Source organism: Sorex fumeus, unplaced genomic scaffold (assembly GCF_029834395.1).
Source record: "Sorex fumeus unplaced genomic scaffold, SorFum_2.1 ptg000075l, whole genome shotgun sequence".
Taxonomy (NCBI): Eukaryota; Metazoa; Chordata; class Mammalia; order Eulipotyphla; family Soricidae; genus Sorex; species Sorex fumeus.
The window spans coordinates 25,913,372-25,985,460 of NW_026606132.1; the positions used below are offsets into that span (position 1 = coordinate 25,913,372).

Sequence of the window (72,089 nt, forward strand, 5' to 3'; positions counted from 1 at the left end):
AGCATGCTCCAGGACTCATCCTAGGCGTCCTGTGCAGTTAGATGCATGCCGAGTCCTCCAAGGACCCCCAGCAGTTCCTGGCTATAAGTAAATTCTAACTGCCTTTACAGCTAAAGGGGAAGGCAAATCCCCGTGGGTGTTCTAGGGAACTGGCTTGAGAGGCAGGAGACCAGTCTGCTGTGGGATTTCCACTGAACTCACACATTTTGCTTCGTCCCCCTTTTCACCTATGAAACAGTATTTATCTGAAAATTTGATTTGTGGACTGTGAGATCTGAATTTTATACCTCTTACACATGGGGAAAGATTGTTCTTTTCATTTTTCCCAAGTGTTAAAAATTGGTCAAACCAGGGTGTGTGTCGCTAGGGGAAAAGGCAGCTCAGATAGAGAAGGGAACACCAAATAAAGGGGGTTGGGAGGTTCCTCTCAGGATGGGAAAAGCATGATGAAAGCAGACTATAGTCCGAACAAGATTGTCACTCAATGTCTCTTTTACAAACTACAGCACTCAAAAGGAGAGATAACAAAAGCGAATGCCCTGCCACAGGGTGGGATGGGGGGAATGGGGGTGGGAGGGATACTGGGACTGGTGGTGGTGGAGAATGGGCACTGGTGGAGGGATGGGTATTCGAACATTGTATAACTGAAACCCAAGCACAAAAATTTGTAAGTCTACAACTGTACCTCATGGTGTTTCACTAATAAAAATTTAAGGAAAAAAAAAAAACCCAAAAATCGGGGTGTGTGTTTTCTCTTCTGGAGTGTGTGTGTGGGGGGGCTGGCACTCGGTGTGCTCATGACTTCTGGCTGTGCGTGCGTGTGGCTGGTGGGGACTGAATCCAGAGTGGCCGTGTGCAAGGCAAGTGTCCTACCCACTGGACCATCTACCCAGCCCTGGAAGTCCTTTCTTCTATTTCACAAGGCACTCTCCTCTCTCAAGAAACTCCTTCTTTCCCGGGCATTCCTATCTGCTTTCCCAGCGCATGCATACAGGGCTTACTCCTGGCTCTGTGCTCAGGAATCACTGAGTCACGGTGCAGCTTGGGGGTCATAGCGGCTTGAACCCCGGTCCGCCACCTGTAAGGTGAGCGCCACAACTGCTTGGGACCTGGGCACAATTTATTTTCTTTTTAAATATAGCCTTTACCTAATATAGCATCTTTCGTTTATAAATTAGGGCCGGTGAGAGAGTTAGGAGGACTTATGATAAGGCCCAGTTGAATCCCCGGCATCACCTATCACCTAGTTCCCCGGTCAGCTCCGGGTGTGCACCCGGGACGGGGGGAAGATTAAAAAGCCAGCTGCAGAGAAGGTTGCAGGCTGTCTCCATTTATCCCCAGTAGGTAGTTTGCTGACGCCAGAGCCAGACTTTCTCCCACTGGCTCGAGTGGTTCTTGCCCCTGATGAGGCCTCTGAGGGCAGCTCCCTTTGAACTCAGTCCCGGGTTCCCTGCTGCCCAGTCCACGGCTCTTCACACCATCCACCGCTTCTGGCTCAATCCACGTGTTGCGGAAACGAGCGGGCCATCCCGGGCGCTGACCGCGCTGGGATTTGCCTCGGGATTAGTCACCAGCGGCAACCTGGTGTTGTCCAGGCCGAGCCCAGCTGGACACTCCCGCCCCCGTGCTCGCCGAGTCGCCGCCCGCTCATTGGTAGCCGCCGAGCAGCGGCAAACTTTGTTTTCAACTCCGAGAACGGGTTGTGCATCCCTCCCGAGCAGCCCCGGCTTCCGGGCCCGACTCGCGGGCGGCGATCGGGGTGCGGGTGCGGGGGGGTTGGTGCTGTCAGGGCGGGCGCGAGCAGGCGCGCCCGGTGCCCGCCCACCATGCGGCCCGCGCTGCGCGACAAGGCCCGCCTCAACGTGCCGTGGCTGGGCCGCTCGCCCAGCTCGCGTCTCGCCTCGCTGCCACCCCCGCCCCGCCGCGCGCCCCGGTGAGTCACGTGACGCGCCGCGTCCGCTTCCGCGCCTGCGCCGCCCCGCCCCCTGCGTCACTGCGGTGCGCCGCGCCTGCGCCCTGCGTCCCGGCGCCAGCCGCCACTTCCGGCGCGACCGCTTGCCGCTGGGCGCCCCACGGAGCCGAGCGTCCGCGGCCGCCGGACCCGCCATGGAGCGCCTCGACAAAGCGGCACTAAACGCGCTGCAGCCGCCCGACGTCAGGTAGCCCCGAGCGGCGGCCCGGGCTGGGAGGGGGCCCGAACCACGACCTGGAGCGTCCGGAGCCGGGGCGGGCCCCAGGGAAGAGTCGCGGCCGGACGGTGGGCGCACGGGGCGGGCTGGGGGGACACGGGAGAGGAATCCTGCGCGGCCCGCAGTCCCGGCTTGGGTCCCGGTCCCTCGCCCTCCGTCGTGCAGGTGGCGGTCCCGCAGTCTGGGCCCCACCCGCACCCCGAGGAATGAGTCCCCCTCTCCGGCTCGGGACCCCCCCCCCCCCCCCGTCGGCGGGGCTGGCCGCGGGCCGACGCCGCTTCGTTCGGGGAGCCCGTCGGGTGGATCGGGGTGCGAGTGGTCGGTATCCCAGAGTCCCCGATTCCGGCTCGCTGAGCCCGGTTAGAACGGGGGTGGGGGTGGGGGGAAGGTGCCGAGGGCCAGGCCTGGAGTTCCTTTCCTCGGCAGAGTTCCCAAAGTTTTCGCTTCCTGATTTTAAAGACGATGATATTGACTCAGAGCAAGTAACTGACACGTGCCGAACCACGAGGCCGGCTTCGCGCGCAGGAAGTGTCGAAGCTGCTCTTCGCCCGGCCCACCCACTCTGCCCGTGATCCTTGAGGCTCCGTGGCCTTGGCAGGGCCACAGTCTCAGTGTCGTGTCAGGTCTGGCCACTGCTCTCTAAGAGGCACATGCCAGCATCTGTAGTACCCCAAACTCCTCACTGACGGCTCGCTGGTGGCCGAGAGATGTGGCCCACCCTGCTCAGTGCTGGCTGTAAACTTGTAGAAAGCGGGTAAACTGGTACCGAGGATGGGAATTGTGTACGTTTCGTCCTGAATTATATCTTTTGTGTGAGGCCAAGTCTAAATGTGGACTTTTGCATTATTTAACGAGTCTCAGAAATGTCCCGATCAACACCACAGCTCAGGGACCCCGGAAAGAGAACAGTTGCACAACAGCAGATGATTGTTTTAGAATAAATCACTGGCCCTGCCCAAACTGGTTTGCACCAGTAGACTGCCCAACTGCCCTTGGCTGTGACTGGCAGCCAGAAGTTCACTTGTTTTCAAAAGAGTGTATAGTAAACTTTACTCTGAGTCCCATATTTATGAGGTCAGGACACAGATTGAAAGGCTCATTTAGGGACCTTAAAGTGGAAAGTTGAAAATAAACTACAAATTGTTATAGAAGGCGCTATTTCTAGTATGTTGAGCTAGAAATTTAGGTGCAGAAAAGATGCTAAACTTCTCGTAGCCAGACCAGATAATATTCAAATACCATCCGCTAAAGAACAAAAAAGACAGTTAAGCTTCCTTTTGTAGTCTCAAGCTTCATTTCTCTCTCTGGCTAGAGAATGTGAAAATTTCATACCCCATACACATGCTTTAACTCACCACAAAAGCACCAAAGAACAAGTTTTCTTAAAAACAAGAATTTGGAAGGAGAGGTGATAGACACAATAGTGGAACTACTGCAAATGTGCATATTCTTGAAGATTAACACTCTCCTCCCATTGTTCATCTATATGCTAGATTTGGTAGAACGGGCACAGTAAAGTCTCCATTGTGAGACTTGATACTGTGTTTTTGGCATATCAAATATGCCACGGTGAGCCTGCCAGGCTCTGTGGTGCGGGTGGGATACTCTCGGTAGCTTGCCGGGCTCTCAGGGATGAAAGACTCGAACCCAGGTCGGCTGAGTGCAAGGCAAACTTCCTACGCGCTGTGCTATCGCTCCAGCCCCCTTGAAGATTACACAATCAATAAATTTCCTTTAAAGAGCACCTTCTCGGGCACAGTTGCAGTGAACTTAGGTATGTGAGGTGAGAATCGAGTGGCACAGTGGCCTATGTTAAAAGATGATTCAAAAGTTGTCAAAAGTATTAGATTGTTCACATACATTTATTGTTTATTTTATTCTGGTTTTGTTTTCTGTTTTAAATCGTAGAATGTATCTTCAGTTTATACCTTATTTTAAAAATATGCCTGAGTGGGCCATGTGTTCCTTACTCTAGTGATGGGTTTTACAGAAACTCTCAGAAGGCTGGAGAGAGTGTGGTGAGGGGCCAAGGCACCTTCCTTGCATGTAGCTGAGCCGGGTTCCATTCCCCGGCATCAGCATCACATATGGTCCCCCCAGACTCCACTAGGAGTAACTCTACCACAACTGCTACCCTGTGTGGCCAGCCCCCCTCCAGATGGAAACCATTGGTACAAATTTGAGATGCTTCCTTTTTTGGCTACCAGAAAACTCCCTGCTGCTGACATAATTTAAGAATTCCTGAGCCTGAAAAATGAAGTCATGAAATTTGCTTATAGATGAAAGGACATGGAGAGTATCATGCTGAGTGGAATGAGTCCAAAGGAGAGAGACAGAATGAGTGTGCTCATCAGTGGGATATATAAGAAGACTAGTGCCCATGGATGGTAAAAACAAGAACCAGGAGGATTGGTCCACAGATGGAAACTTGCCAGAAATAGGAGGGCACAGGGAGGGCTGTTAGGGTAGAGTAGCAACCAGTATGCCAGTGATAGTTGGAAATGATCCTTCTGGGCATGATAACCTCTCAGTACCTGCATTGCAAACCAAAGTGCCCAGAAGGAAGGAGAGAGTGAGGAGAGCAAGAAAGAGGAAAAGTTCCTGCCATAGAGGCAGGCTGGGGTGGGGAACTGGGCAATTAGTGGTGGGCAGTGTCCAGTGGTGATGGGTATTAGAACACCGACAGAAACCCAGTCATGAACAACCTTGGAACTGTGTGTCTCACAATGATTAAAAACAAAAGAATTCTTGAGGCTGGGCTTTCTGGGGTAGGAGGGCCTTGGAGTACTGAGCCTGAACCAGGAGGCTGACCCCTGTGCACCACCAAAAGAACCTGGAGCCCCTAGCTGAGGGCTGCCAGAAAGTGAAGTCTGACTGTTGCCTGTGAGCTTCGAATTAGAAGTGTGCTAGGTAGTGTAGCGAGGGTTTATTTTAGCAGTCCAGGATCTCAGACAAAACGAAGAGAGCTTCAGTGCTCTGGGCTTTTCCGTGGATCAAGTGATAGGTGCAGGGTGCCTAGGTTTCCGGGACCTTCAGGCTGTTGCATTTTCAGCAGTGCACACAGGGCCAATTCAGTGTCTGCCTAGTGAGAAATGCAGTAAAGTAACAAATGGGAAAATAGTTTTGTATGTTATCTTGGCATCCTTTTTCCTGTGCATATATTTTCCCCCGTTCAGCTGGACTAGCAGACATTGGGGTGTGGTAGCAGTTTTCAGCCTGGAATCAGATCATGCAGATTCCAGGTTTTAAGGGCCAGCAGGTTGGCACATGGAGCTGCAGACAGAGCAGACTCGGAAGGCTTAGCCTGCAGGCTTTCTGTGCCTCGGGCCTCGTTTCCTTCTTGTGGCTCCTGTCCTCCTCGCTAGCACTTTAGTCTCCTGCTGTGGCCCACTTGAAATATTGTGACCACCCATGGGGCAGGGCTTGGCCCTGTGGCCCCAGGGGAGGAAGACTGAGCTGACAGGTACGGCTCTGTTCCCACTGTTGCTTTGCATACCCGGAGCAAGATCTTGTTCATTGGTCCTGTGGATATTTTCTAAGTTTTCACCAAAATTCTTTTTAACGTCTCGATATACTATATGTCATTTGCAAATTAATCTTCCCCTTATTGGAGGTTTTAAAATATTACCCAGTTTCCTTTGTGCTGTTTTGTGACTCTTGATATTGTTAAGGTTAAAAGTGTATCGGGCGCAGAGCAATAGGACAGTGGGTAGGGCATTTGTCTTGCACAAGGCCGACCTGGGTTCGGTCCCCAGCATCCCATATGGTCGCCCGAGCACTGCCAGGAGTGATTCCTGAGTGCAGAGCCAGGAGTAAGTCCTGTGCACCGCCGGTGTGATCCCCAAAGCCAAAAAAAGAGTCTGTCAGACTTGTTTTTCTTTATTTTTATTTTTATTTTTATTTTTATTAGTGAACCACCATGAGGTACAGTTGTAGACTTACAAATTTTTGTGCTTGGGTTTCGTTTATACAATGATCAAATACCCATCCCTCCACCAGTGAGTATATAAATTTAAAAAGCGTGATTGCATTCTTCATAATAGAACCAGTGTATATTGGAATGACACTCTTCCATTGCATATTTCTTTGATTTTCAAATAGTCTGTGGATTCTGAGAATTCACTGGGCACTGAGACTGGAGAGGGAGTGTGGTGGGTATGGCACAGCCAACCAAGGTTTGAACCCTGGCATCCCAAAGACAAACAACAACAATAAGAATTCACTGTACAGGCTGTGTTTTAATACCAGACTTCTTAAAACTTGTACTTTAAGTTTTTTTTCTCAGGGTCACACCCAGTGGGGCCAGGGCAGGCACAATCCCAGCGGTGCTTGCCTTCACAATGCAGAAATAGCAGTTCAGTTCTACTTTGCGGTGATGCAGTACTCTTTGGGGGCAACCATGGTCACCTGTATGATGCTGATGAGGTTTGTGTGGCTTCAGGGACCAAACTTGGGGCCTTTTTCTTGCTGAGAAAGAAGAAGAGCCAGGAGTAACCCCTGAGCCTCACTGGGTATGACTAAAATTCAGAAAAACCGGTCCCTTGCAAGACCAACTCTGGTGATCTCTTTTGTTTTGTCATTCAGAAAGACTTTGATTTTAGATTAGTATTCAGCTGTCCCCATGACCACAGCATAAAACTTTTAATGCCTCCATGCTAAATGAAGACTATCTAAAAGGTACTGTAGGTATTTAATTACAACGAAATTGGAGTGTGTTTGCTTCGGCACCAAGATTGTTCTAAGATTATGGGTGCTTGTCCTACCTGATTTGTATGGTCTTCCCCTAACCATTAATAGGATGCTTAGTGAAGAAGGGTCTTGAGTTGGTTTTGTGTATCTTCTCCCTGGCCACCGAACTGTAAATTCTGCAGTTGTGCACAGCACTTTGGAGACGAGAAGCCACTTTTGCAAATAGACTCATGTTGCTTTCTGGGTTGTGAAGGAAAGTCTCTGGGAGGGGGGTCCGCAGCTGGGTTTCTAACCTTTGCCCATTTTGAATCCCCCGCCCCATTTTGCTGTCCTTCCTGTGTCCACTGCATCCAAGACAAGGCTAGTTCCCAGCGTCCTCTCTGTGGGTTATATTGTTTATGGACCCAGTGGTTGCAAATAGTTGTGCAGCTTCTGATTTTCTCTTTGTTTACTTTATTCCAGAAATGAAAGTTCATTAGCATCTACCCTGAAGACGCTCCTGTTCTTCACCGCTTTAATGATCACTGTTCCCATTGGGTTATATTTCACGACTAAGTCTTATGTATTTGAAGGTAATCTTAGACCGCAAATCAAGGTGCTTCCCATCCTTACTACGTTCAAGCGTCCGTGCTGTTACGACCTCATCTCGAGCTGTAAACTGGGTATTCTTAATCTTAGTCCCCATGAAATGAACGTTCTCAGCACTGTTAGTTATTTTAGCTCGACACCGTCATTCAGGCTTCCTGTGAAATAGCTTGTGGATCCTATTGTTTAGTACCTCTCTGAGAGCAGGAGTTGGCCGCTGTGGGGAGGAACCTGGGAGTGTGTACTTTTTGTGGCAGACGCTGGAAGGAAGAGATTAGACATTCTTCCTTTTGATGCTCAAGTTCTCAGATGAAGTGACAATTCTAGTTTTCATTCAAAACAATTTCCTCTGTAGAGAGAAGGTAATCAGGTCTTTTAACAAGTACTTGATTTATCACTGAAGGGTTAGTTTGTATTCCATTATCATTTGTGGTGGCTGGGATTGAATCCAGGGCCTCACACGTCTGGGACAAGTACTCAGCTGCTGACCTGCGTCCCAGCCCTAAAGTGTTGCTTTTAAATTGCCTGACCAGTTAAGTAGATCTGTTATTGATGAAAATTCGTTTCCCACTGGAATCAACTTGTTTTTTCTCTTGATAGGCGCCTTTGGGATGTCCGCTAGGGACAGCTATTTCTATGCCGCTATTGTTGCTGTGGTCGCCGTCCACGTGGTGCTGGCTCTCTTCGTTTACGTGGCCTGGAGTGAAGGGTCACGGCAGTGGCGAGAAGGCAAACAGGATTAATGTCAACATCACGTTTTGCTAGTATTAAATTGATTTTTTTACAATGGTAGACGCTTCTGGGGTAGTCATGATTTCAATAAAGTTGAAAGAACACGTTCAAATCAATCTCAAGGAGTCACATTTGACAAGTATAAATGTTGATCCTACTAATACAATGTTTTGTATTATCAGTTTTAACTGTATGAACCTCTTATTTACAGATGAGAGTTTGGGAGTTTAAAGTGGTTGCAAATAAGTGTCAACTTAGTTAACATTGTGCTTGGAAGAATTGAAGTATCTTAAAATTTGTCTCATAGCATCTGGCCTTCTGGTTAGTTTTGAACATTACTCCTCTAGTTAAATTAAGATGTATGTATTCAGCGAACCCAGTCCGAACTGGGTTCTGGAATATTTTGTCTAACTATTATGAAAATAGCAGGCCACAGGATTTTCCCTTGTGAATTCCTATGGAAAATTGTTCTGTGAATTAATCTGAATGTCACTGATAGATTTTTCATGAATTGTAATCCCTGGACTCCATTTCTTTATTTCCTGGGGCAGCCATGCTGAGTCATACCCATTGCTGTGATGGGATGGTTTTCTGGGGAATCGAGGTTTTGAGGCCGGGAATCAGCCCCCAGTTCCTCAGCCTGCTCTCCGAACGTCCCGGCGGGTGGGCTGGGGAGATACTACAGCAGGTAAGCTGGTTGCCTTGCTTGCAGCCGACTTGCATTCGATCCCCAGCACTCCATGTGGTTCCCGCAAGCACCACCAGTCGTAATTCCTGAGTATAGAGCCGGGAGTAAACCATCACTGGATATGGCCAGAAACCAGGAAAAAGGCCCCTTGCAGGACAGCCTTGTCCTTTATACCAATTCTGCCGATCTCCTTTGATCTGTCGTTCAAAAAGACCGTGTGATTTTTAGGTTAGTATTCAGCTGGTGTTCTCTCCAGCCTCTTGATACTTCTTGTATGCCATCCCAAACACTCCTGGAAGATTGCAAACTGAAGCGGGAAGAAAACTTTCAGATCTCTGTCCGTTGTCGCCAGGAGATAACTACTACTGTGGTTGACATCCAGTGTGCGTGTCCTGGGGGTAGTCTAATACTCACTGAAAATCCGGTTTAAGATCACATTCTGCCAGCCTCACCTGCATCTTTTCACTTGAGTGCTTGGTGGTCATTTACTCAGCAACAGCACCTGCTTTCATTCTTTTAACTAGAAATGTTAAAGTATTCCGTTAGTGAGAATTCCCATGGAACTGCCCATCTGTGTTTGCCATTACTGATTGATTTGTTCACCCCTATTTTTGATGTTGTGGAACTGGACTAAAATATAGAGAGCTATTATTATGACAAAACCAGGAGATATTTGTATATATTGCTGAGAAAAAATATGCTTATTGTCGGATTATTTTTTATTCTTATAGATAAAAGTAATCTACAGGTCAAATCTCTTCTTTGAGTAGCTACTCTAAGTATAAAGTGTTTTCTTAAGACAATTTTAGCATAAAGTTGTACAAATTTAACATTGTAGAATATCCCTATTTGAATTCTGGATAGTGTAGTAGATTTCTTAGGTGATTCCTTCTTCAGATGCCTTGTCATGCCTAGAATTGTTCACCTGTTTTCTTTTTCTATATTGTTAAGATTTTTCTTGTAATTTGGGGATACTGGGCAATTTATAAAGTATTAATGCCCATTATTGGATTATTTTGTTTTCAGACATTTGCTATGTAGATATGATATGGGTATTTTCCTGCAAGTGTTTAAATCGGGACTACACACAAAATCAGTTGTAATTTCCTCTCAGAAAAACATGCCAACAGTTTGTAAGCTGGGATTGGATGTTAGGATTACTGTAGCACTGTCGTCCCGGCGTTCATCGATTTGCTCGAGCGGGCACCAGTAACGTCTCACAACAAATTGTGAGACTTGTAAGATTAGTAGAATATAGGTCTGCCTTTAAGCCAGTTAATTTACTCCTATGGGTTTAACTGTTAATTTACTTGTTTGTTCTGTTGAAACAACATATGATATTGGCTAAACAGGTTTATTTTTTGTGATGTTTCATTTCCTCTTGCACCGTGTACATACTTCAGGATGTACAGAAAGAAATGTTCGATTTGGGCCCTGAGACAAATTTGAAGATGTGACTATATTCACTGTTGTTTGAAAGCTACTATGAGAATAATGTCAGAAAGTAGAGCTTGAAATGTCAGTATGAGGTACTGACTTCACTCTGTTTCACCTAACACATCGCCTTTCTCACCTCAGTTCTCATTTTGCCCTCAGAGTATAATCATTTTCCCCATTGTGCTCGAAGATAATAAGTCTGCTGTAGAATGCATCTGATGTCATTAGCTTGTCAAGTGGGTACCATTTTACATGTAATAGCAGGATTCAGTTTTGAATTTGAATAAGCCTTTATTGGGGGAAAACAGGCCCGTTTCATGGAAATCTAACATACTTTTTATGCTAACAAATGCATTGTAATAATTCAGGACAAATTTGGAGATATGAACTTAATCTGCAGTTTTCATAAAAAATCTCAGAATCTTTTCCAAAACAGGCAGCTGATTGGTATTTATTTTCCATTTCCAAACTTTTTCTATACAGCTAGAGTACCCATAGAAACCCAGAGAAACAACTAAATACGGTGTCCCCAAGGATAGCTGTGACACGGCACGTGAAGTAAAACAGTTTGGAGCTTAAGGCTGATGTATCTGTATTTCTCCCTAGACAAGCTCCTGTTTATTGTTTCACTTGTGCTTAAGTTGGCTTGTAGAATCTTGTTACGCCCATTGTAAAAATGGTTGATTCCTGTATTTTGTCCCAGTTTGTCCCTTTTCTTAGGTCAGTAGTTCATTTCTCTGCGGTCAGGCACCCTTTGTCTTCCCCAGGCTCTACCCTTAAATTCAGGCTCTCCTCTTACATGTCAGAGTTCTTATAAGAACTGGCCTGAAGCATCATCTTCACTTTTTTTAATTCTATTTTTATGAAGTTGTTCACAATAATTGATTACATTCAATATTCCAACACCAGTTCCACCGCCATTATTTTGAATTTTCCCACTCCAACCTGCCCCAAAGGCAGATCTTAAATAATTTATTTTGTATAGCTTGTTATGAATAATCCACTAAAAATGATTCAGAAAGGTTTCCTTAGAGAAAAGTGTTGAAAATCGTTGTATCTCACCTTGGAGCAATTAAGCCCCTGTATGAGAGATCACTAACATGTTACAAGTTGAGTCTTGTGTGCTAATATTATATATTCTTTGGATCAAGATTGGTTGCCTTCTGCTTTACACCTCACCAAACGTACATCAGTGGCATCAAGTAGGAGATTTCGCTCCAGGAAATCTAAAATTTTAAATAGGGTGATAGAGCTGGAGTTAAAATGTTTTTAACTGGATGGTGATTTGGGGGTCTGGAAGCAGCTCTTCAGCGTGTTGCTCTCTTCTGAGATTTATTTGTGAGTTTCTGGATTATGCCCGTTAATGAGCTTACATGGCGCCCAGAGGCAGTTGGTGGGCATAACAACTTTCAACAAGATCTTGTCTTTTAGGGGTAAAGGACTTCCAGAGAAAAATACTTTTTAGGGATCCTGGGAAATTAACATATAATATGTGACCTGCATAAGATTTTATATGCTTATTAGAACAGTCCAAAATTCCTGGACTTTTCACTCCTGGCCACACTTTCCTTGCCTGTTTTATTGCTACTCATACTTGAAAGTAATATCTATTCCTTATAAGCTGTTTTCTAAGTCATATTTGTCAGTTACACAGAATAATTTTCTTTTTTTTAAGTTCAGTGAAATCTCACCGAACAGTAAGAATAGCAATAGCTAACAACATCTGCACAGCACCTTACAGTTTGCAAAGAAAGTTCACATGCTCTTTTTTGAGTTTTGCATAGTGAACCTGTTACGAGATGTCTCTTGACATCGATGCTGAAAAGTTGTAGGATTTTGAAATCGCTCGAGCCGTGGAATGCGCTGTAGTCATGAGCAGAGCCCTGAGTACGGGCGGCCTTTAGAAGCGCCCCATTTAAAGCCGTGTAATTATCAAAATGGGAAGCTGGAGCTCTGTAGTCACCTGAACCAGATTTCCTGTTGCAAGTGATGCTTTTCTAACCATTATCTGGATTGATTTTGTATTCATTATATTCTATCCTGTGATTTGTATCAATTAACCATCTGTTGTCATTAAAGTTTGTTCATAACGCTACTTCCATGTGTCCGGACTGATTTCCTAATAAGTTCATTAACCTGTTTGTGTTCTGCTTTGGTTTGGGGGCTGCGCCTGCGGGTGCTCAGGGGACCATGGAGTGGGGACTGAAGCCTGGCCCCTGCATGCGCTCAGCTTCCACCTCTCTCCACTTCGAACCTTCCCACTTTTTGATGTGTGAGCCCCTGTGCCTTGGAGAATATGGGCAGAACTCTCATCTTCGCTATTTATAGAGATGCTATGCCAAACACAGTAACAGCGAGTCTCATGATGGAGACGTTACTGGGCCCGCTCGAGCAAATCGATGAACAACGGGAGGACCGGACCGTGGATAGAGATGCTCAAATTGGTGGTGGTGGTGGGGGGGTCGTCAGAAGGGGCCCGTTCTGCAGTGGGCCCATTTGAGTTGGAGAGGGCGGAAATGCAGTTGAACAGTGACAGGGAATCTGGTATGGGAGGTAAAGGGAGCAACGGAGAGACCCAAGAATGGTTTCTTCAGGCATCTATCTGTCCTGTGTGGGGCCCGCCTTCCCGCCCCTCCACCCCTGTGCTTGCATTTCTCTGTACTTCGTACCTTCGTACTCACTCTGCTGTCGGGCCCTTTAAAGATGCATTTAGGACAACCTTTGTAGAACATGCAGTTCGTTGGTGAGCACTTTCTCCCTCCCAGGAGCATGCGGTGGCCCAGAGGGAAAGACGTTGCACAGGCGCTTCCTGGGTCTCTTCTCTGCTATTTCTGCCTGGCACCTCAAACGATTCTCTCGCGCTTCTGCTTTTCTGCTCTCATAGCCGCTGCACCACAAAGCCCCGAATTTCCTTCAAAACTATTGCCATGGGGCCAGGCTAATCACTGAAAGGGCTGGGTGGGTGCTTTGCAGACAACTGACCCTGGGTTTGAGCCCAGGCACTGTCTGGTCTTCTGGGTGAGCCCTACACCGAGAGTGTCTTCCCCCCAAACCCCCGCCAAGCACAAGCTGAGTAGCCCCGAGTACCACTGGCCATAACCCCAGGATTGAAAAAAAAATGATCCAACAAGATCTTCACCTTGTCTGTAAGCTCTGGTCTCCTAGGGGCAGCTTGTGAGGGAGGCCGCTGGCCTCCGTGCCTCCGTGGCTCAGCCTTTACCAGCCTCCCCACCCACAGGACTTCTGTCTCCTCCCAGCTGCTCCCCTGCTCCCAACCCGGTGCCTACTTCCAGCCACAATTGGATGCCGCCCTAGCGAAGCCTTCCTTGTCTACCCAATGGGGAGAAGCAGGTGCCCTGTGCCTTACACACCACCTACCACCTGGACTTCTTTAGTACCTGCCACCCGCCAGCACGCGGGCACTGCCCTGCCACTGAGCCCCCCTAAGGAGCAGGTGCCATGGTCGCAGCTGGCCAGCCAGGGCCAATCCAGTCCTTAGGATTAGGGCTCCCTGGCTCCGATGTGCTCTCTGCGTGGACATCTGGTACAGGGGGTCCCGTGGTGTCATTATGACAGCATGTCCACCACTGTGGTGGGCCACAGCCTTCCACCACAGTCATCCCTGGGCTGTGCTTGGGGCTAACTCATGGTACACGCCCACCTGTGGGCCAGTCACATTGGCCAGGCAATGCCAAGCTTGGGTTTCTGCTTGGACCGGTGACTAGCTCCAAACTGGTCACTTGGGAGCTGGTTTGCTTGGGCCACGCCATGTCCACTCCCAAGATGGGTTTGCCGCCATGAGGTTCAGTTCAGATTGGGGAAGTGGCGGGGTCCCTACAGACATGCGGCTGTGGCCGCGGGGATGGGTGTGGATGTTGGGATGGAGGGCCAAGAGGCGTGTCCTTGGCTTGACCTTGTTGCTTTTAGCCCATCCCTCCTTCCCGTCATTGTTGTTGATGTGCCTGTGGTGAAGGGGGTACATGCCTCCCTGGCCGTGCGACTCCCACATTTTTTTAAAGTTTTTAACATTTATTAAACAGTAGCATTTTGTACAAGTAAGTTATATTGTTCAGGATTTTTAAAATACAAAACAGTACATTTATATTCAAAGAAATTTGAAAAGTGTCAATTTTAACGCTGCAAATTTTGTAGAGAACTTTGATAAATAGATTCAAGAAATATTTTTATGGGGTCAGTTATCTATTACTGTTGCAATAATTATTATTTTATCTGACTGAATTTAAATCTTCATGATGATGAATTTATCAGAGTTTCTTGGTAACTTGTAAGTAAGGCTTGGAATCTGTTTCCAATTGACAGGTCTTATTGGGTGCAATTTTTTTTTAATTTTTATTTTTAATAGACATGAGGTACAGTTGCAGACTTCCACATTTTTGTGCTTGGGTTTCAATTATACAATGACCAAATACCCATCCCTCCACCAGTGCCCATTTCCCACCACCACGGATCCCAGTATCCCTCCCACCCCCCATCCCCCCATCTCACCCTGCCTCTGTGGCAGGGCATTCCCTTTTGTTCTCTCTCTCTTATTGGGTGTTGTGGTTTGCAAGAGAGGCATTGAGTGGCAATCATGTTTGGTCTATAGTCTACTTTCAGCATGCTTCTCCCATCCTGGGAGGATCCTCCCAATACCCTTTATTTGGTGCTCCCTTTTCCCCTAGCATGTGTGGTTGGCCTCCAAGCCATGGAGCGACTCCCACATTTTTATGCTACTTTTTTTGGTGGGACGGGGAGTAGTTTGGGCTACACCTGGCGATGTTCAGGGCTGACTCATGCTTCCGCTCTCAGAGTCACTCCTGGTGCTGCTTGGGAACTGAGTGTATGGGGTGCCGGGGATCAAATCCAGGCCGGCTGCTGGCACGGTGAGCTCCTTTCCCACTCTACTCTCTTTCCCACAGTTTTAGTTATAGTGCTCACCGGTTGCAGTGCTCATCCCCTTGGCCGCGGTGCTCACCACAGATTGCAGTCCTTGAGTTGTTTGCTTGTGCCCATGCTTACCAGGTTACACACATGCCACACACAAGTTACACTCGTGGTCGCTTCCCAGCTGTGGGTCTTACTCAGCTGTTTGCAGTTACTCCCTCCCCCTTGGCAGTGCAGCATGTGGCATCGGAAACAGGAACAGCAGGGTAGAGCTGCCGGGCTTACGCAGCAGAGCCGTTAAAATTGCACTTGGCACATGCGGGTCACCAGAGACTTTGCCTCACGACCACATGCTTGTAAGGAGAGTGCTTAGCCTTGTGTTATGATTATTCCTCCAAACAATAAAAATTCCTTTTTTGGTGGTACCCTGGGATTGAGCCTGAGGCCACACACCCACAGGGAAGGAGATGCTTTGCCATCAAACTACATCCCTGACCCTGAATCCTGTTTTTTTGTGTGTGTGCTGCTGTAATTGAACCCAGCATGCAAATTAACTGTGCTACCACATCCGCAACACTAGCCAAATCATGTAATCACTCTAAATACCCATCCCCAGACGTCTGGATAGGGAAGCCGTGGTGTGTATACTCCATAGAATCTGCTCATGAAAAGATGAAATTGTGTGCTTTGAGACAATGGGCGGGTCTTGAAATGCTGGCGCTAGAGAAATAAGGAGGTGAAAGGCGAATGCGGGCTGGTTCCACTCCTCTTTGGAACATGATTAACTGAAACAAGTAAAACGGTGAGAACACAAATTAACAACTCCCGGGGCTGGGGTGATACCACAGCGGGGAGGACGTTTGCCTTGCACGTGGCTGACCCGGGTTCAATTCCCAGCATCCCATATGGTCCTCTGAGCACTGCCGGGAGTAATTCCTGAGTGCAGAGCCAGGAGTAACCCCTGTGCATCACCGGGTGTGACCCAAAAAGCAAAAAAAAAAAAACACACACACACACAAAAACAAAAATGAACAACTCCAAGGCCCGGTGAAAACAATGTGACCTGAGGGAAAGGGGGTGGTCGGGTGAGTGGGTCACTGTCACTGTCACTGTCCTCCCGTTGTTCATTGATTTTCTTGAGCAGGCCCAGTAATGTCTCCATTGGAGACTTTGTTGTTACTGTGTTTGGCATATCGAATACATCACGGGTAGCTTGCCAGGCTCTGCCCTGCAGGTGAGATACTCTCGGTAGCTTGCCGGGCTCTCCGAGAGGGGCGGAGGAATCGAACTCGGGTCGGCCATGTTGGTTGCGTGCAAGGCAAACGCCCTACCGCTGTGCTATCGCTGGGTAGAGGCGTCCTTTTGGTTCTGGCTTGGCACTACGCCATTGGGAGTGTGGGGGTAGAAGTGGTAAGAGAAGTGTGAAGCTAACTAAGCCAGTGATAAATCATTTTAAAGTCAAAAATGGGCCATGGAGGTGGCTCGGTGGGCTGAGCATATGCTTTTTATGTATGAGACCTGGGTTCCATGTCTGGTACTGAATTGTCCCGTAAGCACCGTCAGGAGTCACTGCTGAACGCAGAGCCAGGAGAAGTTTCTAGGTGCCACTGGGTATTGCCCCCAAATAAAATTCCACAATTCCACTGGATATTGCCACTGGATATTGCCCCCAAATAAAATTTAATTTGTAGTAATTCCACAATTCCAAATGAGAAAAATTTTTTATGCGGTTACCTCTTTTAACATTGCTTTTACTACTGATAATCAACTTTATAATATCCTCAGATATGATCACCTTCAATGCAAGAGGTTGAGCACAGACCATTGGGGTGGCCCTCTCACCAGAAATAACTTGTTTTATGTCACAAGGCGCAAGCTTCCTGATTCCTAATCACACACAGAATGTATATACTTATTTCAACAATGTAAGTGTTAGTATGTTGGATATTTCATTACTTAAAAAATTATTTTACTAAATGAGTCAGAAAGAGAGGGATAAACATAGAAAGATTGCATTCATCTGGGGAACATAAAGTAACAAAATAGGAGACTAACACCCAAGAATGGCTGAGATTAGTAGCAGGAATTTTGCTCCATGGCTTGGAGGCCAGCCACACATGCTAGGGGAAAAGGCAGCTCAGATGGAGAAGGGAGCACCAAATAAAGGGTGTTGGGAGGATCCTCCCAGGATGGGAGAAGCATGCTGAAAGTAGACTATAGACCAAACATGATTGCCACTCAATGCCTCTCTTGCAAACCACAGGACCCAAAAGGAGAGAGAGAGAGAACAAAAGGGAATGCCCTGCCACAGAGGCAGGGGGGATGGGGGTTGGGAGGGATGCTGGGACCCGTGGTGGTGGGAAATGGGCGCTGGTGGGGGGGATGGGTATTTGATCATTGTATAATTGAAACCCAAGCACAAAATTTGTAAGTCTACAACTGTACCTCATGGTGTCTCACTAATAAAAATTAAAACAAATTTTTTATTGAGTTACTGTGAGATAGACCCTTACAAAGCTGTTTATGGTTAGGTTTCAATCATACAGTGTTCCAACACCCATCCCTCCAGCATTGTTCATTTCGCAGCACCAGTATCCCCAGTTTCCCTCCCATCACCCCTCACCCCACCCTCAGCCTGCCTCTATGGGAGGCACTTTTCTTTTCTCTCTCACTCTCTCTCCTTTTGGGCATTGTGATTTGCAATACAGATACTGAAAGGTTATCAGTAATAATCCCTTTACCTACTTTTAACACCCAGTTCTTGTCTGGCGTGATCATTCCCAGCTATTATTTTCATACTGGTTATCTTCTCTAACTTACCTACCCTCTGCGCCCCTCCTCACCCCCACACACACTTCTGGTTGATTCCAACCATTGACCAATCCCCCTAGCCCCTGTTTCCCTTGGTCAATTTCATTATTTTCATTCTCAAAATGCAGTGCCAGTTTGGGCACTTAATATCCCTCTGTACTATGTCAACTTCTTTGGGGGTAAAGTCATTGTCTTTTATGTTGTAAAGACGGTTTAATGGATTTTCTGAGAATCTTATCAGAGTGTCTTGTAAACTAGCCCAACGGACTATGGTGAACTTCCTAGTGCAAAATCTACCATTTGGAAAAGGACCTACAGAAGAACTACAGCACATTAAAATAAATGGCTGAGATTAGTACCAGGAATTTTGCTCCATGACTTGGAGACCAGCCACACGTGCTAGGGGAAAAGGCAGCTCAGATAGAGAAGGGAGCACCAAATAAAGGGTGTTGGGAGGATCCTCCCAGGGTGGGAGAAGCATGCTGAAAGTAGACTATAGACCAAACACGATTGCCACTCATTGCCTCTTCTGCAAATCCCAAAAGGAGAGAGAGAACAGAGGGGAATGCCCTGCCACAGAGGCAGGGTGGGACGGGTGGGATGGGGGGTGGGAGGGATACTGGGACCCGTGGTGGTGGAGGATGGGCACTGGTGGAGGGATGGGTATTTGGTCATTGTATAACTGAAACCCAAGCACAAAAATTTGTAAGTCTATAACTGTACCTCATGGTGTTTCACTTATAAAAATTTTTTTAAAAAAATGAAAATTTTAAGGAACAAAAAAAATAATAATTGATTATTTTTAAGGGAAGATTTAAATGGTTAGCAAAAGTGAGTGCAAAGTATAGAGTTCTGATATGATCCCCTTCATTTTCCCACCTTGAGCATCTCAAACCCGTCTAGTACACTTGCTAAGTTCGGTCACCCTACATTGGCACATTAGAATCACCCAAAGTCCATAACCGACATTAGAGTCAAGACTTGGTGTATGTTCGTGGGTTTGGCCAAATGCATACTATTTTGTATCCCCCATTATAGTATAATACAGGGTACTTTTAGTGCCCTCAAAAATCATCTGCTGCATCTCCTCATCCCTTGGCTGTACCCCGTCTCCCAATCTCTGGCAAAGCTGATCCTGATCTTTTCTCTCTGTAATTTGACCTTCTGCAGAGTATCATAGAGCTGGAATCACCCAGTCTCCGTCTTCACTCAGATTGCCTTCTTTTATACAGCCATTTGTAAAAAGTTCCTTCCTTGTCTTTTCTGGGCCTGATCATTTCTTTGTAGCGCTGATAGTGTTTCATGGTCTGGGTGTACCGTAGTTTATTTATCTGTTCGTTCACCCATCGAAGGACTTAGCTGCTTTCAATCTTTGACAGGTTTAAATAAAGCTGCTCTAAACATCTACGTGTAGATTTTCACAGCACAGACATATTTAGCTCGCTGGAGAAATTCCAAGGAGAATAATTCCTGGATCCTATGGTAAGAATATGCTTCATAAGAATTTGCCAGAAAGTTTTCCACAGTACTGTTTTTCACTTCCACCAGCCAGTTCCACCAACCTTCACCAACTCTCGCTGTTTTGTGTTCTGCATTTGGGCCACTGTGCTAGGTGTGTAGTGGTATTTCACTGTTGTTTTTTTTTGTGATCCTAAATGATGTATACTTTTGTGCTGTTCATGTTTTTATTTTTAAGTCCTTTACTGAGGTATAAAGCACATCTTTATAATAAACATTTTTTTTTAAAAAATCACAAACTTTTCAGTTACATTCAAGGGCATATTCTCCATTTGGTCACTGCTTCCCAGGGACAGTAATAAAGCTGTATAAAAGCTAAAGCCTACATATTAAATATATGACTCAATAATGCCAGCGTTTTTCTATAAGGCCCTGGTTAGAATGATTTCTAACGATCTTGTAACACTGAGTTTCTTTGTTTTAAAAAATAGCATTCACTAGAATGATTCCGGCTAACATGCAGACACCTTTGATTGCCTTATGGTAAATTCAGTGATCATCTTGAAATTTTTCCATATTTCTTGGCTATACTAAAAGAAATTTCAATGAGGCTGAAACCTAGCAACCAACTGCCCTCAAGTATTGGATGTATTGTACGCAGATTATATACTGAAAAAAATTGTAACCACGCTTCGGCATTAATTTTATTTGGTGACTCACCCACTCTGTCATCCAGAGATGGCATTGATCTAAATTGTGACCTTTTCTTCTATCTCATATCATTAGAATAATGCCAGCAAAAGGGCAGTGACTCACCACTGAGAAAATGAGCAGAGCTTTGTCATGGAAATCTTAGTTAAAGGGTCTTTTATTAACTTCACCTGGTGAGTAAACTTATCTTTTATCCAGCTTGTTAAGGGCCTCTCCTAGAATATATCCTGTGGATTCAGTCTAACCCTGATCATATTCTTTTGTTTATTCTCTCCTGTTCTGACGATATTTCAGACTTCGAACGCACAAAGTAATTTTCCACCAAATCAGTTGTTAGTCATCATTGCGTCTGTAATTTGACGGGGCTTGTTTTGCACACCGGAATAGTTTTCATCTGTATTTTATGAGCACAGATTCCCGATGGATATATATTAATTGTGTCCCCTTGTACAAGTGGATTCTTGGATTGACAGGAGTATTGAAACTATTGCTTTCCCTGTTACTAAATGAGCACGTCAGGGGCAGAGATGTCTAGGAGTTTTAAACCAGCAAGAATTAGGCCTAGTAATTAGACCCAGTTTGGCTATTATTTCAATATTGCCTGGTCTTAGTAAACTATAAGTCAGGGCAGTATTTAATAAGAATCCTAGCTATCACTCGAATTGAGTCCACCCCTCTCTTGTCTATCAAAGTGCGGAAGGTGCCTGTGGGAGCTGTTGTGTGTTCCTCCTTCCTCGGGACGAACCTGAAGATTCCAGGTACTGGAAACCCGAGTCAGTACTTCACAGTCATCCAGCGACGCTTTCTGTGTGCTGGAGACCCAGGATGAGGAAAGGGGCTTGCTAAAAAGTCACACAGCAAGTCACAGAGAAGCTGGGAAGGGGCCCGATTCCTCTCCCCCCTAGGCTGGCCCCTTAGTTGTGGCAGAGTTACAGGAGATCGGCGCTTTCTGCTAAAGAAGCAGATGGTGTATTGAGAAACGTGGATTTCCCAAGTGACCTTAGTATATAACCTCTTGGACTTAAGGGGAGTACATTACGGTCTTTATTTTGTAGTGCCGGGGGTCCAATACAGGGCTGCACCCATGCAGGGTTACTGAGGCTGCATCCAAGTCCTGTAAAGAAGATGGTGAAAAGTATTCCCTTGGGGCCAGAGCGATCGTATGGCAGGTAGGGCGTTTGCTTTGCATGAGGCCAACCCTGGTTTGATCCCCGGCATCCCATATGGTCCCCCAAGCACCACCAGGAGTAATTCCTGAGTGCAGAGCCAGGAGCATTGTCGAATGTGACCCAAAAAGAAAAAAAAAAGAAAGAGAAGTATTTCTTGATATGGGTCTTCTTGGTGTACAGTGAGCAAGATGTTTGCAGTTCGTGTTGTGCTTAGAAGTCAGAAAGATTGATTTCTACAGAAAATGCAAGAAATTCACTGCCATATCTTTATGGAACACCATGTAGCAGCTTTTGCTTTGCTGTGCAATAAATATGACATAGTCTTTTCCCAAAGCATTGGAAATTAAATCATTATGTCATCGTGGGGATGGATGCTTCAGGTGAATAAGGGGTCAGTCGCCACCTTAGGGAGTAATACTAACTTGGGGATCCCTGAAGCCCCCTCCTCCAGCTTTGCTAGGGGCTAAGGTATTGTCTGGTCATTCTTTCTATAACCTTAGTTTCTACTGGAGATGGATTTTCTTTTCTTAATAAGTTTGCATACTTAGACAGGAAGCTTGCCAGAACTGAGTATCAGAGCCGGTTGTTTATGTTTCAGAATAATTGCAAGTGAATTATAAGGAAACTTGAGGCAGTTCAATAATTGCTTGAATCATGAAACTCCTGCGAAGCTCCCAAGCGTATAAGTAGGAGGCCCCGCCAAGGGCAATCCTTTCGATAGCATTCTTCCACTTACGCTCTGCGAGTCTGCGTAGTTCTTCAGTTCATTTTTTCTGGGGGCTACTGCTGGAGAGATCAGACTTTGTATTCACGCGCACAGATAGGAATCCAGCAAATCTTTAATGAGGACCTTCCAATGTGTGGCCACATTGGGGGTGTGTATAGGGCCAAGAGGCAAATATCTTCCACCTTGACAGGGAAAATAGTCAGCGAGCAGCAACACATAGGTGTCTGCAAATGGGATGCTGGAGGCTCACGAAAGTCCACAGCCCCTCAGAGAGGAGACCCTAGCTGTGTGGAGACCTTGCTGACTTGCATTTGGAGCTCAGGGGCTGGAGGTGGGTAGGAGCGTTTGTGGCAGAGGGCAGGAGTGGCGATACAGCGGAGGCAGAACAGTGAGACCTGGGGTTAGGGAGGCAGCGGGGGCAGGGTTTGGCAGGGTTCAAGGAGAATCAGAAGTGCAGGTGCTCTATGGCAGGAGAAGAGCTGCAGGCTCTGAGAGCAGAGCAGGGGCAGAACAGCAATACTTGCAACCCCAGTGGGCTGAGGCTGGAGGCTGGAAAGAGCCCACGCACGCATACCTCAGCAGGCCCGGCGTCTGCCAGGAGACAGGATGCTGTTTCCTGCTCTGGCAGAGCCAAAGGGGAGGTTCTCCAGAGGTTATGTAGGGAGCGATTATCCTGGGATTCTCCAGGGATGCAACTGTGGGTCTCGCCCGGCATGCACCCTCCGCTCCTCTCCCTTTCTGCTGTGCTGTATCCAGAGAAACGGTGTTTGTTTGTTGTTGGAATGACGCAGCTTTATGTTAGGCTCCTGAAACGGGCTCAGCGAAAGGTTTGCAACAAGACCCAGAATCAAATCCACGCCTTAGAAAGCTATTTTTTTTAATTTATTTATTTATTGAATCACTGTGGGAAAAGTTACAAAGCTTTCAGGTTTAGGTCTCGGTCATGCAAATATCAAACACATTTCCCTTTACCAATACTTATTTTTCACCACGAAGAACCCCAATAAACCCCCAGCCCTCACCCCTCCCAATGCCTGTGAGGCAGATGAATTCTAGTTAACACTCTATCTACTTTGACTATATTCGCTGTTTCGATAAAAGATGCACCATTATTATTTAGAGTTTACACTCCCAAATCAGACATGCTGAAAAAACATTGTGAAATGATTTGCTTTCTACAGCTGGGTTCAAGAATTAAATGATGTTGGTTTTGGATTTCTGCTATTTCACTTATTAACACTGGAAGTATTTCTGCTGAGAGTCAGATAATTAAGAGATTGGTTTCTGTGCTCTGGAGCCATGGCCATGCCGGAGAGCCGCTTGTGGGGGGCAACTGGTGACCTCGGTAGGGCGTGAAGGACGAGCCGGGAACGCCCCCCTTCCCATGAGGTTGTAGTCGCCCCATCACGACCAGCTCATACCTGGAGAAAGCTCCTAATTGACAGCAGGCAGGAAGTGCCAAATACCTTACTGGCTTCCACTGTGTTGCTACTCCAGACCCAGCTGCGGAGAGCCTCTCTGGGCAGGAGGGAAGCCGTGGGAAAGCATAGCACTGGGCCCTGATGAGGCTCCAGCGGGTGGAATTGTGACTTATGTGCATCGTGGCCAAAGCAAACTTGGAAATAGACTCAAGGGGCTACACATCACATAGAAAGGTTAAAAGCTCTGAGCAGCCGAGTGAATTGTGTTTAGAAGCACCTGCAGTACTTAGAAGGCTTTATACCTTTGCAGGGTGTGGAGAAGAGAGGGGAGCGGTTGGCTTTCAGTTGTTTGAACTTTCATTTTCTGAAAGAATTATTGGGAGCAAGTGTAGTAAAACGGTAACATCGGTTACCATTTTAGTAACCATTTAGGGTGGTGGGGCCAGAGGTCCTTGATATATCATTTTTTTATGATTTCAGTGTGTCTGAAATACAGCAAGCCCTTGAATGATTTCCTCTCATTCAGTTCTAACACGACTGAGATAAAAACCTTCGATTCTGACCCAGGCCTTTCCCCCATATCTGTGTGGGTTTTCCTTGGGGACCCCAGTTCCTGCCACATCCAAAAGATATGTGTCTGAGGTTTCCCCTGGAATAAGTGGAAAATTAACAAATGAAAGCAAACTAATATCTAGGATATCGGGAGTGGTTTCAGCCTTTAGTTATATATTTTTTAAATTTATTTATTTAGTTTTTAGAAACTCTTTTTAAAAAATTTTTATTAGTGAAACACCATGAGGTAGAGTTGTAGACTTACAAATTTTTGTGCTTGGGTTTCTGTTATACAAGATCAAGTACCCAATTTAGTTAGATTTTTGTTGACGTTTTTGGACCAGTGATGTGCCCTAGTAACTTCATTTGCCAGTTGGGCTTTTGTCAGAAGAAAGGTTTCCTCCTAACCGGTTTCACTTAAAGTTGTAGTTTCCCAAAAATTCTATCAGTGATCTATCAACATTAAGAGCCTACTGTTGTTTCCAAATAACAATGCAAAAGAGACCAAAGAAAGGGCTGTTGAATCAACTAGTTACTCTTTGCTGCGAGTGAGAGAATGAGAAGAGACCCAAGGGTAGGTTTGATATTTTCCCAGTAGGGATTGACAAACTATCTTGTGTCGTGACCAAATCTGGCTTGTGGCCTAATTTCACCTGGCCCATAAATTGAGATTTTTTTTACATTTTAAAATGTGTGTGTGTGTGTGTTTGTGTGTGTCTTGAGGGGAGACAAAAAGGCAAAAAAAATTCTCAAATATTTGAAACTTGCGTGCAATTACAACTTCATTGTCTGTAATGAAAAGCTTTTGGGACACATGTTGGACCCATTCATTTAGGTATTGGCAGTGGCTCCTTGGGCAGAGCTCAGTTGAGATAGAGATGGATCACAAAGTCCTGTAAGAATTTCCTGGTTCCTACCATCTAGCAAGTGTCCAAAGGGAATTCGTCGTCCCAGGCTTGGTAAATTCAATCATGAGATGATGTTGGAGCTCTAGGTATTTCTCTCCCCATCATGGCTCCCATTATCTCTGCCCTATGTATTGCTTCCAGATTCCCAAGCATCCCGTGTTACATGCTCCTGTCCAAAGGTTGTGGTGTGGTGGGAAGGCTTGCCTCAACTGTCCCTTTTAATATTCTTTCCCAGCATCTTTCTAGCCGATTCCACTTTAAATTCTATTGGTAGAAATGGGTCACATGGCCATCCTGGGACTGAGGGAAGGAGTGGTCGGATTTCTGGAGTCCAGGGAAAGCATCAGTTAGGAGGGAAGGAGGGATAAAGCAGCAGATGGATAGGCAACAGTACCTACCCCAAGGATCAACTTTAAAAGAATGGACCAGAAGGCTCAAGAAAGGATTTGGGGAGACAACTTAGACGACCAGTGAATGGTGCCTTCTTGCAGGAAAGAAACGATGAAATGATGGGGCCTGGGGCCAGGGCCATTGCCTGGAGTGGAGCTGGTTGGATTCTGGGTATGTTTTGAAGGACGAGCCAGTGGACTGGATGTTGCAGGAAAGTGGTGAATCCAGCAAGACTGCAGGGTTTCTGGCGTGGACAACTGGGTGCCATTCCAAGAGATGGAGGAGACACAATGTGGGTATAGAGGTGAGGAGCGAGTCTCTGTTGCACCCGATTTTTAAGAAATAGGTGAGGAAATGAATCAGAAGTGATAATTTTGCTTAAAAGAGCTAGAACTCTGTGTGATTTCTCTGTCCTGGAGAAAGCATCATTTATGAGTCAGGAACATTGTCATATACGGCTCAAGCATTTTGCAGAAAGTACTTTCATATGCACTTTTATAGTTGACCTTCAACTCCGGAGGTAGGTCTGACATGATGCATCTCCATTTCACAGAGGGAGGGACGCAGGTACAGTCAGAGCAGTTCAGTTCAAAACGAGACTTGGCTTTTGGGGGTCACTGTCTTTGCTCTTGTTTGCTTGTGACATTCACTAAGATGCCACTTTTCTTTTTTCTTCTTGAATATGTCCCTCCAATTTGAGGCTATTTCATATTTTAAAATAGCTTCCTATTTTCTCAAATATTTCCAGGCCCCCGATTCAGACAGTAATTTACGTTGTTCGCTTATTTTTAGGCGATCGCACGTAACTGTTTTGAATAATCTGTAAAAGCTTATTTCCATAGCACATAGCAAAATTAATTAAATTGCTTTTTGAAGCAAAGCTGCTTTGTTTCCCACTGAAACGATGACTCATGAGGTCCGACTGAGTCTCATTTATATTCCTCCCCGGCACAGAATTTAAATGTGCCGTGTGTTAGAGGGAAAGGAAGAGAAAGAATGAGAAAAACAAACAAGCAAAGACAGCTCTTCCTTATTTGTTCTGCCACTCTTGTTTCGGTTGTGTAAATGGTGTGGGGAAGGCCCAACCCGCGGGACCACTTTGGGAATCTGCCCAGCTTTGGTACTCTGTGGCCAGGGTGCCATCAAGCTTCATGAATTATGACTGTGATCCTCAGGCCCAGGAAGCTTCATGGGGGGTGGGCAGAAAAAAGGATTTCTCAGGCAAAAGTACATGGTCCTGGCATACTGGGGACTAGGAAGGAACTGGGGCAGTGTAAACTCTGGACACTAGGGCCAGGGAAAGCTGGGCCATGGGATGTGGAGGATGATGGAGACTTTCAAATGCAAACAGTATCTTGGAGTAAATACTCACTGATCATTTTAGAATGAGCACCTTTTCAGCCATTGAAAGCGGCATGGCAGTTGGCTGGAGAGGAGTGTGGTGGCATTCAGCAACGGCCGCTTGGAGCTTCCATGTCAACAGCGCGGCTTCCTTGAGTCAGGGGCCCCGGCAAGATGTCGCCGGGTGCCCAGTTGCAGTGAGCTTCAGGTATCTCTCCGCACAACATTCTTGGTCTTGTTGGTTTCATTCCCAGAAATCTAGCAAAGCAGGCCTGCCGAATCTCCTACCACCCCCTCTGAACGGACATCCACCAACACATGTCCACCTGTGTTGCATTGTAACATTGGTGGCTGAGAGATGGCCAGTTCATTGCCTCACACTTTTGTTGTGATATATTTTGCTCCTTCCCCTAGGGAGAGAGCTAGCAGTTTCTTCACAAGCAGAGGAAGCAACCGCCCAAGCAAGGGTGGACAGGTGACAACTAGAGGTGGGAACAACTTGCTCAATTTGTTTGATAGAACAGTGGGCACCAACCAGCTTCTGCCAGGGAGGTCTGTTTGCTTGATTTCCCGAGGCATGCATCGTAGGAAAGCAGAAAGAGTAGGGAACATATGTCGAACCCAGGTTTGGTGAGCCACATAGGGCTTTTTCCCAGAATCAGGACTTGTCCCATAGTGGTGCAGAGATGGCCCCTGTTGAGGTCAGCCCACTCATGTCCGTGACCTGCTCATGCACAGCACGGCTGCACCCACAACGCCCTGATTTACATTCCTAGCCCTGTTTTCTGATGCCTGGTGCTTATTTGAAAATTGATTCTGCAAAATTACCCAAGCCTAATGAAAACTCTTCTCCCTTGGCTAGCGCGGTCTGCTTTGTCAAACCACAGACGTCCGTCTAAGGCTGTGTTTCACAGACAATAGCTGCCATTAAAAACTGGGAGCCTCCGATCTAACCACCTTGGAGTCTGCACCCATTTTGTTGTCCTTCGAGCCACCGTCCCATTCCTTTCTGAAGTATTTGCTTATCATGTTATTTGTTTTTATTTTTTATTTTTCTATGGAATCACTGTGAGATGCAGTTACAAAGCTTTCTCGTTTGAGTTTCAGTCATACAATGATTGAACACCCATCCCTCCACCACCAGTGCCCCCAGAATCCCCACTCCTATCTGTGTTTATTGCATGCAGCCCTGAGGCTATCTGGATGTCGTGATTGAGAACCTTTCCTGGGCTCACAGCAAGAGGACCAAGCAGAAAGATCCCTTCTAGCCTTTTCAGGGACTACTAGCCAAGCCGACTCTAAAGAAAGCCAGCATTTTCTGTAGTCACAGAAAACCTTTTTCCCCCAGAGCATGTAAGCTTTGCTCCATCTTTGTCTTCTGGCAGACAGCCCTCATTTGCTCTGTGCACATCCTCTTGCTGGCCTGGCAGGACCGTTCCTCAAGGAAATCTGAACTTCCATAATGACCGCTCATAGCCACTCTGGGCCAAGCTGGGAGACATAATTGCCACCAAAATATAGGGATGAATTGCAAAAGTTCCAGAAAGACACACAAAAATTAAAGCAAAAACAAACCAGTGTTCCAGAAAGCCCTTCTTATTTTTTCAGTCTCCAACATTTTTTAGAACCTGATACAGTAAATAAAAGAATGATTCATAATATAATATCTACTCTCATTATTCCTTAATCTTTTATTAATATAATTATGAATTAGTGGGATATGCTAAAAAGAAGATATTATTAAGAAGATATTCTTGCTCTTTCTTTCTCCATAATAAATAACAGTGATTATCTGGTGGAATGCGTCCCTGTCTCTGTGGGGAATGGCTGTTTGCTTCAGGACTGAAGAAAATGAGAAATTATGACATCACTGAATCCACTTTTGAAATTAATATGAAGTGCTTGTCATGAAAATATGGATCTTCCCAGCGGGGAAATATGTGACTAACATAAAATGAATCAAATTATGAAAGTGTCAGGCTGCCATTCACCTGAGCAGTATGTTTTGGTTCCTTACAAGGGAGCTTTAGAGGCAATCGGCACTTGGGAAAACAAAGACAAACAAGACTGAACTCCACAATGCAAAGCAAAGACCATTTGGCACTCAACGTTGGGGGTGGTGGCGGGGGCCACATCTAGCAGTGTTCAGGGCTTCCTTCTGTCTCTGTGCTCAGGGATCACTCCGGGCAGGGTTTGGGGGGCCGGGGCAAGGCAACCCCTTTATTATGTCTCCAGCCACAACACCCAGATTCTTATGAGATATGCACATTTTCACTGACTTAAAAAAATTGGGGGCAACACCTCTTAGTGTTCAGGGCTTACTCCTGACTCTGCACTCAGGGATCACTTCTGACTGGCAGGTTCTGGGGATCATATGGGGTGCCCAGGATCAAAGCAGGGTTGGCTGTGTGCAAGGTAAAACGCCCTACCAGGTGTACCCAACACTTGCTCTGGCCCAACGTTTTCACTGACTTCTTAACTAAGGGTGAAACCAGCAAAGCTGCAGATGAGATCAAAGAACCTCAGGACTTGTTAGATCTCCGCATTTCTTAATGTTGTTGTTTTATATGTAAGTAGCAGAACATATCTCCCAAACTTTTATCTGGAGGGTCATTATGGGAAAGTTTTGTGAGCAACCTTGCCCTAGCTGAAGTGCACCATGCCTCTGTGTGGGTGCATACGTATGGGTATGCCCACATGAAACTCACAGCCTTTATCCCCCGCTCCCCTCATTCCCTGATGACCTTTCCAGGAAACGTTTGGCCGTGAGGAGCCTCGAAAAGCCTTTCCTGCCCATCTGCTGTGCTGATGGAGGAGCAAGAGGCTCAGGGTTGGCCAGAGCACAGCACGGTAGAAGCAGCCCAGCATTCAGCACCTTGGGGGGCCCATAGGGCCTGGCAGTGTCTGCCCACACTCGGCAGTCACTGAAGGGGAGTGCGTGCACAGCTACCGGCACTCTTCTGAGGTAAGGAAAACTGCACTCTGACATGAATACGAGCTCTATTAAAAGTGAGTCTTAGACAGGAATAATCTGTGGTCCTTCGGTCCTTAATTAATATAGTGACATTCACTTTAGAAAGAAAGATGGGAGGTTTTAAACATCCATCCTTATTAATAATAAATTTCCCTTTTGGTAATATAACCATAACTCAAGACCTGATTAAAATATTTCAAATTTTTTCACTAAGGAAAAAGCATTTATAACTCCACTTCGCCGTATGTTCTTATCCCAGAGCTATGTGGTCTCCGTGAAATCGCTCCAAGTGTTTGGAATGCAGTGACTTTGACCGGGGTGCGCCGTCATATTTCAGAGGCAATATGTTGGGCTGATGTGGTCTGTTGGTGTGACTAGTGACTGGAGAGCCAAGTTGGATACTGGCTCTCGTGCTATTTTTAGCACATTTCTGAGAAATTATTAATTCAACCTGTTTGAGGTCTGCTTCAAGTCAAGTGCTTGGCCTGCCATCCTTTAACTGATGAAACCTGGATGGAGTAAAAGGCCGTAGGAATCCAGCTCAGGTAACATGACTGGGTCATTCTGCCGCCTTGCAGTCAAACTGTAGGGTTAATAATGTCCCAGCGCTTGTCTTCTTTCTAGAACTCTTCAGTCATCTGGTAGCACTGCTGATCCATCCCTTTTCACCCTCAAGGGCCCCATTTGTCCCGAAACAATTGCCCCAAATCAGATGGATCCCCTTCCTCACATCCACACAGGCTAACTGGGTCAGAGGGTCGCTGTCGTTCGCTTCCACTCAACAAAGCACACAGAGTGTCTCTGCTTGACCATGCTGGGGTATAGCATGACGGATGTGCAGATGGACATACCCTGGCACTGCAAGAGTGTGCTGAAGGGTGGATGGACAGGGCAAAGTTCTTGGAAAGTGCCCCGCAGGAGCTAGTGACAGTGTGCTTTGGGTGCATGAGAAAACAGTTAAGTCGGGAATTTGGGAAGTTTCTAGAAGTCGTCATGTCTAGACTGAGTCTCTTTTAAAAATGAAAACTTCATCCTTTTTTGTTATCTGAGGAACTGTTTTATTGCAGAAAACAGTAACTGCTTAACCACAAGAAAAACCATAGCGCCCCAATCAGTGATAATAATATTTGCTTTTGACGTACATCCGGATCTTTATAATCACCTTTGAGTCAAGGTCACCTGGATAAAATCAACCAATTCTGGCAACATTATTCAGGGACTTGCATTATTTTTCTCTGTTGTTTCATCTAAGATTGCTATTTCCAAGAGCCTAATGATAACATAAAATGAGGGCTTAGCATATATCTTTTCAGTCTATTGTCTGTTCATCTGCATATAACACAAATGGTTTAAAATATTCCCCTATAGAAAGCAACTGATTTATTGTTTTTTAAATAACCTAACAGTATACATTGGCTGCTTTTTCACATTATTAAATATTCTTTTACGTATTATTTTGTTGTATGGAGCGCCCTGATTTACTTAGCCAATTTTCTGTTATGAGAATTTGGAGTTGCAAAATTCTCATTCTTACTACAATACACATCCTTCCTTACATCTTTTTATACATCTGCATTTCCTTATAACAGGGTCTTACAATGAAAATAACCTCTTCAGGGGCAGAGGTTATGCACATTCTAAGGCTGAATGCCAGCCTGTACTATGTGCATATCTCCACTTCCAAATTTACCAATAGCAAATCATTTCAACAAATCAGCTAGGTAAAAATATCTCTGCTAGTCAGCCTCCAAGACAACCTTAGTGATCCACACTTCCTGTTTTTCACACTGAAAATAGGACTGACCTGTGAGATCAGTGGGATGTTGTGGAAGTGACAAGATTCTTCTTTCTCCAACTTGAATTTGGAGACTTCTAGTTATACTGAGGTACAATGGGCCAACTTACATATTTACCTATGTCTTTTTTGGTAGTTTGATGTTTTGATATACACATACATTGTGAAATGATCACTCTAAGGAATCATTTTAACAAATCAGCTAGGTAAAAGGAAATCAAGACCTTGCCCCTTCACATAATTGCTTGTGTGTGGCGGGGGGTGGGTGGTGGTTGTGGTGGTGGTAGGTGTGTCTGTATGGATGGTTTAAGAGATATCTTCCTATAAAATTAAAAGTACACAGTATAGTATTGTTCACCAAGTCACCAAACTGTCGATTAGTACTCCAGTACATTAATCTTGGATAATTGTAAATTTGTACTATTTGACCAACGTCTCCTCATTCCTTCTGCCATACATTCCCTGGCAACCACCATTCTGTCGTTCGCTTCCACTTTTGTAACTTCAACTAGTGAGGTCATGGGGTATTTGTCTTTCTGTGTCTGGCTTATTTCACATAGCATCATGTCCTTCGGGTTTATGCACATTGTTGCATGAGGCAGGATTTTTTCTTTTTCGTGGGTGAAGAGTATTCTGTTGTTGATAGAATGTACATACTTCTGAGAATGGGTAATGAATAGCATTACCCCTTATGTTTTGTTTTCTTGGGTTGCTTATTCTAGAGAAAGTCAAAATCATGTCACAAGGATGCTTAAGCAGCCCTATAAACATTTCTGTGATGTGAAACTGAGGCCTCCTGCTAACTGCCAAGTACCTGCTTGCCAGCCACATGAGGCCCTTTGGCAGCAAAGCCTCCAGTTTTCTTTCTGTGTGTCACAACAGACGCTTAAGCCAGTTTGAGGGTTGTTATGCAGCAGTAGATAAGCAGTATTATATCTTGCATCTGCTGTGTTTGTTTTTTACCCTAAGTACTTACTTTTTCAGTTGTTTTATCAACTTTTGTTTTCCTTCTCGACTTAATGCTTTTGGGATATTCTAGGGTGTTTATCTCTCTCAAGATTTTTGTGTATTAAGAATATTAACTGTTTTCCTATAATAACCCTAATATTATAACCGCATAACCTCAGTATTTTTTTTCTGAGATGAGGCGTAAAGGTTCAGTGCTAGACTGGACAGAGGGGGGGAGCCATAAGATGGTACTAGGGACTATGGGGAAGTTGTAGGAGGTAGATGAGAAGAGCAGGGGAGACAGAAAGTGCTAGGAAACAATACCAGTCCTTCCTAAATAGCACCCAGAAATGTGGTTAAAAGACACATGCAGGAATCTGTACTCAAGCTGAGTTCCAGGCAGTGCTGTGCTGCTGATCTGCTCGCCACACTTTGAACAGCAATAACTTCTAACCATGTTTTTATTTTTATTTTTTAATTGAATCACCATAAGATACAGTTACAAAACTGTTCATGATTGGGTTTCAGTCATACAATGACCCAACATCCATTCCTCCACCAATGTCCATATCCCACCACCAATGTCCCCAGTTTCCCTCCTGCCACTCTCCCCCGCCTGCCTCTACGGCAGACACTTTTCTTCTCTGTCTCTGTCTCTGTCTCTGTCTCTGTCTCTGTCTCTCTATCCTTTGGGGCTTTATGGTTTGCAATATAGATACTGAGAGGCCATAATGATTGGGTCCTTTACCCATGTTCAGTACACATCTCCCATCCAGAGCGATCCAACCATCATTGTCATAATGGTTCCTTCTCTATCCCAACTGCCCTATCTTCCGGCTCTTGAGGTAGGCTTACAATCGTGACCCAATCCTTCAGGCTCTTGTTTATACTGTCTTTGGATGTTAGTCTCATACTATGTTCTTATATCCCACACATGACTACAGTCATTCTATGTCCCTCTCCTTCTAACTTATTTCACTCACCATGAAACTGTTCATGTCCATCCATTTATAAGAAAATTTCATGACTTCATTTTTCCTAACAAGTGTATAGTATTCCATTGTGTAGATGCACCATAGTTTCTTTAACAAGTCTTCTGTTCTCAGGCACTCGGGTGGTTTCCAGTTTCTGACAATTGTGAATAGTGCTACAATAAACATAGAAGTACAAATCTTTTTTCTGCTGTGTGTTTTTGGGCCCCTAGGGTATATCCTCAGGAGTGCTATTGCTGGGTTGTATGGAAGTTCAGTTTCTAGTTTTCTCAGGAACATCCATGTTGTTTTCCAAAAAGGCTAGACTGGTCAGCATTTCCACCAACAATGAAGGAGAGTTCCTTTCTCCCTGCATCTGCGCCAGCACTGGTTGTTCCTGTTCATTTTTATGCTTTCCAGTCTCTGTAGTGTGAGATGATATCTCTGTTGTTTTGATTTTTATCTCCCTCATGATTAACGATGTAGAACATTTTTTCACGTGCCTTTGGTCATTTGTATTTCTTCTCTGAGGAAGTTTCTGTTCATTTCTTCTCCCCATTTTTTGATGGGGTTGGATGCTTTTTCCTTGTAAAGTTCTACCAGTGCCTTATATATCTTGACTATTAACCCCTTGTCATATGGGTAGTGGGTAAATAACATTTCCCATGTGTGGGCTGGCTGTCTCTGTATCTTGGTCACCATTTCTTTTGAGGTACAGAGTCTTTTAGTTTAATGCAGTCCCATTTGTTTATCTTTGCCACCGCTTGCTTGCTCAGTGGTCTGCCATGTTTTTCAACCTTTTTATTCTGCAGACCAGCAGTCTGTGGACTGGTAGTTGAAGTCCACTGGTTTGAACTGCTAGCATCAGAAAGTGGGAGTGAAGAGCATGTGCTAAAGTGGGGAGGTAAAGAAAGGACGTCCAGGGGATTCCAGGGATGTGGAATGTAAAGGAGAGAAATCCAGGATGAAGCTCAGAAGGGAGAGACCAGAGTGCGTGGTTGCGTGCAAGTGTTCAGCGATGCTTCAGGGCCGCTGGGATTAGATATGGCCAAACAGTGGCTGTTCCTCCACAATTAGCTGATACGAGGCTGAGACTAAGTGTAGTGGGGTTGGGGGTAAAAGGAGGGAGAGGCAGCAGGGGCTGGTTAAAGAGTGGGAGACTCCAGGTGGGCATTAGAAAATACTAGTAAGGAACTTAGATTTCGTTTTCTTCGAGCTTCGGTAATATAAAGATAGCCTTTCTTCCCTCATGAGCACTTACTGATTTCCTGATTTCCAGAATCAGGGCTTTAAACACGTTCCACTCCCACACATGCTTGTTTTGTATTTTTATCAGGAATTGGTGCTGCTTTTTGTTGAAATCTCTTAATGAGTCTTTTGAGATGATTCTACAGGTTTTCTATTTTATTTAATGAATGATATTCTGTGTTAATTGGGTTTTAAATAACAAACCAATTTGGCATTGCTGGGATAATATCTTTAGCATCAGGGTGTATTACATTTTCACATACTGTTGAAATTAATTTGCTACAATTTTGTGAGCTAACCATGCAGCTATGCTTATGAGAGACATTATTAATACTTTCCTTCCAATGTCTTTGTCCTACTTCAGTATTAGGCTAATATTGATGTCCTAAAGTGTTTTGCCATATGTTTCCAATTCTCTAAGTTTGTGAAGGACTGGTTTAATTTCTTCCGTAAATGTTTAATGAAATTCACCAGTTAAGCCATCTGGGCTTAGACTTGTCATGGGGACATGTTTAATTACTTATTAGAGAACTTACAACCAAACTTTTATTAGGTCTTTTAAGATTCTCTATTTCTGTTTTATCAGTTTTGGTAAGTATTATTTTTATAGGAATTGATTTTATCTTTGTTGTTAAAATTGCTGAAGTAAAATTAACTTTAAAAACATGAAAAAAAAACACTGGGCCAGAGAGATAGTACAGGATGTACGGTGCTTGCCTTGCATGCAGCTGCCATGGGTTCAACCCATAGCATTGTATTTGGTCTCCTGAGCACTGCCAGGATTGATCTCAGAGCACAGAATCAGGAGTAAGCCCGGAGCACTGCTGGGCATGGCCCTCTCAATAAGAAAACAAATATAAATCCTGACTCTAAAAGTCATGGCTGTGCTTCTCCCAACTGTTTACTTCAAACCCTGACTTCCCCCTCAAACACCAGGTTTGTACTCTCAGCAGTGAAGTTTGTATCACCACATGGGTGATTTCTACATCTCAGCAAATAGCAGTTGCTCAGGTCCAAACCTTGAAGTTCAGCTTGATATCACTTTCTCATATACCAAATCCAAGCTGTCAACAACATATGTCTGTATTTCCTTCTAACTATAGTAGCCACTTACAGCTAGCATTGCTGTTTCTTTTGGGGGCTCCAAGCAGATTGGAAAACTCAGCATTTGGCCTGGTAATGCAGTGCTGCTTAGGCCCAGCAGTGCTCAGGAGCCTCCAGGACTGCAGCTGGTGGTGCTGGGGAGGGACATGTGGGCTTAGGGATCTGCCCAGGGTCAGACACACGCTTTTTGACTACTGTGCCTTCTCTCCTGCTCCTATCATTATTATTTATATCTCCATTCTACTCATAGCACAGCAGGTAGGACGTTTGCCTTGTACGCAGCTGATCCAGATTCGATTCCTCTATCCCTCTCAGAGAGTCCAGCAGGCTACCTAAAGTATCCAGCCCAGCAGAGCCTGGCAAGCTCCCTGTGGTGTATTCGATATGCCAAAAACAGTAACAACAAGTCTCACGATGGAGACGTTACTGTTGCCCACTCCAGCAAATCAATGAACAATGGGACAACAGTGCTACAGTGCTACCTCCATTCTACTCATAGCCACTTGCCTGCTTATTTTGTCTCTGCCCTTATCCTGTTTTTTTTTTTAATTTTTTTTATTAGTGAAACACCATGAAGTACAGTTGTAGACTTACCATTTTTTGTGCTTGGGTTTCAATTATACAATGATCAAATATCCATCCCTCCACCAGTGCCCATTTCCCACCACCATGGATCCCAGTATCACTCCCCCCCATCCCCCCCCCATCCCACCCTGCCTCTGTGGCAGGGCATTCCCTTTTGTTCTCTCTCTCTCCTTTTGGGTTCTGTGGTCTGCAAGTGAGGCATTGAATGGCAATCATGTTTGGTCTGTAGTCTACTTTCAGCATGCCTCTCCCATCCTAGGAGGCAACACCCTTTATTTGGTGCTCTTTTCTCTATCTGAGCTTCCCTTTCCCCCAGCACGTGTGGCTGGCCCCCAAGTCATGGAGCAAAATTCCTGGTACTAATCTCGGCCACTCTTGGGTGTTAGTCTCCTATTTTGTTACTTTATGTTCCCCAGATGAATGCAATCTTTCTGTGTCTATTCCGCTCTTTCTGACTCATTTTGCTTAACATGATACTTTTCATGTAGTACCACTTGTGCCCTTATTCTGTTTGATCTCACCTCTGTACAGTCACCACAATGATGGTCAAAATTAACGATTTACATCACACCTTTCTTTTGTTTAGAACTCTTAGAGTAAGCTCCAAAGTTCTATGTAATCTTCTCTCAGACACCTTCTATTGTTACTTTGGCTACTCTCTCCCTTGTGCTTCTTAAGGTGGAGATCCAGTTTGCTTTAGCACAATGAAAAGACTGTAATGGGGGTTGGAGAGATAGTACAGTGGGCAGGGCATTTACCTTGCACGTGGCCGACCCGGGTTCTGTCCCTGGCACCCTATATAAGTCCCCCAAGCCAACCAGGAGTAATTTCCGAGTGCAGAGACAGGAGTAACCTCTAAGAACTGCTGGGTGTGGCCCCCAAACAAAAAAAGACGTGTAATATTAGCATCCCAGTGTTAATCAAAGAAAAACAGTATTTTGGCACATCCAAGAACTTTGCTTTCTAAGTATATGGACTCTGGGCACGGTACCCAACAGTTCTCACAGTGACTCAGAGCTTGAATGGAAGCCAAGAACCTGGAGCGGTGACTAGAGATCCCTTTACAGAGAGAGGCATTATTGGATTTGAGGTTTCACATGTTTGACTTTTCTCTTATTTGCTATTGTTTTGGGTCTAATGCCCACTAGGGTGTCCCAGAAACACCTGCTATGATCAGTTGTAGGCTATGAACACAAAAATTAGACTAACATTAGTCTCAATTACAATATTTTTCATCCTAGTTTAAAAAAGCAGTTGATAACTGGAGAGCCTGTAGGATCTGAGCAGTTCTCCAAGTCTGCTGCTCCCTCGTTCTGTAGACATGGAACTGGGGTAAGAAAGGTTACCTTCTCCTGGCCGCGTTCTGCCTCCTGTTGAGTAGTTGGGAAAGCTGCTAGCACTAGTTGGGGAATCAATGAAGGACTCTGGGATGGTTTTTCTGAAATCAGGGTCTCGAAAATGGATTCAACCTTCCCCCTAATTTTCCCTGAAATTTTAGTACATATTTTAAGGGTAAAAGCTCTAACTATAAGATACTTCATGAGAGTTTATTATTTAAGCTTTGTCAGTATTATTCAAAATACTGCCAAGACAGTATTTTGAAATCAATGTGTATTTCCAATGTCGATAGAACATAGGGCTGTACTCACATGCTGTGCTGTTATGAGAAGCCTAAAAGCTTCTAACGGATCAACAGATTTTGAGAAAGAGAAAGCCATTTAAAACTTTATGCAAAATGGATCAGAAAAGGAAGTCATGATAGTAACTTGAAAGCAGTTATAGATCCACCAGTCTAAAAGGACTAAAATTGCCCATACACATCTAATTATTGTGTTACCAACCTGGAACTTCTCAACTAGTGCTCAGTTGTTAATATCTGTAACTGCAGTTTGAGAGACATAAAAGTCAGTAAGAAAACTACTGACTTGACTGAACTAGGTCACATCAATCAACAAACATTTGTTAGATGCCTTGTCTGCTGTTGAATCTCAAAGGTGTCATGCCATAAAATAATGCAGGCCACTCAGACCCAGCTGAGGAATGGGCTGGACAGGTGTATCTAAAAACAGCTTAATATAGAATCATACCAGAACCCAACCATTTAGGCTCAATTTTCTAGTTTTGGTTTTCTTATCTGTCGATTGGGTTAATCCTGGTAGCTACTGTGGTGACGATGATGTGGAATTATGAATATAAGATTTTGCCATTGAGTACATGTTGCCTATTTCCCTTCTGTTCAGCTCCCGCATGTGATACAGAATGAGTGAGGCAATTCACAGATATCGTTTCATATGAACCCTAAGAAGTGGGGAGATGAAAGTATTTTGAGTGCTGGGCTCAAAATAACAGAGGAGACTGCACAAGGAGGGGCAGGTAAGGCTGGCATGATCAAAGGAAGCAAGGACAACACACAGGCCAGGGCTTCGCAATTAATTTTCACAGAAAGACCTACTTAGAAGATGATAAAAAATGGTGATGAAAATTCAGAATACTGAAGTTAGATAAATGAGGCTGTTCATAGTTCAAAATGCCCTTCCCCTGTGCACCAGACTCTGCCAGACTGAGGGGATCAATATCCCTACAAGTCTGTGACTAATTTGTACCCCATGGGGAAGCTCTGAAATAGAAAAATGAAAGGAATCTCCAGCAGCCACATCAAATCTTCTTTGGAGTGAGTCAGGCTGAAAGAATAATACCTCAAAGAGCCCATTCCCTGTGTATAGGTAACTACTGGTGGTGCCGGAGACCTAGCACGGGGACCGTGTGTACACAAGGAGTTAAGGCCAAATGGATATCCCTGGTGCCCTTTTCCTTCTTGCCTCTTGGAGGTGAGCTCATTGCCCTGTCCAGCTCTCAGCTGTCAAAGTTCTCTCTGCTTGATTCCCAGTGCTCATTATTATGTATCAGCATTCAATAAATCTGTGTTGAATTAGACTGAACAGACAAGGCTCTGGACAAACCATGAAATCTTGCATATTTCAGGTAGTGCCCTATGTAAATGCAAGTGTGAAAGGAGGGAACCCCCTGAGCCCTCCTCTTCCCTGTTGGCCTTTGTCCTTTTCCTTAAGTTTTGCTCACAGAGTCCGGGATTCACTTCCAAGCTTAAGGATACCTAGCCACGGTCACCCTTCGCCTTGTGGCCTCCCCTAACAACCCAGTGGACGAGTCTCCAAAGCGAGACATTTCATGAAAGAAATTAAGATGAAGGAACATCTGACAACAAGGCTACAACCTAGGGCCACCTTGAGGACATGATGCTGAGTGACATCAGCCAGATGTTAAAAGACAAATCCTGTGTGGTTCATTGTCTACGTGGTCTCCAGTGTCATCAAAATTACAGAGAAAGAGCGGGGTGGTGTGTGATGGAAGCTGGGGAGAGGGACTTTAATAGGGGTGCATTTTAGTTTGGGAAGATGAAACAGTTCTGCAGATGGAAGATGGTGATAACTATTCCAACACTGTGAATGGCTTTAATTGCCCTGTGAACTTAACACTTAAAATGATTTAAGTGAGAAATTTTCTATATATTTGACCATATTTAAAAAAAATAAGAAGGGACTAAGAGACTGATCTGAAGTCCTCAGAGAAAATCGCATGAAGGTTGAGTGATAAATCCAATTCTTCATTTTATTATTAGAAGAGAAAGTAGAGCATATGTTCTATAATTTTCTGTAGTTACTGAAATTTTCGCTTGCAGTTTGTAAAGGGCTTAGTCACCTCTATCCTCCTCCTTGCTTCTCTCAATTTAAAAAAGGGATCAAAATGTGGTCGCCTAGGTGAAAGATTGGGTTTCAGTTAAACTCATTTTCCTAGGCGTTAGCAATACATGAGGACAAGGAGAAAGACTTGGGGGAGGCCAACGCTTGCCACCTACTGAACCGTCAGAATGCAGAGTGGGGAGCTGTCCCTCTGGCTTGGTCCTTGTGAAAGGGTACTCACTTTTTTCCTTTTTGGGTCATACCTGATGATGCACAGGGGTTACTCCTGGCTCTGCACTCAGGAATTACTCCTGGCAGTGCTTGGGTGACCATATGGGATTCTGGGAATCGAATCTGGGTTGACCACATGCAAGGCAAATGCTCTACCCGCTCTGCATCACTCCAGCCCCACGAAAGGGTACTCTTAATCTTCCCCATGACCTCTGGAGAACTCGTTTGTGGCTCCAACTGCCCATACAGGGTTAGAGAATTTGGACCAACCCCTTGTTTAACTGTAGGGTTTCTAGAAGCTCCCACAGCTCTGTTAGTATCAGGTCTAAATTTCAGAATGAAGCCCCACCACATGCTAACTTTGTTCCTCCCATCCCTGGACCAGGTTCCCTGCTTGATTGGTCTAATGGTTTGAATTATGTCCCCTTCCCCCCCAAAAGATGCTGAAAACAACCCCGCCAAGTATCCCAGAATGATATCTTATTTGGAGAGAGTATTGGTTTTTGTATTTTTGGTGGGAGGTTGGGTTCACACACAACAGTGTTCAAGCCTTACTTCTGGCTCTGCACTGGGGACCATATGCCAGGGATCGAACCCAAGTGAGCCTCTTGCCAGGCAAATGCCCTACCCACTATACTCTCTCTCCGGCCATGGAGAGAGCACTTTTTTTATTAGTGAAACACCATGAGGTACAGTTATAGACTTACAAATTTTTGTGCTTGGGTTTCAGTTATACAATGATCAAGTACCCATCACTCCACCAGCACCCATCCTCCACCACCACGGGTCCCAGCATCCCTCCCACCCCCCATCCCTCCCATCCCACCCTGCCTCTGTGGCAGGGCATTCCCTCTTGTTCTCTCTCTCTTCTTTTGGGTCCTGTGTTTTGCAGGAGATGCATTGAGTGGCAATCATGTTTGGTCTATACTTTCAGCATGCTTCTCCCACCCTGGGAGGATCCTCCCAACACCCTTTATTTGGTGCTCCCTTCTCTATCTGAGCTTCCTTTTCCCCTAGCATGTGTGGCTGGCCTCCAAGTCATGGAGCAAAATTCCTGGTACTAATCTCGGCCACTCCTGGGTGTTAGTTTCCCATTTTGTTGCTTTATGTTCCCCAGATGAATGCAATCTTTCTGTGTCTATCCCGCTCTTTCTGACTCATTTTGCTTAACATGGTACTTTCCATGTAGTACCACTTGTATGTGAATTTCATGACTTCATCTTTTCTAACAGCTACCTAGTACTCCATTGTGCAAATGTACCAAAGTTTCTTTAACCAGTCATCTGTTCTTGGGCACTCAGGTTTTTTCCAGTTTCTGGCTATTGTAAAGAGTGCTGCAACGAACAAACAATTGCAGATGTCACTTCGACTATACTTTTTTGCACAGAGAGGGCACTTTTGTCAGGTGCTCAGGTCAAAGGAAGTCATTTTGTGGGGGCCCAGTCTAATATGCTTGCTGTCCTTCCAAAAGGGAAAGGTTGGCTTCAGACTTGGGAGAACACGGTATGGTGATACAAGGAGAGACTCCTGAAATAGTATCCACAAAAAAATTCAAAAACCTTCCCACCTTGGTTTTTGACTTCTCCCTAGATCCCGGACAGAGACTTGCTGATGTTTCAACCGTCCACTTTGTGTGGGACCTGTGGGACACAGCAAAAGCAGTGTTAAAAGGAAAGTAAAACATCTACTTTGTGATATTTTTTTCCTTCGAGCAGCCTTAGAAAAATAATAAAGCAAGTAGAGGACTTTTCCCCGAAATTTCCTCCGGTGGGAGCAAACATAACAGTGTGACATATGGCTGCTCTTAGTTACTCAGGGTACCGGTAATTCCTTTCACCTGGCCTTCTCTGAGCCTTCGGCTCTGTCATTAAAGGCATGCTGTGCTGCTGGGCTCCAGGGAGAGTGAGTCACTGCAGCTCAGCAGTCATGCCCATCTCTCCTTAATGGGAAGCTTCTAGAAGTGGAAGCAAAGAGAAGGCTGGTGATGAGGGTTTTCTGTCGAAAGTGCTTTAAGCACCTCTCTGGGAATAGGGCCTGCGTTGAGGAGCCTTACCTCCAATGAGTCACGGCAGCACCTCCCCGGGAGAGGGTCATTTTTCTGATTTACACTGCTTCCCTCTTAAAGTGTTCTTGCCACCAGCGAAGGGAAGGAAGCCTCAGACCTGAACTCGGGATGCTAAAAACTTGGTTAGATGGCCCCTAATCAGAACCACCCGTTGCTGAAACTTTAGTAAGTCCATCAACAGCCTCTCATCTTCTCTCAGTTCATTATTTCGTGCGGTTAGAGAGCCTATTATGGGAAACATGTACTGTCACCAGCAGCTTCGACAGAAAATTATACTCTGTATATAGTCGATCAAATTACCTCTACTCAGCTCATCACGATTTTCCAACTAGGACCAAGGAAATTACTGCCTGATTAGTCTCTCCAGCCCCATCAACCGCGGGTCCTTTCCGATTCAGTGTCTAAAGATTTGACCAAAAGAGGCTTTTTTTTGGTCTAAAAAGATTGATCCTGAAAAATGAGATAAAGAGCTGTTCAAAGTGGTAGAGAGAACAAACTTCATTTCATCAAAGCACAGTATCTTCTTCACAAATCCTTTGTGGGAGCAGTTCTCGCCTGTGCTTTCATGGTCTGTATTTACACAAATACAGGTATTTATACAGGTGTGAAACCTATAGCATTATCAAGTATGTCATATTGAAAACAAAATCATAGGTGTTGATTTTGCACTAGAATCCTGACATTTCCCCGCAAAGGTTTTGCTCTCTCCCTCCCACACTCTAAGAACTATTACAGAGAAGCAGAAAAGTACCAGTAAGAAGTTGCTCGAGCCTATGTTCCCTAACTCGTTCCGTCCTCAGCTAGGGTTCTGGTAAATCTCAAACACATTCTTCCAGCCCACACCTCTCTTATGAATGCCAGACCTGCACACCTATCTTAAATGCCCACCGGACTCCTGAAACTAGCATGTATGGGCAATTTAAAAGATAAAAGTCACCACCATCTTATCTCATTCGTGTTTGCTTTGCTTTCACTATTAGGCACCTCGGAATGGCATCAGCTCATGTGCCAAATTCTGCACTGCTCAACCACTGTACCTTCATTTCTGTAGCTATGCCCACACCCTGAGCCAAACCTTGGGCACCGAATCTTTGAAATCTTTTCCCTCTCACTCCCCTCACTGTGGACATAGCCCTCTGGGTGATTCCTGTCCTTCATGGAGGATTAACATCACAGCTCTGTTTGTAAGTGGGTTTTTCCATGTTTCTGGCAGGTGTTAGCCCCAGTAAACATTTCCTGGAAACTGATGAGCAGTGGGTTTTCCTTTTATAAGGGAGGTTCTGGGGCAAAGGGAGGGGCGGACGCTCTGCTCTGTGGCGGGGAAGCAGCTCTCCCTGCCCTGACCCTGTAATTTCAGCAGTGGAAGCTGGAGTAGGAGCCAGAATCGACCCTTGGTTCTTGGGAGGCTTGTGCCAGCTGCTTTCAGCGAGGACAAGTGGGAGGTAGGATGGAGCCTGAATGTCGATTAGGGAGTAGGCGGGGCTTTCCTTTGCTGCCTGTCTTGCATTATTTGTTCTCTCTGCAGTCCCCTTGGCTGTTCTCTGCGCTGGCCTTAGATGTCCACAACCCTTGACTGCTGCCTGGGACTTCTCTTTAAATTAATCCTGGGACTCCAAATGCTACCTTCTTTCATTCCCTGAGATGGTAACTAGCTGCACTTAGGCAGTGGAGATCAGCAGTGAGTTTATAGTGCTCTTAAGATATCTGATTACCTTATTTTTAAGAGCAATACATTTTATTTATTTTTCCCTTTTTCTTTTTTTTATTGAATCACTGTGAGCTACGGTTACAGAACTTTCATGTTTGAGTTTCAGCTATAATCAAACCTCCATCCCTCCACCAGTGCACAATTTCCACCACCAATTTCTCCAGTATCCCTCCCCGCATCATCCCACCCCTCCCCCGGCCACTATGGCAGACAATTGCCCTCTTACTCTCTCTGTCTACTTATATGTATTATGGTTTGTGATACAGATTACACATAATAAGAGGCCATCATGTTTGGTCTTTTTTCTACTTTCAGCACACATCTCCCATCCCGAGCGATCCCTCCAACCATCATTGACTTAGTGAGATCTGATTACTTTTTTTTTCTTTGCTTTTTGGGTCACACCCAGCGATGCTCAGGGATTATTCCTAGCTCTGCACTCAGGAATTACTCCTGTCGGTACTTGGGGGAACCATATGGGATGCCAGGGATCGAACCCAGGTCGGCTGCATGCAAGGCAAACACCTTATCCGCTGTGCTATCACTCCGGCCCCCAAGATCTGATTACTTTAAACCCTATCAGGTTCTTATTCAAAGGACAGAACTTCTCCCAGTTCCCACCATATCCTCCAGAGTTTGGGGGCTACTAGAGGAATGTCTGTGGCGGATGATGATATCATGCTTGCAAAGATTCGGTTTATCCCCAGAGCTCTGTGTTCTAGTCTCAGCCCTACCCCAGAAGAAAAGCAACAGGGAGAAGTTTATCTCTGAAGTCGTGCCAGAGAAGCTGGACTGTCATCCTTTCAAGATTCTTAGAAAATATTAGGCCTGAGGGCTGAGCACTGGTGTGGCATAGACTCTACACACATTGGCAGCCAAGCACACTGGCACATAGCCCTGTCGGGTAGAGAACAGAGCTGATCTGTTGCTCTCAGTCACTCCTTCTAATCCTGGGCCTTCTGCACAGCTCTTTTCTATTTCGCCTGGAGATTACAGTACTCTGGATTATTTTTTTTTACCGTGACATACAAATTCGAGAAAAGCAGAGTACAACTGATGTTTAGCGTTCATCTGAAAGAGTACAAAAACAAATGAAAACCCTTGTTACCCCCACCCTGATGTCATTCTTGTCCCTGCTCCCCAGTCAGTCTCATGGTCTGGTTTTCCTTTACTCAGTTTGTATCTGTAAAAGTATTATCTTAATTTTCATACTTTTTTAAGCCTTACTCTGGAAAACTTGGCAGGCTACCAAAAGTAGCCTGCCCACACGGCAGAGTCTGGCAAACTCCCCGTGGCGTATTCAATATGCCCAAGCCCAGTAACAATGATGGGTCTCATTCTCTTGACCCTGAAAGAGCCTCAAATGTGGTACTTCTTAAAATCTCAGGCCTAGGACGAAGGAGATGTTACTGGGGCCTGCTCGAGGCAATCGATGAACAACAGGATGACAGTGATACAGTGATTTTAAGCCCTGCAAAATGATATGTGTTAAATCATTGTTCTGCAACTTGCTTTGTTCATGATTTGGTCTAGAGGATCCTTCATGTTGATATATGTGTTTTTGACACGTGTATTTTTTGTGATGCCTGGGATCGAACTCAGGTAGCAAGGCAGATTGAACTTAGGTGCTCTAACCAGTGAGCTATACTCCCAGGCTCTTGGCACATGTATTTTAATTTCTCTGTGGTATTCTATTGTAAAAACATGGAATACTTTATTACGGGTCTTCCTGTTCATGGACATCGTGATGCTACAGTTTTCTGCTTTAAACTGTGTAAATCTGAATATTCTTGAACAGGTCTCCTGGTACAATAATTTTTCTAGGAAAGCATTTTACTTAGCACTTTCATTTTATGAACTTATAAAAAGTTGCAAAAATAATAACGTTCCTGGGGGCTAGAGCAATATCACAGCAGGTAGGGTGTTTGCCTTGCACACGACCAACCCGGGTTCGTTTCCCAGCATTCCATATGGTCCTCTGAGCACTGCTAGGAATAATTCCTGAGTGCATGAGCTAGTAGAAACCCCTGTTTATCGCTGGGTGTGACACAAATAATAATAATAATGATGATGTTCCTGTGTGACATTCATCTAGCTTCCTCTAATATCAATATCATGGAATTATAGTATGATACTCAGAACAAAAAAAATAATACTGGGAAAATAATATAAATTATCCTACAGATTTTATTTGAATTTTAGCAGCTAAAGCCATATTTCTCAAACTTTACACTGTCACTCATTAATATAGTGATTCTCAATTTAAACTATACGTTATAAGCCCTTGGGAGACTTTAAAAACAACTGCTGCTGGAGTCACACCCCCGGATATTCTGGTTTAATTGGCTTGGGTCATGGCCTGGGCGTTGGAGATTTAAAAGCTCCCTAGATGATTGTAATATGTAGCTAAGGTTAAGAACCACTGCATTATTGGATCATGAAATCGATTTAGCTGTTCTGAGATTTAAAAATGAAATGGATCTGAATAGAAAATATCACGGGGCATGGCATCCAGGGTGAGAATTCTTACCGAGTTGGGGGCTGGGGCGGTAGTACAGTGGGTAGGGTGTTTGTTTGCCTTGCATATGGCAAACCTGGATTCAATTTCTGGTATCCCATATGATCGACTTAGCCCACCAGGAGAAATTCCTGAGTGCAGAGCCAGGAGTAACCCCTGAGCACCACTGGGTATGGCTCAAAACCAAAAAACAATAAAAAAATTTTAATTGAATCACAGTGAGATACACCGTTACAAAGTTGTTCATGACTGGGTTTCAGTCATACAATATTCCAACACTTGTCCTTTCACCAGAGAACATTTCCCACCACCAGTGCCTCCAGTTTCCTTCCCTCTCTCCACCTCTGTGGCAGGGACTCTCTCTTTCTCTCTCTCCTTATGGACATTTTGTTTTGCAATACAGATACTGAAAGGTTTTCATACATAGCCCTTTACCTACTTTCAGCACTCAGTGCTTGTCCAGAGTGATCATTTCCAACTAACATTGTCATAGTGGTTCCTTCTCTATCCTAACTGCCCTCTGCCACCCACACATTGTGCCAAGATTTCAATCCTCCTCGCCTGTTTTCCTGACCTTGGATATTAGTTTCATACTATTTTTCAAAAACGAATTCTTATAGAGAAATCTTCCTTCATATGTTCATATATATATATATGTATACATAGATGCAATTTAAAATAATTTTATACTGTGACTAATGACTAAAGGCTATTTCCTGCTGCTGCTTTTTCCCTGGGTTACAGATTTAGAAGTGAGATTGTTGTGTTTCAGAATATATGTATTTAAATTTTTTTTTTGCTGTGGCAACATCAAGCCCAGGTTTTCTGCATACAGAGCATGCACTATACTCCTGAGCAACGACCCCAATCCAATATACATGTTCTTAAATTTATTAGCTATCCAATTGGACCCTGAAGCGTTTGTGCTAAATCGCGTGCCACCAGAAGTGTGTGTGTGGGGGGGGGGGGGGCGGGGAGCTTCAATCACCCCTTTTTGTGGACAGCACGTACTATTGTTAGATTTTTAAGTTTTTTATATTTTTTGCCTATTTGATGCTTGTGAAATGGTTCCTTGCAGTGTTTAGGCAAGGCTCAGATAACCAAAACGGTTGAGAACTTACTTTTTTGGTGGGGAGTACACCGGCAGCGTCCAATGCTCGCTACTGACTCTGTTCTCAGTGATCAGTCCTGGTGAAACTGGGAAACTATGAGGTGTTGCGGATTGAACTTGTTTTGGTGAATGCAGGGCAAGCACTCTGCTCACTGTACTATCAATTTTCCCTTCTGGGAATTGCCTACCCTTGATTTTTACCTCTTTAAAATAATGGGTTGACTTTCTTTGCCCATTGGTATATTCTTTATGGGCTGGAGCGATAGCACAGCAGGTAAGGCATTTGCCTTGCACGTGGCCAACCCGGCCGACCCAGGTTCAATTCTTCCACCCCTCTCAGAGAGCCCAGCAAGCTATTGAGAGTATCTCGCCTGCACAAGCTACCCGTGACGTATTCAATATGCCAAACACAGTAACAACAAGTCTCACAATGAAGACATTATACACAATGCGCCAGCTCGAGTAAATTGATGAACAATGGGAGGGCAGTGACAGTGATATTCTTTATATAGTCTATATATCAACCTTTGTCAGATAATGCAGACTTACATCCACTTTCATAGCCAGGATATTGGCATGAATACAGTTCATTGATCTTATTTGAACTTTTTCAGTTTTACGGGCATGTGTGCACATGTGTGTGTGCTCAAGTTCTATACAATTTTATTCCCGAGGTTGGAGGTTTGTGTGTCCATTAAGGAGAAGGGTTTGGGGAGAGGGAGTCAGGGAAATGTTTGTATGTTTAAAGCAGAAACTTCATTTTTCTGCTTTGCTTTTGGGCCACACCTGGTGATGCCCAGGACTTTCCAGCTCTTTGCTCAGAGGTCAGTTGTGATGATAGGGATCAAACCCGGATCAATGGTGAGCAAGGTGATCACTTTGACCACAGCAATAAAATAATTTTTAAAAAAATAAACAAGGCCACTTAGCAGTTCCTGTCTGGGGTGATCACAGCCCACCCCCTCCCCTGCTTCCACACCAGCGTGACCCTAATCACTGACAACTGCTCATCTGCTTTTCATCTCTGTGCTGTTGTCATTTCAAGAGCATTATGTAAATGAAGTCGTGCAGTATGTAATTTTTCTCGCTTGGGTTTTTAATTCCACATAATTCTCTGGAGAGTCTCAGGTTGCTGTATGTATCATTACTGCATTTCTGGTTATTGGTGAGTAGAATCCTGTGTCACACTGATGCCTCTGTTTATCTGTTCATCCATGGAAAGACATCTCGCTTGTTTCTAGCTAGTTGCTATTACAAAACAAAGTCTTTTATAAATAACCAGATATGGATTTTTATGAACACAACTTTAACAGTCTCTGGAAGAAGTGTGTATTTTTAAGGGGGACTCCCAAAGTGGTGCTCAGGAGACCCACAGGTCACCTCCTTAATTCTCTGTCAACCAGATCAGAAGTGGAATACAAGGTCCCAAGTTTATGGTGCTGTTTGGGTCCTGTGGTGAGTGGAATGACTTGGGCTATCCTGGGACCTCCAGGGCCATACAGAGGCAGTGCTTGGGGCCCTCTCTGGCTCACCGAGCACTGTTTAAGGAACTATGAAGTCTTGGGGGATCAAACTGGCACTCGTTATGTGCCTTAACCCTTGTACTCTCTGGTGCTGGGAAAAAAAAAAAGTCTGAATGTGTAGTTCTGGTTTGTATGGAAGTTGAATGTTTGATTTTATATGGAACTGCCAACCCATTTTCCAGGGAGGTTATACCATTTTTTATTCTTATCAGCAGTGTATAAATAACAGTTTCTTCAGCTATTATGTATTGGAGATTATCATTATTTTCTTCTAGGAACTATGGTATGATGTGTGTAGTGAGAACACATGAAGCTTCTAATTTGTTTTCCTCAAAGAATAATGTGAAGCATCTTTTTTAAAAATTAATGATTAAAATATTGTATTTTAGTTTAGTTTTTAAATTGATTTTTATTGAATCACAGTGATAAACACATTGAAAAAGTTTTTCATGGTTGGGTTTCAGTCATATAATGTTCCAACACTCGTCTCTTCACCAGTGCACTCTTCCCACCACCAATGGTCCCCATTTGCCTCCCGCCTTCCCACCTGCCAGTATGTCAGGAACTCTTCTTCCTCTTCCTACCCCCCCCCCGCCCCTTCTTCCCCTCCTCCTCCTCCTCCTCCCTTCTTCTTCTTCCTTTTTTTTTTTTTTTTTTTGCTTTTTGGGTCACACCCGGCGATGCTCAGGGGTTACTCCTGGCTTTGCACTCAGGAATTACTCCTGGCGGTGCTCGGGGGACCATATGGGATGCTGGGAATCGAATCTTGGGTCGGCCGCGTGCAAGGCAAATGCCCTACCCGCTGTGCTATCACTCCAGCCCCTCCTCCTCCCTTCTTCTGCGTCGTCTTCTGTGTCTTCCTCTTCTTCCTCTCTCTCCTTACTTATGGTTTGAAATATAGATACTGAAAGGTTATATCCCTTTACCTACTTTCAACACTCAGTCCCTGTTCAAAATGATCATTTCCAACTATTATTGTCATGGTGATCCTTTCTGTATCCTAACTGCCCTCCACACCCACACATTTGTGGCAAGCTTCCAACCATTGACCAGTCCTCCTGGTCCCTGTTTACTCTCACTTTGGATATTAGTCTCATGCTATATATATATGTATGTATATATATACTTCACAAATGAATGCAGTCATTCTATACATCTTTTCATATGCTTTTTGCAGTGTGAATGTCCTCACACATCTTATGTATTTTTTAAAATGGATTGTTATTCTTTTTTTTTAATTTATTTTTTGTTATGCCAGAGACCAAACCCAGGGTCTCATACATGAATAGATAAGTGATCTGCTATTGAGCTGTATCCCAAACACCCACTTTTTTCATTGTTGAGTTTTGATGGCTTTTTATATATGCTAGATACATATGTTAGGCACATATCTGACACAAGTCCTATGTCTTATATGTACTTTGAAAAATAATTTCTTTTGATCTTCTTCACATCGGCTTTTGCAGACTGTGATGTGTGTGTGTGTGTGTGTGTGTGTGTGTGTGTGTGTGTGTGTGCATGTTTGGGAATGGCCATACCAGGCAGTGTTCAGGGCTTACTTCTAGCTCTGCACTCACAAAACACTCCTGGTGGGGTGCAGAGGACCAAATATGTAACAGGTATTGAACTTGGATCAGGTGTGTGTAAGACAAGCACCTTACTTGCCATACTATCACTCCAGCCCCAGAAGTTTTTTTATTTTAATTAGGTTCAACGTATTCACGTTTCCTTTTAGAGATCATCTTTATGGTATCAGGTCTAAGAACTCTGCTAGTCTGAAATCCTAAAGTCTTTGTCGTCATTTTACAAAATGTTTTCCACTTTTGTTTTACATTTAAATTCTTAATCCATTTTGTAAGTTAACGTCTGCATAAGCAGTGATGTTTTGATCAATGTTGATTTTTTTCGCCCACCAAAGGTCCAATTTCTAAAAGATTGTCCTTTCTCAAATGACCTTATTTTGCACATTTGTCAAAAATTAATTGGGCATATTTGTGTGTGCTCCACACACATAGTGCAGAAGAAAAGGTTAAAGGGTTTTTAACCTATCCAGAGCTCTAACTGGCTCCAGATCCCAATAAGCATTGCTTTAATTTCCTCTGGGATGTATAGAAAGTGAATCATCATTTTATAATGATACCAACATTATAATTAACAGGATCTTGCAACTGTACCTAATTAAACACTGATCACGCAGTGTGAATTTAACTCCTTTGTTGTTAGTCTCAAGCCTTCAAGGAACTAATTCGAAGAATTAAATTAGCCCGAAGCCATAGAGAATTGTGAGTTATATTATAATTTAAATATATGAAAATGCATATGTATTTACTCTGAAAGACTGTGAGGGGGAACATCAAATCGATTAGGCCAGATGAATGTCCAAGGGGACCTGACAGGTGAAAGGAAGCTGACCAACTCAACAGATTCTGCTGGCAAATGAAATGAATTCAGGAGACATGCTTTCTTCGCCTAAAGATTCTGCTTTATACCTATTTATATATTTCTATTGAAAATACCATGTCTTACAAGGTTGTTCATTATACAGTTGTTTCAAGCATTTAGTGTTTCAACACCACCAGTGTCCCCAGTTTCCCTCCCAATCCCAACCTGACCCTTAAGCACATAATGCATTTTCTTTATATTGCTTATTCCAACACAACTTTAAGAAATGGCAAATAAAATGATCAAATAATAGATCAGTAGGAGTCAATTTGTGATTAATATAAGATTTTAAACCATGTAAATAAGGAAATTAAACCATTTAATACAATATGATAAAATACCTAGTCTAATTTACATATGTCAGTTTTCAACTCAAATCTAAAGTATATTGCATTAAATGTTGTTTAATGTTTGAATTTCATTATGGTAATAACCATTTCTTACCTGTCATGGTTATTTAAGAAAACTTTTAAAGAAAGAAACTCTGTGCTAATATATTTTGGAGTTTACTTGAAATAGGTTAACGCCTACATATGTAAAGTTTCCTCCTACACTTTATATAAACACTTTGGTTTAGAGAGCTGTTCATGATGATTTGTTACAGGCATTCAGTATTCCAACACCAATCCCACTACCTTATCACCTTCCCTACCATTATCTCCAAATTTCTCAAGCACCCCACAAGCCTACCCCCATAGCAGGCCCAAAATAATTAATTTTACATTGCCTGTTATTAATAATTTGCTAACAAAATCTCAAAAATATATTTTCTTAGAAGAAGATTAGTGTAAATTATTGTATCTCACCATGGAGACATTAAGTCCTTGTATGAGAGATTACTGAGATGTTGTTACAGGTTAAGCCTTCTTGTTTATGTTTTTTTAAATTTTTTTAATTGATTCACCACGAGATACACAGTTACAAAGCTTTCATTATCCTGTTTCAGTCATAAAATGTTCGAATACCCATCCACCAATGGTACATTTTCTATCACCAATGTCCCCTTTATCCCTCCTGCTACCACCGCCCCCTCCCCAGTATGCTCTGTGTTTATGTATTTTTAATTAAGATTGGTTGCCTTCTACATTACATCCATCGAATCTGGTGTGCTACTACTGATTTATCAGTGTTGTAGAGTTTGGACAGGCTATGTGGTCACAAATGTGAATGCTCCAGGAAGTTCAGAATTTTTAACTGTGTGATACAGCTGAAGTTAAATTTTTAACTGTGTGGCAGCTTTGGGGTGTGGATTTTACCGCTGGGGCTTCAGGAAGTACAGGTAAGTAGACTATCTGAACTCTGAGAAAGCCTGGAGATTTCAGTCACAGAGACCTGCATACTTGAATGTTCAGGAGGTTAATTTTTCGCTGATACTCGATTCTGAGTCTGGCTGGAGGCATGGTGGTGACTTTGGTGTGTGGGAGTAAGTGGCTGCTAGGACTCTGTTTGGGCGGGTACTGGGCTGATCCACACCCCTCTGCAATGCTCCAGATGTCTCAACTATGAGTGGGTGTTTGAAACATTTTTTACAGCTAGTTGATCCTATTTATGAGTCTCTGGAGCAAGGCCAGTAAATGAGCTTACATCGTGGTCCCATAGGTGTTTGTGGGTATGACTACCAGAGCTTCTGGAAGTGCAGTGAGGTGGGGGAAGGTTGCCCATCCTCACTCCAAGAAAGCCGGGAGATTCCAAGGAGGCGTATTTTAAAAATAATTGCAACATGTTCAAATGGGGAGGCAGTGAGATCTGGCTCTTCTTCAGTTATTCCTAGTCATCAATGAAATGGCGTCTGGATTATCTGTCACTTTTGCCCCAGCAATTAAATATAAGTATGTCCAAAAATATTTTGGCATTAAACATTACTCTTCCTATCCTTATTCCCACTTCTTCTCAAGCTAATGAACTATCTCCTACTTTCCTAGGCATCCCTTTGGAAGGATTTCTGATGGAGACATTACTGGGCCTGCTCGAGCAAATCGATGAACAACGGGAGGACTGTGACCATGACCATGACACTTTTTATCATTTACTCCCCTCCCACTCTAATCTTGCTCTGTTACCAGTTACTCCTCCCAAAGTCATCAGTGACAATCTTGTCACCTGTCCTGTGGCTTAAATTTTTCAGTGAAATTATTTGGTCTTGGGTATTTACTTTATGGGAATTTTAAAATTACAAATGTAATTATTTCAATAGCTATAGAACTATTAAACTTATATTTTATATTAAATAGGTCATGTTTAGTGTTTTTTTATAAAACTGTCCCATTTTATCTAAATTATCAAATGCATGTGCCTAGAGCTATTTGGTGTCTGTTGTGACAGTTCCCTTATTGTCATTTTTATGTCTGCAGACTCTGTGACAATGTCCTTATTTCATTCCCATCATTGGTCAGTTGAGTTTTCTAAGTATACCTTTTTTGTCAATATCGCTAGAGGCTTGTTTATTTTATTGATCTTACGAAAGACCATTTCTTTTTGACAGTTATTTAAAAATGCTTTTTTGTTTCCAAATTCATCATTTTCTACCTGTATCTGTAGTATTTTCTTTTCTACTACTCTCTTGAGAGTTTATTTTACTCTTCTTTTTCTAGGTTCTTAAGGAAGGAACATGTATTACTAACTTGAGACTTTTTTTCCTTAGTGTAGGCATCCCATGTTATACATTTCTCTCTCAGCACTACTTTCCTATGTCCCACAAATTCTGGTATGTTGCATTTTCATTCTTATTCAGTCTAGAGTATATTTTTATTTCACTGCTATTTCCAATTCATTAGTTAGCTAGATGGTTTTTAACTTCTGTTTACTCAAAAATCTCCACATAATCATTTGATTACTGATACATATTTTATTCTATTTTATCAAAATGTAAAATAAATATGATTTTAATACAGAATTTTGGAGGGGAGGCTTGTTCTATGATCCAGAGTGTATAGTCTATCTTCTTACATGTTCTATTTGTCCTTGCAGTCACATAATGCTAGACCTCCAAATTCGTTCTCTTTTGTAATGGTTTTTCCCTTTCCTTTCCCTTTGTTGTTGTGATGACTGGGAATCTCACACACCACACTGGTTGTGGTGCTTACACACGCTTGGCTGTAGTTCTCCACTACAACTGTATTTGTAATGCTGGCACTCATGTTTGCCAGGGGTCATACTTCTGTATGTTGTGATCATATGATTTTTATTGCAGTGCTTGATGGGGATCCCGTACTTCATTGGTAGTGCTTATACACACCTGGCCGTGTGCCACAGATCACATACTCTGTTGTGACACTGGAGGACACAGACAACAAGGCCAAGGGACTGTGCTTGATGCATGTCAGTGACACCAGGGATTCAATTCAGGGTTTCAGGTTTGCAAGGCAAGAAAATTTGCCACTGAGTCAACCAGAGACCCCAAACTTGTTTTCTTTGTTTTAAATCTGATTTAGGCTACTCCACTTTAGGTCATTTGTCTGTTTATAGAAATTTCAGAGCTTAGTTTTTCTGAAATATCTACTGAAAAGATTTGGGAATTTTTAAAAATTGAGATTAATTTGAATTTACTGATCAATGGGGGGAACATAAAGTATTATCTCTCAAGAGGTTATAGCATATCAGTACATTGGTTATAACTTTATTTCTTTCTTTGTGAAGACACTTTCATTCATTTGTCCATTTAGCAGTTCGTTCACTGAGTGCCAATCTTGTGGTGTACATTAGGAAGAGTGGAGAATAAAGCAGATGAAATTGCGGTCCTCAGAGGGAGAAAAACAAGAAACAATTACAGAGCACCCAGGGACACACACTTAGAATGGGCACCACAGCTACTCAGTGCAACCAGAACAGGGGAAATAATGGTGGCCTTGGAAGGCCTCCATAAGGAAGAACCATCTAAGCATCTAACCATCTAAGAACCTGAAGGAAAAGTAGCACTCATCCAGGTAAGTGGGAAGAAGTACTAAGGGCTTACTCCTGGCTTGGTGCTCAGTGAGATCACTCCTGGTACTGAGGGAACTGAATGTGGTGCCAGGATTCGAACCAGGGTTAGCTGGGTTCAAAGCAAGCACCTGAGCCCCTCCACTGTCTCTCAAGCCCCTAGACCTGTGTTTTCGAAAGAGCAAGCAAGCTGTTGAGTGGGAATGGATGGATTATTGACTTAATATTTGCCTTCGCTGGAATATAAGCTCCATGGAAGGAGGTACTGGATATGTCTTCATTACCACTGAATCCTAAGCAGAATGCTAGTAGAACCTCAATAAAATAGTAGTTGAATACATGAAGTCACTGCAATTCCATACAAGAGTGGGATATGAAACTGAGAAGGTACTTAACAACCAGTTGGGAAATGAATCCACTTGGAGATTTATGGATTATTGAAGACCCAAAAATATCCATACATACAGTAAAAAAAATCTCTTATTTACATGTGTTTTATCTATGTCTCTAAAAAGATAATAGAAAACAATACCCAGAAAGGTTTAATATTCATTTAAAATAATATTTTAGGGGGAAAAGCATTTTCAAAAGCAAAAAAAAATTATAAGTGGTGTTGTTTGGCATCTTTGAAACTCTTTAACACCTGACTTTTAGGAGATAGCAGTATTTTTGTATCTGTTTCTCTACTTAGTCTATTGGGATATCATGCCACAGAGTCCCTTGAAAACTCCACTACATACACTAGAGAAGAGGACAAGTAATACCTTCGTGTTGACATTAATTGTTTACAGATGACTTGATGCACAGAAAAATTTAATATGAGTATCATGAAATTATCAGTTTTAGAGGCTATATATTTTTAATATTCCTCATACCAATTTTTTAAAATTTTTTTTAGTGAAACACCATGAGGTACAGTTGTAGATTTACAAATTTTTGTGCCTGGGTTTCAGTTATACAATGATCCAGTACCCATCCCTCCACCAGTGCCCATTCTCCATCATTTACATTTTTTTTAAAAATTTTGTTAGTGAAACACCATAAGGTACAGTTGTAGATTTACAAATTTTTGTGCTTGGGTTTCAGTTATACAATGATCCAGTACCTATTCCTCCACCAGTGCCCATTCTCCATCATTTACATTATTTTAAAAAAATTTTGTTAGTGAAACACCAGGAGGTACAGTTGTAGATTTACAAATTTTTGTGCTTGGGTTTAATATTCCTCATTCCAATATGCCAGACTCTCTTTAAATCTATCTCTTGGCTACTATGCTTCCAGGAAACTTGGGAAACACAGTCCCAAGATGCACAGTGAAAGTCTTCTTTTCAAAGTACCTTCCATAGAGGCAGGGATGGGGTGGGGTGGGGTGGTGGTGGTGGGAGGGATACTGGGGACATTGGTGGTGGAAAATGCACACGGGTGGGAGGTTGGATGTTTGATCATTGTATAACTGAAACTCGACCATGAAAGCTTTGTAACTGCATCTCACAGTGATTCAATAAAAAAAAAAAACTAAAAAAAGAGGAAAAAATGTCTTCTTTTTCCCATCCTCTGAGGGGGCTTCACTGGGTAAAAAACTCAATGACTGCAAGGTCCTTTCTAGTCTCTTTTCCCTGCATCCATATGGAGCCATTTGGGGACTTCGCCAGAAACCTGCTTTGTCTGCAAACGCTGTGGCAGTGGCCAGATATGGCCAGTAAAGTCACGCAAATCAAACGGTAAAGGGGGGGACCACTGGTGTAGTCAAGTACTGACAAGTCCCCGATCGGTGGTGCGCCTGAGAGTCCAGATGTAGTTGAAGAAGGTGCGGGAGTGCTCTTCCCTCCGGCAGACTCTGGAGTGGTGGCAGGATCCAGGTGAGCACTGTTCCCAGGAGTCGCAGCATCCTTCAGGGCTGAGTCACAGGTCAGCTTAAGTTCCAGTGGGTCCCTGCAGATCTGGGTGAGAGATTTCCCACCTCTGCATGTTGGATGGAGCAGCTGCCTCCTTCAAGTGGGTCCCATGGATCCACAGCTGAAGTCCAGCCTCTTTAGTGTGTTGGACCCTGGGGCGACCGGGGTTCTGGGAGGGCAGGAAGTAAGATAGTGGCAGTCAGGGCCACTGCGTGGGCTGCTCCATCAGTGGTTTCTAGCAACCTCGAGGGAGTTTCCTTTCTGGTGCCCTGTGCAGTGCATCGCTAGCTGCTTTCTTTGGGGTCTAACCTGCTTTTAAAAGAGTCAGAACCAGTTCTTCATGCTGCATCTCCTTCCCAGTTGTGATCAAGAGTCTTATTCCTTGTACAGTGCTCCGTGGGCATGCAGTGTGGCCAAAGCATACCGGCTATCAGTACAGATGTTTATCCTCTGACCTTTGCCAGCCCCAGCACCTTAGTCAGGGCTATCAGTTGGGTCTTTTGGGCAGATGTATTCGGCGCCAGCTTTTCACTCCAGAAAACACGATCAGTGGTACACAACGCAGCCCCAGCCAGTGTAGACCACAGCCCCAGCACTCATTCCCCCTCTTTTACGAAGCTGCTGTCATCCCTAAAGAGAGTCATTTCTGGGTCCTTTAGAGGTGGTAGGCAGCTGTACAAATGCCAAGTCACCTCACAGCAGTCATGCAGGGGGCATGTCTGGGTCTCGGGCCCCCTCAGGCAACAGAGTGGCCAGCGTAGGCTGGTGGCCACACCAAACAATGTCACACTGGGCTGTTCCAGGGGCAGGCCTTGGTGGTGTGTGAGACAGGTGTTTGTTTATGCAAGAGGCTCCCGAATAGGGAGGGCCTGAGTCATCACCACCTCAACCGCTGCCCTCATAACAGTTTGTGGGCTGCTCGGACCAGCTGCGCCACCGCTGCTATGATTCTCAGGCACTTAGGCCACCCCGCTGCCAGGGCCCAGTCCATAGGGACCTTCTCCTGTGCGACCCAATGTTTCATATGCAAGGCCCCCCAAACGAGCAAACTTATCAGCAAGCAAAGAGGTCCGATGGTGGCAGTGATTAATATTAATCAAGTGCATTAGAATACACGTGTTCAATCACTCTGTAGAACTCAAATCTGATTTCTACAGGGGGCACGTTACAGAAACATGGCTTTCTCTCCACCTTCACTTTAAATTTGCCAGATGGCTTAACAAACCTCCCTTGTTCTATTGCATAAACACAGCAAGATTGGAGAAATGTTTGGGGTACCCTGTGATTTACTGAGAAGTCCTGGGGGATAGCTAAGAGGAGAGACACCAATAACGGCATTAATACTTACCTGTCACTTCAGGGTTACGCAAGGCTTGGCCATAAGATGCGAAGATCTGGTCCCACGAGGAGCTGGAGGTAGCCTTGTGCCTCTCATTTTCTGTAGTGTCCTGGCAGAAAGGAATCCATCCCATCCCTTCTTCAGGGCTAAGAGAGGTCCTGATTTTCAGGGGTTTTCCATGGCTTGCAGCTCGTCACACAAAGCATTGATCTGCTGCCACTGGTCTGCAGTGCAGCGCGAGCAGTCCAGATGCTGAGAGCAGGGCACAGGCTGTCACTGCAGATGTGCAGGACTCGCTTTCCATAGTGGGGACAATTTCTGGTTCTTCCTTGAGCTCGCCTGCCTCTACAGTCTTCCTGAGGTTTGTAGGGTGCTAGTAACAGCACCTGTTAAATACCTGCTCCTGTCATTTAGACCAATCCCTTGACTCTGTTTCCCAGGAAGATGGCTCTGGGGTCCCATAGCTGAATTTCCTGTCTGTATGAGGGTTAGACCCTAGTACAGAGAGGTCAGATTTTCTATCTGGATTTATGCAAACCAACACAGTGCCATGAAACATCAAAAACATACTGATGGTACAAAGAAAAGAAAATACACTCGTTTGCTGTGGGTCCTAGTCAAAAGAAGCATTAAGGCCTGTAGAGATAGTCTATACAGTTTTAAAACATCATGTTTTTTTAAGGTGCAGTAGTAGACCATTGTGGTGTTTATTACATATAAATTAATATAAATAATTTTATAAGGTAGATTGAAACCTAGAATCCTTGGTGGGGAAAGAGCTGGTCACAGTTTAACAAGAAAGAATGAAGAGACCCAATATCCTGATAGCTCTAACTGACCTAATAAAAGGATTTGGAATGGAAAAGGTTAATGAAGCCATGATCAAATATACTAAAAATAAAAATACAAACTGCACAGACAATATGCAAGGTTCAAAACATAAAACATCATGTTTAATTCATTTAGTTCCATGTTGAAAACCTTGATTTCCAATTATCTAAGAGCACTGTAACAGGAGTCCAGACCACCCATCTAATATCTTTTCTATAGATCTTGTAAAAAAAAGTATTAAAACAATTTTGTAGATACAAGAGGCTGGCAAGCTACCGGGAGTATCTCGCCCACACGGCAAAGCCTGGCAAGCTCCCCGTGACGTATTCGATATGCCAGACACAGTAACAACAAAGTCTCCAATGGAGACGTCACTGGGCCCGCTCCAACAAATCGATGAACAATGGGAGGACAGTGACAGTGACAGTGACAATTTTAAGAACTTCTTTTAACAGTACAGTTTAATCATAATTTCTTTCCTTAAAACACAAGCTCAAACCTTTTACACATTCTCAAACCTTCTACACATTCCTTTACATTCATTTTTTCCTACAACTTTCCTTCGTTTCATTTAAAAAACCAGTTTCACTTCAACAGGATTCCTTCCCCCCCCCCCATGATATCTGCATCCATTATCTTTCTTACTTAAAGTCCTTATATTCACATCTTACATGCTTAACCTCCTTATTTTACTGAACTTAATACAAACTGATCTCTGAAGAAATTTGGAAACAAGTTGCTAATCATGATCTTATTTAGCATAACAAAACTGTACTCTGCAGTACAATTTCAAAAGCACTGCATCAGTTCGATAGCTATTCAAAAGGTTTACAATGGTCACAATTAAAGATCTTATAACATATTCCTCTTGGCAAAAGTTCTCTTCACATTCGAAATTAATCAAGATGTATACCGAACGTTTTATCTTTAAAGTTCTGAATCCTAGGAAATCACGGATATGAAAGGGTTAAATCACAGGAGCAGCAAAAGGGCCAGAGGTCTCAGGGGGATCTCCAAATGCTAGAGTCTGGGAGGGAGAGAGAAGGAGAGGGAGATAGGGAGGGAGAGGGAGGGAGAGAAGGAGAGGAAAGCAGGGTTTATTCTCACTCACACAAGGCACAGCACTGCAGGTTCACAAGAACCAGAGACTTGGAACCCTGAGTGTTGGCAAGGCAGACTGTATATACCCTTTTCTGCTATGTAACGGGATGCAGTATATCAAAGCGGGCCAGATCTTGTCCTTACAGCAGCATCTGATTGATGTACATTCCCACATTTCAGTTCTTATCTGTCTTACTCGGGGCAGAGAACTTCCTGCACAAGCATTGTCCCACCAGACCTCCCATCTTAATGGCATCTTCAGGGAAACGTTTGATGGAATGAGGCAGCGACCTTGGGTGCTGGCTTGATTTTTTTTTTTATTAGTGAAACACCATGAGGTACAGTTATAGACTTTCAAATTTTTGTGCTTGGGTTTCAGTTATACAATGATCAAGTACCCATCCCTCCACCAGCACCCATCCTCCACCACCACGGGTCCCAGCATCCCTCCCACCCCTGCCTCTGTGGCAGGGCAGTCCCTTTTGTTCTCTCTCTCCTTTTGGGTTCTGTGTTTTGCAAGAGAGGCATTGAGTGGCAATCATGTTTGGTCTATAGTCTACTTTCAGCATGCTTCTCCCAACCCGGGAGGATCCTCCCAACACTCTTTATTTGGTGCTCTCTTCTCTATCTGTGCTTCCTTTTCCCCTAGCATGTGTGGCTGGCCTCCAAGCCGTGGAGTGAACCTCCTGGTACTTATCTCGGCTATTCTTGGTTATTAGTCTCCTATTTTGATGATACTTTTTGTTCACCAGATGAATGCAATCTTTCTATGTCTGTCCCTCTCTTTCTGACTCATTTCTCTTAACATGATACTTTCCATGTTGTACCACTTGTATGTAAATTTCATAACTTCATCTTTTCTAACAGCTACATACATAGTACTCCATTGTGTAAATGTACCAAAGTTTCTTTAACTAGTCATCTGTTCTCGGGCACTCAGGTTTTTTTTTCCAAATTCTGGCTATTGTAAAGAGTGCTGCAATGAACAAACAAGTGCAGATATCACTTCGACTATACTTTTTTGCCTCTCTGGGATATATTCCCAGGAGTGGTATTGCTGGGTCAAATATGGGAGATCAAATTCTAATTTTTTGAGAATCTTCCATACTCTTTTCCAGAAGGGTTGGACCAGTCGGCATTCCCACCAGCAGTAAAGGAGGGTCCCTTTCTCACCACATCCGCACCAGTGCTGGCTTGATCTTAAGGGGAGGTTGGGGGAGACACTTAGTTTTAAACGGCTGCGCTTTTGTGTCATACTTCAAATTGGCTTTGCTACTGCCTCACAAGAGCTTTATGGGGCTGGAGTGACTATACAGTGGGTAAGCATCCCATGAGATCCCACCAGTACTCTCAGGAGATATTCCTAATTACAGCGTCAGGAGTAACCTCCCAGGGGCTGGAGTGATAGCACAGCGGGTAGGGCATTTGCCTTGTATGCAGCTGACCCGGATTCAATTCCCAGCATCCCATATAGTCCCCTAAGCACCGCCAGAAGTAACTTCTGAGTGCAGAGCCAGGAGTAACCCCTGTGCATCGCTGGGTGTGACCCAAAAAGCAGAAACAACAACAACAACAACAACAAAAAACCAGGAGTAACCTCCCAGCACCACCTGTTGTGGCCCAAAAACTTTAAAAATATATAGTTATTTTCAGGTCTACCTCTTTAATCTCTCTGAAAATTGACAAAGGCTTTTTTTGGTAAAGGTTTTTGTTATAATCTTAGGAAAAGTTATAACTTTATATTTTGACCCTTTATATAGAGATTCTACATAAATTGTTCTACAATTACATGGTAAAAGTGTGATTGTTTCACTAACATTTCTCTACTTGGGTGTGGGAGGTGCTTTTTGCAGTTCCTCTCTTTTCTTCTGATTCTTCATTCTTTAACTTCTTTTTCTTTTGGGTCATTCGGGACAGTGCTTAAGGGAGCAGTACCAGGGTCAATTCTGCATGCAAAGCATGAACTTTAGTCCTCTGAGCCATCTCTCTGACTCTCCCTCACTTCATTTTTTAAATTTAGGTTATTTTTTTATTATTTTATTTATTTGTTTGTTTGTTTGTTTGTTTGTTTTTGGCTGGAGCAATAGCACAGAGGGTAGGATGTTTGCCTTGCACATGGCCGACCCAGGTTCGATTCTTCCGTCCCTCTCAGAGAACCTGGCAAGCTACTGAAAGTATCCCGCCTGCACGGCAGAGCCTGGCAAGCTCTCCGGGGTGTATTCAATATGCCCAAAACAGTAACAACAAATCTCACAATGAAGTCGTTACTGGTGCCCACTTGAGCAAATCAATGAACAATGGGAGGACAGTGCTACAGTGCTACATTCATTTATTTTTGGCATTTGGCCCGCACCGGGCTGTGCTCTAGGCTTGCTCCTTTCTCTGGGCTTGAGATCACTCGTACCATGGCTCAGGGGTCATATGGGGTGCCGGGGGATTGACCCAGCTGGGCCATGTGGAAGGCAAGCGTCCTACTTGCTGTAGCATTGCTCTGGCCCCTTTTATTTTATTTCATTTTATTTTTTGCTTTTTGGGTCACACCCGGCGATGCTCAGGGGTTACTCCTGGTTTTGCACTCAGGAATCACTCCTGGAAGTGCTCAGGGGACCATATGGGATGCTGGGAATCAAACCCGGGTCGGCCACATGCAAGGCAAATGCCCTGCCCACTGTGCTATTGCTCCAGCCCCTGGCCCCTTTTATTTTAAATTGAAATTTTATTTTAGACCTTTCAAAAATTATGAGATACATAAATCACAGGGCGAAAGTATGAATAGTTCATATACAGTTTAAATTTTGAAATGAACGTCTACTTAATATCTTGGAAATCCATATAAACCTTATCCAAAACATGATTCCTCACCACTCGGAACCTATAGGCAAACACTGGTTAATGTTAGATTAATCACCAGCATTTGGGGTTTTTTTTTTGTGGAGAGAGGACTCCCAAGCAGTGCTCAGAAGGACTGGAGGCCCCACTGTTGACTGTTGCCTATCTGCTGAGGATGTGATACTGCTCTGACTCTGCAGTGTCAGAAAGACCCAGGCCACCCCAGCATTGTACCAGAACTCAAACCTGAGTCCAGTGCTTGCTAGGTTGCACCCTACATACTGTCCCAGCTCCCTGAACCCCGTATTTGTTTATAGTTTAATGTTCCCATACCTCAGGATATAATGATGTGGTGATGCCTTTCCCTAATCTAATACTTGCTTTTCCAACTCATTCTGTTGCTAAGATTCAGCATGTGATGTGTGTGTATAACAGTATATGAACTGTTTTACTGTGGCATTGTAGCCCAATGTATTTTGTAAGTGATATACACGACAGTGATTCTTTTTTTATGTTCCGATTCTATAGTGGTTCTTTTCTTTTTTCTTTTTTTTCCCTAAATTTTTATTAGTGAAACACCATGAGGTACAGTTGTAGACTTACAATTTTGTGCTTGGGTTTCAGTTATACAATGATCAACCCATCCCTCCACCAGTGCCCATTCTCCACCACCACCAGTCCCAGTGTCCCTCCCACCCCCCTTCCTCCCATCCCACCCTACCACTGTGGCAGGGCATTCCCTTTACGACAGTGATTTTTTTCAGATTTCTGGGCATTTCAAAGCATATCACAATGCCTCGTTGATTTTTTAAACTTGTTTTCTTCTTCCATCATACCTCGTAGTGTTCAGGAACTGCTCCTGAATCTGTCCTGGGGCAACTATGCTGATCTGGGGATCAAACCCAGGACTTCTGCATGCAAAGCCTGTGCTTGGCCCACCGAGCTAGCTCTCCAGCCTACAATGCCTACTCTTGTGTGTCCCTTTATATGTGCATAGGGAAGTTTCTCCAAATGAAGGAGTTGCTGAGTTGGAGGGCAAAAGTATGCCACTTCAAGCAAGCTGCTAATGCCAACCTTTCCCCAAGTGACTGGACCTCCTACATTACCACCAGCAGTTAATGCAAATTCCTGTTGCCCCATATCTTGTCAATAGATATTAGTTTGTGTTTTGTTTGTTATTGGTCCCTATCTTGTGGTGCTCAGAGTTTACCCCTAATTCTGCACTCAAAGGTCACTCCTGGTAGTCTTTAGGGCACTGTATGCGGTGCCAGAGATTAAAGTGGACTTGGCCGCACGTAAGGCAAATGCCATAACCCCCGAACTGTCTCTATAACATCAGTTTTTTCCTTCCCAGATTTTTAAAGTATAAAATATATTCCACTTTACTGGGGGAGTAAAAAAAGATTTTATTTGGATGTTTTGAGGATCAGGGGGGAGATAGAGATATAGAAGGAGGGAGAGAGAGAGAGCACGCAGACTTCTGTAGAGAGCCGAGTGTGTTCGAGTACCCAGATTGGATATGAAAGTTTGAAAATGCACATCTCAAGAGGGGAGATGCAGATGACACATGTGCTGGGCACATGGGTACAGGCAACACATGCACAGGCTTCCTTCATTCAAATTGGCTTTTAGAGGGTTTCTCCCAACCTGCCCCGGGTGGGGGGGAGGTTCTAGCTAAGTAAGAGTCTGTTGCTAGGGTGGTTGCCAAGGGGGTGGAGTTGAGAGAAGTCGGTGGTCTTCTTTGAAGTTCCTTTTCTGGCCTTTGTATTTGTTGGAGTTTTTCAAGGGGTCTGTTCTAGCCTTCTCTGGCCTGTGCTGGCGCCGGGTAACTTGTCTTATCCGGCTTTAGTTCTTGTGCTCACAAAGTGGGTTTTAATTTAAAAAGTACTGCATGGGTAATTCAGATGAAACCGGGTTTACTGACTGAAGCAGCCTCTTTATGAAGGAATCAAGGCACACGTGCTGCCACATGGCTGACTTGGCTGGTGGAAGCCAGAGAGAAAGAGAACCAGGGAGAACTTCATCTGAGAAGGCAGAGTTTCTTGGGGTCTTTCTTATGCAGCTGACGAGCTGAGGGACTTCTAAGGAAACACCTTTACTGATTCTAAATATGCTTGTGCTAGTTTTATTATTGGCATGCAGTCGGCAGAAAAAGTTCATGGCTTTTAAACAGTATGTTATTTCCAGTTTTCAAAATTATTGGGTGATTCCAAGTAAAGGGTGTTGGGAGGACCCTCCCAGGATGGGAGAAGCATGCTGAAAAGAGACAATAGACCGAACATGATAGCCACTCAATGCCTCTTTTGCAAACCACAACACCCAAGAGGAGAGAGAGAACAAAAGGGAATGCCCTGCCACAGAGGCAGGGTGGGATGGGGGGGAATGGGGGGTGGGAGGGATACTGAGATCTGTGGTGGTGGGAAATGGTCACTGGTGGAGGGATGGGTATTTGATCATTGTATAATTGAAACCCAAGCACAAAAATTTGTAAGGTAAACAACTGTACCACATGGAGTTTCACTAATAAAAAGAATTTAAAAATTATTGGGTGATAATTTTCTTGAGATTTTTAGGACTTCTTTATATGTTTCAGACTTTTGATCTTTATCAGCTTTATGTACCTAACTGTCTTATTCCAACATGTGAATCTTCTTTATTGCTTTTCATAGACTTTTTTGTCTTTTTGCATCATATCTGGCAATGCTCAGGGGATACTCCTGCCTCTGCACTCAGGAATCACTCCTGGCAGTGCTTGGGGAACAATATGGGATGCCGTCAATCGAATCAGGGTCAACCTTGTGCAAGGCAAATACCCTGCCCGCTGTACTATTGCTCCAGCCCTTACAGATATTATATTTTAATGATCAGAAGTTATTTCTTCTTGGGAGGCCACCAAAGCCAGGCTTAATGCATCCAGGGCTCTAGACATGCTCAGGGAACCCCAAGGTGTCAGGGTTCAAACTGGGTTGCACACGTGCTTTGCAGGCTCTCTTAACCCATGTGCTATCCTCATGGCCCCTTTCCTTATTTTTTTGTCTAATCTGATAAGCTCTGGAGAGAAAGTCAGCGTGCCAGGCAAGTAGGGAAAATGTAAATGCTGCAAAAACAAGAGAAGCAGCTAGCGAGTGGTCAGTGGGGAAGCAAAGGGCCAGGGCGCTCACGGCTGAGAACCCGTGGTCAAGGTTCTATTGATTTTATGGAGATTTTTATTGACTTCTCGTTGGTTTCCGATGTTACAGAGCTTTAGGGGCTTAGCTTCACCCCGTTATGTTTATGTTGCTCACCACCCAACACCCACATCCACGCTCCAGTGGGGTTCTACCACCTAAGAATCTCCCACTCCTAAACCCTCCCGTTTTCAGCCCTGTTTCCTCTGCGTACCATCATTTCCCCTGAGTCTCTGAGGTATGTTTTGTTGGAGGGTTTTTTGGCCACTTCATTTGCCTTGGTTACTCATATTCCTCAGAGGCGTGAAACCATCTGGCAATCATCTTTCTCTTTCTGACTTTTTTTCACCGAGAATAATCTGTTCAGCTTCTCTCTATTTTGTCCCCCAAAGTATAATTTCATCTTTTCTAGTGGCAATTTCATCTTTTCTTTGTGTATGTTTTAAAATGGCTTTTTTATTCAAACATCTGTATATGGGCATTTAGACTGAGTCCATGTTTTGGCTGTGGTGCATAATGTGGCTATGAACACCAGGGATGAAAATATCCATTTGAGTGAGTGTTTCATGTCCTTTAGATAAATGCCTTGCCTGTGTTATTGCTACAGAATATGGAACTTCCTCTTTTACTTGGTAGAGAAGGGTGTGTTTGAGAAATGGTCAAATATAATAGACATAAACCTCAGTTGGTGCCAGGTATAACGGATATCTTCCTTCTTTCCTTCCTTCCTTCCTTCCTTCCTTCCTTCCTTCCTTCCTTTATTCCTTCCTTCTCTTATTCCTTCCCTTATTCCTTCCTTCCTTTATTCCTTCCTTCCTTCTCCCTCCTTCCTTCATTCCTTTCTTCCTTCCCTCCCTCCCTCCTTCCTTCATTCCCTCCTTCCTTCCCTCCCTTCCTTCCTCCTTCCTTCCCTATCTCTCCTTCCTTTTTCCTTCTTTCCTTCCTTCTTTCCTCCCTCCTTCCCTCCCTCTCTTCTTTCCTTCCCAGTGCTAAGGATTAAATTCAGGATCTCACATATTGAGGGACAGTGATCTCTTACTTAATTACATCTCTGGGTACGTACAGTCACTTCTTGAGAGTGTTAAGACAAATCCCAGGTCAATTGCCTCAGGAAATTTTATGGAAGTTCAAAAATCCCCGAAGTTAGCAATGTAGGATCTATCCACTAGCCATTCTCAAGGTAAATGCTAGAATATACTCAGATCAAAAGAGTCTCCTTTGTTTATTTTTAGAAGTGTACTGGGGACTCGGGGCCACTCTGCAATACATACCTGACAATTCAGTGCCCAGGCCTGGCGATGTCATGTTTGGAATTGGGGGTGACATGTGTCACACCTGATGATGCTTGGTATGGTCATGTGGCACTAGGGTTCAAACTCAGGGCCTTTCACATTTGGGGCATGCACTTCCACTCTTTAAGTTATATGACTTCCCATTTACTTCAACATGTTTCACACATGGTCAAATAGTTCGCATGTGCTACAATGCCTTTGTAGGTGTGCAAACATTGCCAGGTGTCATCCTGGAGGCCTTCGGGCATCATTGGTTACACTCCAGAGGCCCATGAGCACCGTTGGTGTGGCCCGGTGAGTCCTTGAAACTGTGGGCCTAGGCAGCACCTCTGATCCTGGCACTGACTGTCCCCTTGGCCCGGAACCACTAGGAGGGCTCCTGGGATTTCTGAGCACAGCATCACTGTGTAGAGACTCCTGAGGCTACTGGTTGGAGCTCTCAGAGTCCCAGAACAGTTCATTTTTCTGGACAGCCCCCGTCCCCTACTCCAACTCCTCACACATAGCACCATTGCTGGGCACAGGACTTCACTCATCAATCCTGCTCACGAGTGCCAGACCTAATAGAGAACAGCTCTGGATACACACATGTGCCCCCAACCCTAAAACACAGAGTAGAATCTGGAGATCCCTCACTCCTGGAGCAGGGCAGCCTTGGCTCAGTGGTCCTGCCCAAATGGAGCCCCACTTGGGAGGATGGGGCCTAATTGAGAACCACTCTGAGTCCTGATATTGCTGAGCAACATTCAGGAGTTCCTGCCCAAAAAGCACCATTCAGGAGGGACCATTGGGCTGCAGAAGAGAGTGATTGCCAGGAGTGGGCCCAAGCAGAACAACTCAGGATGGTCCTCGAAGGCCTCGGGAAGAGAGCAGTGCTCTGGAGGGGCCCCAGAACACAGCACCACGGCGATGGGGTCCCTGGAACAGAGGACTGTTGGGATGGGTACTCTGGAAGAGAGTGCTGCTCCCTGAGACCCCAGAATAGAGCCCTGCTGAGGGGCTTCCTAGAAGAGTACTGCTGCTGAAAAAGAACGCTGGGGCAGGATCCCAAGAACACAGTGCCATTCAGATGCGGCCCCCAGAACAGAGCGCCTGGGTGGGGTCCCTGGTCACAGTGCTGCTCGGATGGAATCCCTGAACACAACACCGCTCATTGGGGTCCTGGAACTGAATGATGCTCCACTGAACCTCCCTGAACAGTGCTCCTCGATGGGACCTCCATAACAGAGTGCCGCTTGGGTGGGGCTCCCCAGCAAGAGCACCAGTCAGTTGTCGCTCCCGGAAGAGTGACTTGGGGTGTGGCCCCAAAAACAGAGTACAGAAATGGGTGAAGCTGGGGTAATGCCCCCCCCCCCCGGATAGAGTATTGCTGGGGTGGAAATCCCCAGAATAGTGCACCACTGAATAGGGTCCATGGAACAGAGGGACACTGTGGTGGAGCCCCCAGAACACAGCAACACTGGGGTGGAGCAGCCGGAATGCTCAAATGGATTGGGGCCCCGAGACAATAGCGCAGGTGGGTACCTGGAACAGAGCATCTCTGGGTGGGGTCCGTACCCCAGAGCAGCACGGGGGTGGAGTGCCCAGAACGGATCATACCCCGACAGAGAGCGGGTGAGGTGAGACCCCAGAACAGAATAGTACTGGTGGGGGTCTCTGGAATGAAGTGCCCCAAACAGAGCACTTTTGAACTGAGCACAGCTGGAGTGGGGCTCTGACACAGAAAACAGCTCAGGAAAGGCTTCGGTTACCGCACTGCTGGATGTGTACGCAGGCCTTACCGCCCAAACTGTGCTCCTCTGGCCAGCTGCCAGCTACAGCTCAGCCGCTCCCATTTCCCACTCAAACAGCCCGCTAGAGCGCCAAGGACCTGATTGAGAACCACTCTGCCGGGTTCCCGTCCACCCTACCCTCCCCCCCAGTCCCCAGGCCTGTATACAGAGGCTGCTAGGGAGGGGTCTTGGTAAATCTCCAGAGGAGCCCTAGAAACAGCACCACTCAGATGGCCCCCTGGACAGTGCTTTGCTCGCTAGAACCCCTGAAGGGAGAAGTCACCGCTAGGATGGTGGCCAGCCAACAGAGCACTTTTCAGTGGAGCCTCCCGACGACTGCTCTGCTCACACAGGGCATCCTGGAACAGAGCACTGCCTGGCTGGGGCTCTCTGGCACAGAGCACTGGACACCGAACAGCACTGCTTGGGTGGAGTCCCCGAAATAGCAATGCTGGGTTGTGGCCCACCCAACAGACCTCGGTCCAGAGCGCCGCTATGCTGGGGCCTCTGGGTCAGAGCTCGCTCCCGAGGGGCTCCCCAGAACAGAGTGCTGCTCAGGTGGCACCTCCTGCAACAAAGCTCTGCTAGCCGGGACCCCCATACCTGCGCTGCTCAGATGGTGACCCCCAACAAAGTGCTGCTCGTGGGGCTTCTGGGAAATTATAGTCCATGTGGCCCCCCCCAACAGTGAATCAGTGAACTGGGTTCCCGCAGCACGGAGCGCCACTGGGGTGGCACCCCCGGAACAGAGTACCCCCGGGATCAGAGCTCTGCTAGGGCGAGGTGTGGGAACAGAAAACTGCTGGCAAAGGCATGCGGAGCTGCACCGCTGGGGGCACACCCAGCCTTCCCGCCCAAAGTGCTCCTCTGGCCCGCCCCCGCCTAAAGCTCCGCCCTCTTGTCACTTCCTGCTCGAACTGAAGGCTAGGTGCGGAGGACCTGATTGAGAACCACTCTGCAGGGTTCCCGCCCACCCACTCCCCCAGTCCCCAAGCCTGTATACCCAGGCTGCAAGGGAGGAGCCTTGGGGAAAAAGCAAACATCCAGTGAAAGCCTGGAAAAAGATCTGCGCAGATGGTCCCAGGACAGTGCTTTGCTCGCTGGAACTCTCGAAGAACGAGAGCACCACTAGGATGATGCCCGGTCAACTGAGCACTATTCAGAGGGGGCTCCCGACCAGCTCTGTGCTCCCTCGAGGCACCCCGGAACAGTGAACTGAGCAGCGGGGGGCTCTGCGGCACAGAGCACCACTCTCTAGGACACTGAACAGCGATGCATGGGTGGGGTCCCCGAAACAGCAATGTTGGGGTGGGGCGCACCAAACAGACCCCCGCGGAGTAGAGCCCCAGAACAGAGCGTCCCAGACAACGCACCCTCGGTACAGACCAATGTTATGCTGGGGCCTCAAACTGCGGTGCAACTCAGCTGGGGCTCCCTGGACAGGGCACTGCTCAGGAGGCGGCCCCTGGAAGAGCTCCGCTAGCCAGGATCCCCGGAACAGCCCTGACTGGAATGTGCCCGCCCAGAGCACTTCTCCTGGGGCCTCTGAAACAAACTGCCTGTGGGGGACACCTGCAAAACTGCACCAGACGGCAGGGCCCACTGCACAGAACTCTGCTGGGGTGGGGGACATGGAATAGAGTGCGGCTGGGTAGAAACCCCGAACGGAACACCCCGTAACAGTACCACTGGGGAGGGTTCCCCTTAGAGAGTGCCTTTTCAGTGGTTCTTGGAAACAGAAAACATCTCCGGAAAGGTCTGGGGAACTGCACCGCTGGGGGGTGCACACGGAATTTCCCGCCCAAACTTTGCTCCTCTGGCGGGCTGCCACCTACAGCTCCGCCTGCTCCCCACTTCCTGCTCAAACCGCCCGCTAGGGTGCCACGGACCTGATTGAGAACCACTGCGCAGGTCCGCCCCGCCTGCAGTCTCCAGCCCTGTACGCACAGGCTCCTAGGGAAGAGCGCTTTGAAACAAAGCAAATCTCTGGCGGAGCCCATACCCCTCCATCCGCGCTCTGCTCCCTGGGACCGCTGATGAGCACAGACAAGAGGGGCCTCCAGAAGGGAGCGCTGCTACTGGGGGCACCCCGGAACACAGCACGGCTCTCTCGGACCCCAAACATAGTGTTGCTTGCGTGAGGTTCTCAAAATAAAGCAACGCTATGGTGGGGCCCCCATAAGAGATGCCGCTGGGGTGGAGGGACTGGCCCGATACAGCACCCCTGGTATAGACTGCCTCTTGGTAGGGAGCCCCATAACAGCGCAGATGGTGTGGGGTTCCCAGGAACAGAGTGCCACTCAGGTGGCGCCTCCTGGGACAGAGCTCCTCT

At 44.9% G+C, this 72,089-nt stretch overlaps 1 protein-coding gene across 2 annotated transcripts; it reads left to right on the plus strand.

Moving 5' to 3' along the window:
* Positions 1–2,018: 2,018 nt before the first annotated feature.
* Positions 2,019–53,835, plus strand: VMA21 (vacuolar ATPase assembly factor VMA21). Of its 2 annotated transcripts, none has more exons than XM_056130292.1 (3): positions 2,019–2,159; positions 7,341–7,450; positions 53,536–53,835. In XM_056130292.1, exons 1-3 carry the CDS (start codon positions 2,107–2,109, stop codon positions 53,727–53,729), a joined length of 357 nt encoding a protein of 118 aa, XP_055986267.1. In that variant the 5' UTR covers positions 2,019–2,106; the 3' UTR covers positions 53,730–53,835. The 2 variants fall into 2 exon arrangements, with proteins under 2 accessions (XP_055986267.1, XP_055986268.1); XM_056130293.1 differs by lacking the exon at positions 53,536–53,835 and adding an exon at positions 8,064–12,415.
* The last annotated feature ends 18,254 nt before the right edge of the window (positions 53,836–72,089 follow it).

Bases quoted from the DNA above. Each gene is read 5' to 3' on its own strand.
- VMA21 (XM_056130292.1), top strand. From the start codon at position 2,107: ATGGAGCGCCTCGACAAAGCGGCACTAAACGCGCTGCAGCCGCCCGAC. The intron at 2,160-7,340 runs GTAGCCCCGAGC...ACTTTATTCCAG, and splicing joins CTGCAGCCGCCCGACGTCAG to AAATGAAAGTTCATTAGCAT. The intron at 7,451-53,535 runs GTAATCTTAGAC...CTACTTTCCTAG, and splicing joins TAAGTCTTATGTATTTGAAG to GCATCCCTTTGGAAGGATTT.